The 72,089-nt window shown below is 41.0% G+C and overlaps 1 pseudogene; it reads left to right on the forward strand.

The window, feature by feature from the left end:
- Positions 1 to 19,308: 19,308 nt before the first annotated feature.
- LOC101690436 lies at positions 19,309 to 47,411 on the forward strand (annotated as a pseudogene).
- Positions 47,412 to 72,089: the final 24,678 nt, after the last annotated feature.

Below are 72,089 nucleotides of genomic sequence, written 5' to 3' on the forward strand. Positions count from 1 at the left end.
CCCCATCCCTGCTCATGCTCTCTCCCTTTCTCTCAAATAAATAAAATCGTTAAGTGTGGCCATTATGATCTTAAGACCTTAATGAACATTAATTGAATGAAATAATGCATTCAATATTCTAAGCATAGAAGGACACTGAATTGTAGACATAATCACTATTACTGTAAGATGTTCAAGTTTTATCTTCTTTTGGATAGGATGCCTGAGTGTTAACAGGGGCCTCCAGCAGATAAAGCCTGATCTGCCTCTTCTCGGAGTCGCTTGACAAAGGAAAGTCATCTGAGGTCACTTACGTTTGGGAAATGCTGCATGGTTCTCTCTCTCTCTGTGTCTAATACATATTCAGATCATAAAGATAATTTGTCTGAAAAACACACATTGGAAACATTTCCCCATAACCTATGGAATGAGAGTAGAAATTTCAGATGGGGAAGAATCATCAGGGGAAGTAGAATTCTGATCTCTTTTCAAACAATGCTAATTCAGAAGCTGCCCTTTTCACCTCCAAGGAAAAGGAAGGGGATTTATTAACATCTCCTCTGTGCCAGGCATTGATCTTGGCACTTTGGATACATTATTGCTAATAAAAATATGCTAATAGCTACCATTTATTGACCACTGAGAATGTGCCAAGCATTTCATATAAATGAGTGATCTTTCCCATCCTTCACATTTTTGCCTAGTACGTATCATCATCCCTGGAGGACGGGGGTTCCCAGGGCAAGTATGGGGAGCTGAGGCTCCAGCACAGTCTTGAAGGCTTTGAAGTTTCTCTTTGTTGAAACCCTGATGGGAGAATTTGGCATTTCCAGAAGCACTTTAGGAAGACCAGGGAAGAAAAGAGGAAAAGAAGTCCTCATAAAGCAGATGTTCATGTTCATTTTACAATTGAGAAAATGTCTCCCCATGCAGTTTCCCATTCGATTCCAAGTGCACCAGATCTGGGCCCATCCTCCCTCTCCAGCCTCCACGTGCACAGCGCTCCCTGCCTTCCCTGAGCGCCCATCCAGTTCCTCCAGACAGTATCCACCGTGCCGCTTTCTTTGTGCCACAGGATTTTGTTCACATTTATTGCAGTTATCACATTGAATCGTAATTGCTGGTTGAAAGAATGAATATGAAAGCATATAACAGCTCTCTTAGGCCTTTATGCTTTCTTGCTTTTTGTTTTTGAATTTTTGAATGGTGGTTGTGAAGCTTGGAGAGATTCAGTGACTTGTCCAAGGTCATTTAAGTGGTCAGAGTGGAGCTGGGGGTTCAGCCTTGAATTTAGGAACCAGGGACACCAACCCAGAAGAACTGCAGGGTTGAGTTAGAGTTTCATAGACTCTTTAGCCAGTCTGTTTCCTGAAGGAGTATGACTTTAAAGGCAGGATTGATGAGCTTAACATGAGAACTCTTATAAGACAGGTGAATTTAAAAAGTAGCTATAACTTCCTATTTATATGCATCTTAGTGTTTATAACCATCCCCTGTTCTAGCCACTGCAACAGTTCATATCAGGAGGGACACATGATCATGACATATTTTTCTCGTAACTAGTTGAGATAAGTAAGTGTATCTTCTGGAGGTCTTTAAATTGAGTGAAAGTTTCTGCTACGGAATCTCTTATGATCACTCTCTCCCCTCCGCCTCCACTCAAGTGCTTTCCTGAGACTGACCACCCCTTTCTCTCTTCTCCTTTGTTATGGTATGAAATTTTGGGCTTTTATACCTTGCAAAAGGACAATTAAACAAACCACTTGGGGCAACTGCTTGGCTCACTTGGTAGGGCATGCAACTTGATCTCAGGTCATGAGTTTGAACCTCATGTTGGGTATAAAGATTAATTTAATAGATAAAACCTTAAAAAAATCAAGGGGTGCCTGGGTGGCTCAGTGGGTTAAAGCATCTGCCTTCGGCTCAGGTCATGATCTCAGGATCCTGGGATCGAGCCCTACATCAAGCTCTCTGCTTAGCGGGGAGCCTGCTTTCCCCCCTCCCCCACCACCTGCCTCTTTGCCTACTTGTGATCTCTGTCTGTCAAATAAATAAATAAAATCTTTAAAAAAAAAAAAAAACAAGTGGAGTCACACTTTTGAAGGCAGTGATCCAAGAAATGAACAAAGGCTGTTTGTCATAATGGAAGCGAACGGCTAATATTGCCTAGTGCTTATTTACAGGTCACAAGACTGACAGCAGGATCCCAACCTAGGAGGCTTTGGTTAAGCAAAAGCTTTGCTACTCCTGTTTTCTTGAAATATTCACTCTGCAGGCTGGTTTAAGTTTCTGACCTTCAGTCGGATGGGGCAGTGAGATAGACCATAGCAACTGAAGGAGGCAGGCTGCCTGGTTTCCCTTTTGAAATATGGAGTCTAAAGCCATATTAGCAACAGTCATATTAATTATTGCCGTGACTCGAATGGTAAGTCTTCCTGACTTTTTTTTTTTTTTTTTTTTTTGGGCAACTTTATTGTGGAGATAAGGAGGAAACCATTAAACCCAGATTAGGTTTGTCAGTTCTAGAAAGTGCCTGTTAGAGCAATATTTTACACTCTTCTGGACAGTGGAGAACATAACATAACCTCTGCTTGTGAAGGGATGACACATGGTCACTCTTGGGAACAGCTCCAAGCCTGGCCCCGGGATCTTCCTCCTCCATCAGCACTGTCCCTGGGGGCTTGTCTTCTGATTGCCTGGTTGGGATTGTGGAAATATGGCTTAAGACTTCTTGAGACGTCACAAAAAAAGCTTTGTTTTTTTAATTCATCTTTCTTTTTTCCTTATCTCAGACTCCTTTTTCTGAGATCATGGTTGTCCATGGGGGTCTGGCACCCACATGTGAGAGGGTAGAGTCCTTAAACGTGCAGTACTCACTCGAGGCTGAATTATCACTTTATCCTGAAGCCAGAAGCTCAGAGCTGAACTGGAGAACCAACCAGCTTGTACCTGGACTAATTGCTTCTTTCGTTAATTCTTCTTACTGACTGCGGGCCTTATGAAAGCTTTAGACTTTGGCCTTCTGTAATTTCACTAAACTCCCTTTTTTATCTTTTTCAAGAACTGAACATCTGGGTATTACATCTCAGATGAAGACTTTTCTAAAGTAAAAATAAAACCTAAGTAACTACAGAATTCTGGGTATAGCCTCAATTACACCTACATGAACGATGACCTTTGAGAGTAGCTGTCTTGGGTGGACGCAATATTATTTAGGGTCATTCAGGTACAAATGGAAGAAAGTCACTCTAGCTAAATTAGACAAAAGAGGGATTTATTTTAAGGATACTGGGATGTCTCACAGAACCTGGGGACACAAATATGACCAGTTTCTGGGATCAGAGACCCAGACGCTCTCAGAATTCAATTTCTATTTCTTTTATCTTAGTTTTCTCTCCCTCCTTCTCTTTCTCCCTCCCTCCCTTCCTTTGCTGAGGGAGAGAAGGCCTGAGGTACAGAGGGAAAGAGGGAGAGAGAGAATCTTAAACAGGCTCCACACTCAGTGCTCACAAAACCCAACATAGGGCTGGATTTCCCAATCCTGAGATCACAACCTGAGCCAAAGATCAAGAGTTAAACACTTACCCCAATGGGCCACCCAGGTGCCCTTTTATTCTCTCTACATAAAAGTTTCTTTCGTCCCCCCTTTTATGTGTTAAGTGGTCCCTCCGTTTCTCTAGGCTCCATTATGAAAAAAGTAGAATATAAATCCAGCTTGCACATCTTATCCTACAGGAAACCACTCAAGGACTGATTTTTCTTTCTTGGTTTTAGTTTGCAAGGTTCCCATGCCAGCCCTTTGGTTGGCTTAACTCAGGAGAGGTGCCTGAGTCTAGGAGCTCTCCTGGTAGCCAGCTGGATGAAGTTGTCAGATGGCGGTAGGTGGTTGCCAGAAGAAGGGCGAAGGTGTTGGGAAAATGAAAAATAAGCATGAAAATCAGCAACTTGTCAATGTATTTGTGTGAGCAAAGACTGAATTCATTGGTTCTGCTAAGTCAGGGCAATCCATTTTCCTAGGAAGTGAGCAGTTGTGGGTTTTTAACTCTATGAGCTATATGCCTCTATTATTAATTGAATTTACTTCCTTCAAGAAATCAATTCCTTTATAAGATAACCATTTATTTAAACATATCTATTCACAGTGTCCTTTTCCTTAAGAAGATTACAATAATAGCAAATACATACAGGGCTCACTTTGCCCTCTGCACTGATCTGTGTCCTGTACACAGACGCATGCACACTCATTCTGGTCCCCACAACAACTGTATGAAGAAACTGACACACAGAGAGTTTAAAGAATTTGTCCAGGGTCAAGAGATAATTAATGGTGGAGCTTGGAATGCAAGGTATATAATTAAACAGGGGAGAGAAGATACATTCAAACTAATAAAGAATAATGCAACAAAGAATGACCTTTTTAATTTTTTTAGTTTTAATCTTAATTTTAACTTAATTTTTAAGTAAATTTGGAGAGATTTAAGAACCACCTGGATCCAGTGTCATTACTCTGCATTGATTTCCACACACATCAACGTTTTCTGAGCTATCTATAAGGTGCCCATTGATTAGGGAAGGCTATTTTTATATTTAGGACCTTGCTTTTGTGCTAAGCATCTCTACTTACTTGAATGTGAATTTGCTGTAGTCGTAAAATAAGAGAACCAGAGAGATCATCTAGCCTCGTTTTACCTGCTAATTTTACAGAAGAGGAAAAACAAAAATAACAACAACAAAACATAACAACAAAAACCTTGAGGTCCAGAATGCTTAGAGCCCAGGTCCTAGCTTTTAGAATACTGGAATGTTGTATTATTTTACTTTTTATTGCATTATGTCAATATCTACTTCATTTCAGCTTTCTCATTTCAAGGCAGATATAATGACATTTTTATTTCTGCCAAAAACAGAGGTTGTAGAGGATAAAATGAACATAAATTGAAAAACATTGTTACAGATTAAAATGTTACCGACTCTTCAATGCTATTATCATCACCATTGATTTTAGCATAAGACCTAGCCTCCTGTATAGGCTAGGCTTCAGCCAGAGATAGGCTTCCTGTATGTTGCTGGGAGGGTCCTTAGAGGTCATTTCTTGGAGCCCTCATTTTACAGATGAGGACATAGGGGTCCAGGGAGACCTCTGTGACTTGCAGAAGGTCACATATAATCAAAAATATTCTTCAATATCAGACTTCTGTAAGGATGAACATCTTGTGGAGCGGCTCCCTTGAAATGCCTGCACAAAATCAAGCTGAGGTTGTTGTCTATTTCACATATAATTTCCCCTCTGGTATTTGACATTACAAACGAAAGCACAGGGCCAGATGCTTAATTGCTTCTAAATGGAGGCTGGGAAATGATAAGCAACTTTTTGCCGTCTTTTCTGTGGGTCATTGTGTCTTCTCCAAAGTCATTGTATTTTTGTTGTTTGTTAGCTGATTTCCAAACTGGGAATTATGAAAACAGTCTTTTAAGGCATTAGAATGACTTATGGCAAACTATAATATAGCATTTCTAGATTTTTTAGGCATTGTACTCTACCTTACATTTCCATTTGGTATGCAATTAAATGACCATAACTGGCAAATTTCTAGTCAACTCTTAGCACAACAAAAAGCTGTACATGGAAATAAAAAGACCATTTCTCGCCAGATACTCCTTGACAGTCTGATTTTTTCTCCTTCTTTAACAAGTCGAGTTTATTCTTCTCAAATAGTAAATGGCTTTTAGGAGCATTGCAGAAAAATTAGAAAATATTTTAAAACATAGGAAAAGGAAAAAAATATCCATGATTTCACCATTCAGAGAAATGCATTTCATACCATTTTTTTTACATTTTTATGGTGATAAAAGTATATAAAACATGTGTATAGGTTAATATATAGTAATACAATTTAATGAATATTACTAAATCAAGCATTTGTTTAATACTAATACCCATCATTTAGGTCAGGAAATACAATATTATAAACACCCCAGAAAATACCTCCATGGTTCTTGTGATTGCAACTTCCTCCCTTCCTTCTGATAATCACTGTAATTTTTATAGTTTTACTATCTGTGCAAGCTTACCTAAACTATACACTAATTGCAACATCTGTTACAATGAATGAACCAATACTGATACATTATTATTAACTGAAGTCCATAGTTTACTCAGATTTTCTTAGTTTTCATCAAATGTCCTTCTTCTGTTCCAGAATCCATTCTATGACAACACATTACATTTAGTTGTCATGCCTCAGACTCCTCTTGGCTGTGACAATTTTTTAGACCTTTTTTTTTTTTTTTAAGTTTTTATTCACTTATTTCTTTTAGAGAGAGAGAGTGAGCAGTGGGGTGGAACAGAGGGGCGGAGATCTCAGGCAGACTTTGCACTGAGCATGGAGCCTGATGTAGGGCTCCTTCTCAGGATCTGAGCTGAAGCCAAGAGTGGGATGCTCAACTGACTGAGCTACCCAGGCGCCCCTAGACTTTCCTTGTGTTTGATGACCTTAACAGTTTTGAGGAGTCCTGGTCAGGTATTTTGTAGGACATCCCTCTATTGGAAATTTTATTGATGTTTTTCTCATGATTAGATTGGGGCTGTGGGTTTTGAGGAGGAAGATTGCAGAGACAAAGTGATACCATCATCATGTCATCTAAAAAAAGGTATATACCCCTCAGATGATTTGTGACTGTTGATGTTGACCTTGGTTACCTGACTAAGGAAGTATTCATCATTCCATTGCTGTAAAGTTACTCTTTTTCCCTTCTTTCCACATTGTCTTCTTTGGAAGGAACATATTATGGGCAGTTCACACCTAAACAGTGGGAAGGTATACTCCCCCCTCCTTCATGGTTGAGTGGCTACAACCATTATTTGGATTCCTTCTGCACAATTTTTTCTCTTATTTTCCATGGATATTAATTTTGTATTTTGGACTGTAATACAATACTACTTTATGGCTCAAATTATGGCATCTTTGGCCATTGGTAACACTTTCAGTTGTGTCCTGTGTCTCCTTGACATAATCTTATCAGTGTGTGTGTGTGTGTGTGTGTGTGTTTGAACACTTCCTTACTTTCTGGCAATACAAGATATTACAGGTTCATCCTATGTATATCCCTTGTTGATACTAGAATTGACCATGTCTCCAAACAGCCCTGGTTCATTTTAATGGAGAATGATATTAGGAATGAAAATCAGGGCTCTATATGTGCTTATTGCTACTGGAGTATCATTTCTTTTACTTCCTCTTAGCTGGAAGAGCAAAGAAATATGTGTGTGTATTAGCCACTGTGCACATATCTCTAAATATTGCTATTATGTGAACATATGTATCTATTTTAAGCTAAACATGAAATCTTACTTGTGTTTCCAAGTTTTGCACCTAACTGCATGGATCATTCTAGCTTCTTCCCCTGCTTATCTGTCGACTCAGGCTCCAACAGTGAAAAACCTGACTCCCAGTATCCATCCATTTACTTAACTGTTCAGCTGCTATTTATATGCATAGAAGTATCAAATTGTTAATTTAGATATTCTATTTTCATTCTGTTATTTTTCCATGACTATGTTAGTAGTTACCATAGAAATCACAACATGCACACCTAACTTATTAAAAATTAAAATTTAATAAAATTATTTCCCCTCTTTCTTGATAGATCTTAGAATACTTCAACAGTTTCCCCTCTCCTTACCTTATTGGTATGGTATTCTAACTCTCCAGGGTTGTGCTTTTGTGGATTATGCATATGCATATGTACAACATTATTTATATGCATTTATGTGACCAGACATTATTTTGTGTGCACTTACCTACATATTTATCACATTTTTGGCTCTTCATTCCCTCTTACACATCAGTTTTCCATCTGGGATCCCTTTCCTTTTGTTTGAATTACATCCTTTGTCAGTGAGATGTTTGATCATGAATTTGGTTTTGGAGTGTTTGAAGAGTGTTTACTTCACCCTCATTCTCCAGAGATAATTTTGGTGAAGGTAGAATTTTAGGTTTGTATTAATTTTCTTTTAGTACATGGGCATTTCGTTGTTACTGGTGAAGTCAGTTACCTATCCCTCCCTCCCTCCAGCCTGCTTGCTTTCTTTCTTTCTTTCTTTCTTTCTTTCTTTCTTTTCTTTTTCCTTTCTTCCATCCATCCATCCATCCATCCATCCATCCTTCTTTGTTTTTGTCACTTTGTCTTTTGTCACAGTTTGGCTATGTTGCATATAGATAGTAATTTATTTTTATTTATCCTGCCTGGGTATTCTGAGCCTGAATCTGTGGGTTAGTTCCATTTATCAATTCTGAAAAAGTCTTCAATCTTAGCTCTTCAAATATTGTCTCTGTCCCATTTTTTTTCCTCCCCTTCTGAGACTATAATCACAGGTCTTTCTGTGTCTCCTTCTGTCTCTGAGTTGTATGTGCCTATAGGGTTTGAATGCTTGCATTCCTCCCAAATTCATATGTTGAAATCCTAACCCCAGGGTGGTGGTATTAAGAGGTGGGGCCTTTGGGAGATGATTAGGTAACTCATTAGAGCAAGCCCTCCTGATTGGGATTAGTGCCCTTACAAAAAGATTTCCTTTCTGCATGTGAGGACACAGCAAAAGTTGCCATCTAGGAACCAGGAAGTAGGCCCTCCGCAGACACTGGATCTGCTGGTACCATGACTTTGGACTCCCAGCCTCCACAACTGTGAGAAATAAATTTCAGTTGTTTATGAGCTGCCCCTTCTGTGGTATTCTGTTACAACAGCCCCAATAACAGACACTAGAAAAATGTCATCTTCTTTCCTAGTCACCCTTCAGTTATGTCTAATCTGTTGTCCAATACCACTACTAAGCTCTTAATTCCTTTTACTGTGTATTTTATATCCAGAAGTTCTGTTTGGTCTTTTTTTTTTTTCAGACATACTATATCACTTCGTCTAGCTTTCTGTTGCCACTGAATATTTTCCAGCTTGCTTTTTATTTCTGTAGGTGTAATGGTCCTGGTTATTTTATAATTAGTGTGTAATTCAGCTGTCTATTCCTTTTGTTGGTTTTCTTTCATGTGGTCTTGCATCCTTGTACAGCTGGTTATCTTTGCCAACTTCCTGGTCATTGCACTTGAGAAATATTTGTTCAGATTCCCTGAGGTCAAAGGTAAGTGTGTCTTCCTCCAGAGTGCCTTAGTAGCCTGAGGCTTCCTGGCCTGTGCTAAGCGACACATGTCTGTGGTGTGGGAGGATGACAGATGGTTTTGATCTGGTTTGCCCCTATCCTTCAGGGTCATGCTTACTGTGAGAAAGAACTCCTATAATAATCCTAACCTTAGGCAGGCTTTGGGCCTGAGCTGCTTCTGCCCTCTTGCTTAGCAAAGCCTTAGGACCCAAGTCTAAGCAGTTTGTATTGACAAATATCCTTATAGTAAATGCTCTAGTCATTATACTTGTGATTATTCATTGCATACTCTGTATACTGATTTTTTCTCTTAACATTATAGTATAATTATTTTCCACATACTCTGTATCATGATATTTATCTTTTTAAAAATATAATGTAATTTTCTGTTATAAAAAACTGCTTTTTAAAAAAATCTTCAGATGATTTCAGCCTAAAGAACTCAAACAAATTGTTTTAACAAAATTGTCTGTTACCAGTAAATTCTGGTTACCTCTTAGTTCTTTTATAACAGAGAAGTAAAAATGTTAAAAGTCAAAAAATGATAGTCTGACACTGGAGAACAGAAAACTGAATTTGATCATGTATCAGGTGAATAACAACAACAACAACAACAACCCAACAGTATGCCAATTCCAAGTAAGGCTAGTGAAGATGAGAAGTAGAGGGAAAGTGTTAAGATCTGCCTGTGGCAATAGCTAGGTTTTGATTTCTGGACCACTCTTTGCTGTTTCAGCTAGGGACTTGTACTTACTTTCTCTTGCATGCCGAAAGCTAGCCACCATCAGGGAATAATTCCTACTCTAATAAGAAACATAAAAGCCCCTGGATGACCCTCCTTCAGTTCTGGAAGGAGTATAAATTGCTATAGCTATTCTGAAGACCAATCCAACAATATTTAGTGCGGTTAAATAATCATTTTCCCTATAACGCAACAACTTCATTTCTGAGTAGTGTATCTAGAGACCCTCTCACACAGGTGGTTGATGAGAATCTACGAGAATATGTGTAGCATAAAAAGCTGGAGGCAGTGCCCCGTCCATCCCTAGAAGAAGGAGTATGTAAAGTACAACATGTGTATTGGCAAATGCCGTGCAGCAGCCAGAAGGAGTGAAACAGATCTACAAATAGGAATGTCTCAAATACAAAATGTTCAATGAAAAATAGTAGGAAATAGAATGAGATCACAGAATGAGATCTGTTGCTGCTAACAAACCAGCTCAAACTTACCGGCTTGTAACAGCTGTTCATTAGCTCGCAAGGCTGGGAGTCCCCGTTTTGTGTGGGGATGCGCGGGGCATTTCTGCCGATCTCCTCTGGGCTCACTCATTCCCCTGCAGCTGGCTGGCAATTGGAGCAGTTGTTATAAGGTTGTCTAAGATGGCTTCACCTGCCCTTCTGGACATTGATGTTGGCTCCTTCCTTCTGGGAGGTCTCATTCATGTTTGCAACAACTTGTAGCAGGAGACGTGCCAGCAGCAAGAAAGGTCAAGCCCCAAAGCACAGAATGTTGTTAAGCCTTTGCTTGATCATGTTTGCTCATGTTCCATTACCCAGGGCAAGTTATGTGCCAAAGCTGGAGTCGCTGGAGAAGAGAGTACATGAGAGCGTAGACCCAAGGAGGTATGTGTGTGGTTCACTGGCTGCCATAATCCACCATAATCCACCATAATCCACCACAATAAAACAATGATTACTATAGGCTGAATTGTGTTTCCCCCAGATTCATATGCTGAAGACTTGCCACAGGGACCTTGGTAGGTAACCATCTTTAGAACTAACGACTCAAAAAAGGTAATTACGCTAAAATGAAGTTTTTAGGCTGGACCCCAATACAATCTGACTGAGGTCCTTAAAGAAGGAGAAATTTAGAGATCAGGTATGTGCTCACGCAGAGAAAAGACCACGCGAGGACACAGCGAAAGGCCGCCATCTGTAAACCAGTCAGAGGCCTGAGAAGAAAGCAACCCTGCCGACACCTTGACCATGGGCTTGAGTCTCTGGAATGGTGAGAGACATCTGTTGGTGAAGCCACCCCGTCTGTGGTATTTTGTCATGGCAGCCCAAGCTAAGACGATGGTATTGATGTCTCTGTAAAGCCATATTTGTACTTTGCGTAGATACAAGGGCCATTGCATAAACATACGTGCAGATTGGAAGTCCGTACCCTACATACCAGAGTGTGGTGTCCGCATGGGAAAGAGAATGGCACTGGAGCAAGAAAGAAGCTGGAAGACAATCTGAAAAGAGTGCTAGCCATGGATGGATGAACGACAGTGTGCCACATAGTTAAGAAGGTGATCAATCCAATGGTCTCGAAATCAATCCATGATCTCTTTCGGCCTGAACTTGGAAAAACGGGATCAAGTAAAATAAAAACAGTCTCTCCTGTGTGAGGCAGCATGGGCTTTTGTAACAGGGATAAGACCATTTTTTAAAGCCCAATATTACTGGATTTGATTATGTGATAGGTTCTGTTATATCACTGATTCTTTCACATGAGGTAACATTGCTCTTGTTTAGAAGGGAGGAAACTGAGGCACAGAGAATTTCAACAAGCTGCCCGCAGGTGCACCGTGAGGAGTGGTGGGCAGGGGGTTGAGTTCCGATCCACGTGATTCCCACCCTGAGCCTGGGCGGCCCCCATCCGATCATCCATCACTTAGCACCTGTGTCCCCTCAGCTCCTTCAGCCGTTTCCCTGCGTCTGTTGGACTCCTTCCTTGCTCTCGGGTGCTTGTCTTGTTTCTGAGTCACTGGTCTCCTCATGTCACCTGCCTCACGCCTCTCTGCTGTCGGTTGCGCCTGATTTATAGGCTGTCTCTGTCCTGGTGCAGATCTGGCCCCCTGACACATTTCCACCTTGCCAGGGTGGCTCCAGTGTTGCAACTCTGAGGTCAGGGGGCTGGAACGAGAAAAAACACAGCCAGCAATAGACAGAAAGAAGCATCCATCACATCAGCCTTTAACTCCCGCCATTGTGGTTGTGGGCACATTGAAATATGGATGACTCAGGACGCCTGGGTGGCTCAGTGGGTTAAAGCCACTGCCTTAGGCTCAGGTCATGATCTCAGGGTCCTGAGATCGAGCCCCGCATCGGGCTCTCTTCTTATCAGGGAGCCTGCTTCCTGCTCTTTTGCTGCCTGCCGTTCTGCCTACTTGTGATCTCTGTCTGTCAAATAAATAAATAAAATCTTAAAAAAAAAAAAAACAAAAGAAAAGAAATACGGATGATCCGATCCCATCTTCAGAGATTCTGATAGAACTGCACTGTAGACTTGCCAACAAACATTTTTGGAAAGCTTCTCAGATGACAGTACTATAGTCCAGGTTGAAGACTACTGGTTGGAAGTTCAAATTTTAGTGCTAAATGGATCGGTTTTTATTGTTACTGTTCTTATTTTAAGATTTATTTATTTACTTGACAGAGGTTGGGGAGGAGGGAGAGAGAGACAATCTCAAGCAGACTTCATGCGAGGCACAGATCCCAATGCGGGGCTTGATCTCAGTGCCCTGAGATCATGACCTGAACCACAGTCTAGAGTTGGATGCTTAACTGACTGAACCACCCAGATGCCCCTGTTTTTATTATTTTTAATAGATAATAATTAATTTTTTATTTTTTATTATTATCTCATTTTATTTTTTTAGTTTACTGAGTTATAATTCACAAAACCATAAGATATTTAAAGTGTACAAAACGATGATTTGATATATGTGTATGTTGTCAAAAAAGTCCTCCCTCTGAGGTAATTAACACATCCACTACCTCAAATAGTTACTCCTTCCCCCCCTTTTTTGGTGAGACCCTCAAATTTTAGTAAATTTCCATGGTACAATATGGTGTTATCAACTATAGTCACAATGTTCTTCATTAGATTCCCAGGCGTTATTTATCTTATGACTGAAAATTTGTACCCTTTTACCAACCTCTCCCTATCCATCGCTTTATAATGGCTAGAGAGAGCAGATTGTTAAGTACTGAAGACTTGTCCAAGGTGGCTGTGGTCGCTTGAAATTAGCCATGGGGAGGGTGTTTATGCCACCAAAACTGGCAAAGATGACACATCAGGGCTTGTTCTTTGGAGAGCTGGTCTATCGGAACACCGGTAGCTAGAATATGCTTGGGCTATAAAAATTCATGTATGTCAAAGGTCTGAACACGGTATGATGGAGTGCAGGTGTCCATGTGTCAGAGAGGTGAGCACACTCCAAATGTTTTACAACTTTAGAGCTCAGTGACTAAGGGAAAATTATTTTGTCTGGTAATCAAAATTATTTTGATTTTCCTAGCTCTTAAGTAGAAATGATAATGCCAACCTCACAGAAATGCTGTGAGGATGGAAACTCACGTGGGAAAGATTTTAGCATTGTGTACAAAATAGGTGCCTGAAACATCTCAGCTGAATATGCCCAAGGAGAGAAGTCTACCTAATACACCCATCCGTAATGCTTTCAGAAAATGCAAATGATAGTCCTACTTACAGATGTTTAGTGCATGCCCGATACTCTATTTTTCATGCATTAGTCTCCTTCACTTACAACAACCTTTCGTGGTGAGTGCTGTGCTTTGCCATCATTTTAAAGATGACTAAATTCCCAGAGTTTCTATTTTTTTTTATAGGGTGTGTCCTTGTCGGGTTCTGTGCTACTGGGAAAGGGCGGCGAATGCTACATGATGGTAAGGCATGTGTAATAAACATGATCACATGTGGTAAGTGTGTCTGCCTCATTCAAAGAGGCACAAGGTCATCTGGAAAGCAGCACCCTTTGCATCAATTAACATGGAATCACAGCTCTGTGAAACCCCTCAGGGGCTGCCTGAGATCTCCACCAGAAAATGTGCCATAAATTGTGGTCATGTTTTACACAATGCCACGTCTTTCTTCAGTCCTGTGGGGATTAGCTTCTTCCCGGAAGGGGTTCTTAACCTCCTCAGATAAACCAGCCTGAAGCCCCATTCTCATTTCACAATCTGATTCACAAACCTTGATACAATGGTACTGATAACTGCCTGCCACTCCGACAGGATCCCTGCCCGTTCTCTTAAAGAATATACAGAATAAAGCATAAAGAATATACAGCGAAGTCACTCATTTCATCCTGGTCTCCTGGCTGAATCAAGTCTGCTGTCTCTGGGCCATGAGAAGATCTCCATTTCTTCATCTATTCGCACTTCAATCGGCATTTCAAATTGGGGCAAAGATATTTTTTGTCCTCCGGGACTTTCCCTCCAGGGTGATGTCCTGCAGAACGGAGGCAAAGTAAGAAGTTTCCTCCTTTGTCTTCATGGAAAAGAAACCTCGAAAACAGATTTTGTTTCCCTATAATTTATTTTTTTCTTCAGTTGCTGAATTTTTTTATTCGGTTGCTACGTTTAATCCCCTCAGAGAACAAGCAGCCTCCTCTGCCCTACTCTCTTCCCCGATTCTTGCTCCTTCCCTTCCTCCCACCTTCTCTCTCTCTCTCTTTTTCTTTCTCTCACTTTTATACAGTGACTTCTCCACAGATCACGTTAAGCATAATTTCACCTCTGAGAAGTTGCCCAAACAGTGCTCTGAATCTGCAGAGAATGAAACACCCCAAATAATCTGTTTCTACAGCAGAGTTGATCAGATTTTGAGAGGAAATTCAAAGTTTTGATCTGAAAGCTTCACCTTCAAATAGTTTGTCTTAGCTCCTCATTAGGGACCAGTATTCCTCAGTCACACCTTATACGTATAATCCTGGTGACTGTTGAAGATCTTTCTTTGGTGCTTCTTTCTGAGTGTGTGGGCATGTGTGTGCACTTGTGTGTATGTGCGTTTAGTGTGCACAGATGCACCTGTGGGGAGGTTCTGAAGATTAACTTAAAACGGTTGAGAAGGGCTTGAAGAACTACAAGCTGATTCCAAGTGGAACCATATTTTAAAGAGATTTTGGAAAGAGATCTGTATACCCTATTCTAATTAGAGAGGGAAGCAGACCCTGAAATTCTCCAACTACAGAAGGATAAATATGAGCTTTGGTGTGGGGTGAGCATGTGGCTGGGGGTACGTAGGAGTGTGTGGGAGTGTTTGTCATTCCTCAAAGATAACACCGTATCTCTTTGCCTGAGGCTTCCTTTGTCTTTGCTATAGGCTGTTTCACATGAGAATTCATGGCATATGAGGAATAACCCATGATTTGACTCTTTTTTTTTTCCATTAACAAGTTTTATTATAATAAAAGCTGGGCTAAGAGTCTGAGCATTAAATAATCTAGAATGCTGTTTTTTTTTTTAAATCTTTATTGCCTGTGCAAATCCAGACAAATTCTTAACCTCATGAGCCTCAGCCTTCAATTGGAAAATAGAATTGCTCAGTATCTACTTATAGAGGTTAAATGAGATAATGCCTAGAAAGCCCTTTGTACAAGTTGCAGGCACAGAATAAGGTTCAATAAATGGGAGTTATTTTAACTGTTTTGATCTACTCATTTCGTTAATATATATCAGATTTCTTTACATCTTTGATCAAACATCTTTTCTGAGAGCTTTTTCCTGTTCTTTCCAGGTACAGCTTAGGCAATGTTTCATGTCTCTGTTGAAGCTCAAACCATGTCTCTGTTGAAGTTTTGTAATTTATCTGGTCTTCTTCATCTGCCACTTCAGTGCACTATATCCTCTTGACCAAAGGGAATGCTGTGACTATTGTTCATCTTGGCATATGACTAACAAGTATCTAGCTCAGTATCTGTAATTATTGTCTCTGTTTATTCGTTCAATATTTACTGAGTGCTTGTTGTGTGCCAGATATGCTAGGAGCTAGGCATGCAATGCTATGCAGCCCCTATCTTCAGGAAGCTCACAAGCTAGTGAAGAATATGGGTAAAGAGTAAAATAACACAGGGGTGCCTGGGAGGCTTAGTCAGTTAAGCATCTGCCTTTGGCTCAGGTTGTGATCTTGTGATCCCGGGATGGAGCCCCGTGTCAGTCTCTCTGCTAAGCAGGGAGCCTGCTTCTCTCCACCTGCTCCTCCACCCCGCTCATGCTTTCTTTTTCATTCACTCTGTCTCCAATAAATAAATAAAAATATTTTTAAAAAGAGTAAATTAATACATATTGTGGTAAAAAGGGAAGTTCAGCTACATTTTTTGTACTTAGAAGAGGTCAGAGAAGGCTTCCTGGAGGTGGAGGTGGGGTACATAGGAGAATTTGGGGGTCTGGCTTTAGGTTCCTCCAAAAGCAGAACCTAAGAAAAGGACTAGTTTATTTGGGAGTTGATCACAGGAGGCAGGATTGAGAGAGGAGGGAGAATGTGAGAGGGAAGGAAGAAAAGTCAAGAAATGTGCAAGACTGAACTGGTACTGCTCTGGTGAACAGGAGGTAGAGAACACTGTACAAATTCCCTTTGAAGGGCCAGACCTGGGACATTTATTTATCAGCGCAGTCTTCTGTTGGTTGAGGGTTATCTCCAGAGACATGAACTCTCTCCACTTTCTGGTTCCGTACAAAGGCTGAGGCAGCTTCTTTGACTTCAGAAAGAATCTTAAGGCAGAAAGTCAAGAAAGGTGTGTGGGAGGTAGGAGGGTGCAGTGGGAACTGTCCAGCAGGGCTTCAGCTGAAATCACATCAAAGGTAACTGTGCACAATAAGGCAGGGAGCCTTGGTCTACCAGTGGGGTGAAAAAGAATGCCTTGCCCTAAACCTTATGGGGCATTTGCCAAGGTTCAAGACCTCTTAAGAGCTATGAACACCACTTTAGAAGTTCCTAAAGTTCCCCAGAGTTGCATATCATCAGGCTCAGTCTGCCTTCCTTCTGTAGCCACCCAACAATTGTAGTTGAGAAATAAACCACGTTTTTTATTTTTAATGTGTAATATATTCACTGGGTTTGATTTAATTTTTTTCAGAATATATTCTAGCATTTTTGGAAACTAAATCTTTTTTTATATTCTATCAAAGCCTGATTCATCTCTCCCCCTTTGCATGCCTTGTCAAATCATCAACCCCCTAAGGAAGCAGTTGATGTTGTTTCCTGAAAAACTAACCACTCTTCTCTTAGCAGGAGGACAAGTAGTCTAAGGGAAGGGGAAGAAAAGAATGCATATCGGTTCCCACGGCATGTACAATATTCAAAAAATAATGCAATGGCCACAGTTTCCTCTTGGGAGTGTGGCGGGGAGACATTGTGACTCTGAAAATCTCTAACGGTTACATTCAGAAAAGGTTAGACATAGTCTTTAGCTCCCCCTCAAAAAAATGATTATTTTTGAGAGAATGGCTACCACTTTACATACGAACCTTCTCTTCCAACTACAATATCCATAAAGATAATGATTCTTTTGTACAGTGGGAAATGCACGTGCTTTAGAGGCAGAAACAGCTGGGTCCAAATTCTGGCTCTGCTGAATGCAAAGTCTGTGACCTCAGGATGAACATTTATTCTTTCTCAGACTCTATTTCCTCATCCTCAAGGGAGAGAAATAATACTTCTTTCACAGTTTCCTTTTCCAAAAATTAAATGAAGTGGTATCTGTCAATTGAGTAGAGTCAATATTCAACCATGTTAGTTCCTCCCCTATTTCCTTAGCCCAAGGGCCATGAAGCAGTGTCAGGTTACCAGTGCAGCCAGAGACCCACATTCTTCAGGGGGCTATCTCTCACATGCATTACAGTCATCATTGTTGAGTTTCCAGAGCTACGAGAAGCAGACATGAATTAATTGTATTTACTTATTGGATTTTTCAATTATTAACCTAATTAGACTTATTTTATCATTCACTTATTAGATTCTTCTCAATCAAGATTTCCATGGACAGTCCTCTTCTAAAGTAAATGGAAATAAGGATTATTTGGAACAGACTTTTCTAAGGGTCATCCAAAAGGAAAAGGAACCAAGAAGATGGACATGCAATGAATGGAAGAGAAGACCTAATGGTCAATAAAAACATGAGAAGATTCTCAATCTTAATCATGTATTTGAAAATAAATATTAGGGTAAGTCATTTCAAATCCATTCACCAGCAAAAACATAGGAGATACACAATGCTAAGAGATGGTGAGGTGGGAAGGCAGTGGATATCCTCATGTAGAGCTACTTTGGAGACTGATTTGGCAATATGTAGCAAAGTTACAAGTACACACACCCTGTGACCAAGTGACTGCAGCTGTAGGTACATCCTTCAGAGCAGCTATCACGTGTGTCCATAGAGACGTATAAGTGTAAGCATGGTTGCTAACAGCACGAGTAAAGGAGGGGGCAATCTAAACGACCAGCAGTGGGGGCTTCTGGGTGGTTCAGTTGTTCAGTTGTCCCTACTCTTGATTTTAGCTCAGATCTTGAACTCTTGGGTCATGAGTTCAAGCCCTGCACTGGGCTCTATGCTGGGTGTGGAGCCTAATTAAAAAAAAAAATTAGATAAAAATAAAATTTAATGTCCGGCAATAAGCCTGGATTAGAAATAGTGCTTTCCTAAGCTAGAATGCTATGACGATGTTATACGATGAGTTAAACACCATGGACAGGCATGAAAATATCTCCAAGATGTACTGTTTCACTAAAAATGTATCACAGTGGTGCACCTGGGTGGCTCAGCCCATCAAGCGGTCGACTCTCAATTTTGGCTCAGGTAATGATCTCAGGGTGGTGAGATGGAGCCCCATGGAGGGCTCCCTGCTGAGTGTGTTTATGATCACAATAATGAAAAGTTGAAAACAAGTTAAATACCCACCAGCAGGGGAAGCGATGGCAGCTAGATCAAACTAGAGGAGTTGTATCCATCTGGGTGAATAGTAAATGCAGAAGGGAGTATGTGTATCTTTTAAAAGTTAAATGCATGCAAAAGTGTAGAAGGTATTAATTAGTAGTAAGAAGACCCTTGTACAATGCATGGGTTAGGGACGCTGACACCTTGCAGCCAAAAATTCGTGAATAATTTAGGACTCCCTAAAAATCTAACTCATAGCCCAATGTTGACCAAAAGCCTTACTGATAACATGAACACTCCATTAACAGATATTTTATATGTTTCATGTATTATATACTGGGTTCTTATAAGAAAGTAAGCTAGAGAAAAGAAAATATTAAGAAAATCATAAGGAAAAGAAAAATACATATATAGTACTGTGTGTATATTTATTGAAAAGAAAATCTGCCTGTAGGCAGACCGAGCTGGGTGGGCTGGAAAGGGGCAGTGGCAGGTGGCAGGAGGCGTGGGATGAAGATTTTCCTCAGTCTGGAGGTCTTGGTGCAGTGGGCAGCTGGGGGGCAGCCCCGAAGGTGGCTACAGGGCATGAAGGCACAGTACAGCTGTCTCCTCTGCCTGGAGGTGCACCTCCTGCCCATGGCCATGGACAGCTGTGGCCATTTGTGAGTGAGCTGGCCTCCCAGAAGCCAAGGGGCTAGCATGCAGTAACAGGGAGGGGCACAAGCCTAACCCAGGAGTGATCGGGGCCCTGGCCACTTTTGTGCAGCCGAGCATGGAGCATGGGAGGAGAGAAGACAAGAGAGCTGAGGATGCTGGGCTCCCTGCAAAGTAGGACCCCTGTCCTCTGGACAGTGTCCTGGCCTCTACCCCCATGTTTGACTCCACTACTCCTTCTGTGTAGGGAGAGGGATCCTACAGTGCTGACTGTACAGCCCCCATGGGTGCTAATGACTTTGAGGGGGCCTCCCCGGGGTGCTCAGAGGTCAGCAGGAATAAAGTCCCTGGCAGTTGCCTTCCATTTGGTTCCGTGGACACTGGGGTGGGCAGTTGTGAATAAATGTCTTGCTGTCATTTCTTTTTTCTTTTTCTTTCTTTTTTTTTTTTTTTTTGAAGATTTTTATTTATTTGACAGAGAGAGACACACCAGGAGAGAGGGAACACAAACAGGGGCGTAGGAGAGAGAGAAGCAGGCTTCCCGCTGAGCAGGCAGCCTGTTGAGGCGCTCGATCCCAGGACCCTGGAACCATGAATCGAGCGAAAGGCAGATGCTTAACGACTGAACCACCCAGGTCCCCCTTTTGCTGTCCCATTTCTTTTCTTTTCTTTTTTTTTTTTTAAAGATTTTATTTATTTATTTGGTAGACAGATCTCAAGTACGTGGAGAGGCAGGCAGAGAGAGAGGAAGGGAAGCAGGCTCCCCGCCGAGCAGAGAGCCCGAGGTGGGACTCAATCCCAGGACCCTGTGACCATGACCTGAGCTGAAGGCAGAGGCTTTAACCCACTGAGCCACCCAGCTGCCCCTGCTGTCCCATTTCTTAAAAAAAAAAAATCTTCCCATAAGGGGATCCCTGCTGTTCAAAACCATGTTGTTCACGGGTCAGCCGTATGAAACTGTGTAACTGACGTACGGGTGCAAATGTGGGAAAGGCCGTGACTAAGCGTGGAGTGTCATGGGGGGTACGGGGGCGGGCAGTGGGTCAGAGCAGGGCTGCTTTATGTGTCTGAAATATGCCAAAGGACTAATAGAAAATAAGGGTCCTAATGAACGGAACATTGCCTCTACTAATGTAAATAATACTTTTAAATAAAAAAACAACAACAAAACAAAAACAGAACACAACAACTGTCATGTGTCCCTTCCATTGGCTCTAAGATCTAAGCAGGTCATGCCTGAGCTGTATTTCTACACTTTGGACATTTCTGAGTTCATGAGGTGAGCTCAGTATCTCTGTCCTGTTTCAGTCCTGGGCAAGATTCAGAGACAAGACAGGGAAACAAGATAAGCCAATCTGGAGACTGGTGCCCTCACCAGATACTGGCACACGCCCCTCCCCTCTCTCCTCTGCACACTCATTTTCCCTTTGCTTCCCTCTGCAGCTCCCGACCTCCCCCCATGGCTCCTTGGGTTCCATAGTCTTTCCTGAAGACTAGGAAACCAACACGGTTTTCATCAGATTCAGCCCCCGTCGACATTGTTGAATGGCACCCAATTCTTCGTAATTTTATTGCAGTCCTTGTCAGTGTAATGAATGAGCCTTCTCACCGTGTGCTTTGTTTTAAGCTGCTGTGGATCCCAACTCTTGTCTCCATGGTTGGGAAAAGAGAGGAGGGAAATACATTTGCTTTATGGGACTGTTCACAGTTCTTCTTAAAACGTCCAGCTTAAAACGTCCGCGAGAAAGATTTTTTTAATGGACAGAGACTTTCTCCTATCCTGTGTGGAATCTGCACGATTCCTGGAATTAATCCTGATATGGGAAGTTTTCTTCTTTAGGGATTTCTTCCCACTGGGGGAAAAAAAAAGGCAGAATGGCAGACGGGACACCAGATAGGGAGTGCTTTTTGCTTCCTTGACAGCCTAAAATGTCCTGACTGCTCTGGATGCGTCCCACTCTGTTGATGTCCTGCCCATGGCTGAACACATGTTGACGCTGACAGCAAGATGACCACGTTATGTGGGTGCAGGAGGGACCCTGCATTGTTAACCCACTCCCCAGGAGGGTTCAATCCAGCACCAGAATTTTTATTTCACCTTCAGAGTAAGGCACTATTTTAAGCATAGGATTCTAGGTGTGCCTCTCTTGAGATTTTTTTTTTTAATTTTTATTTATTTTTAAAATTTCTTTTCCATGTTCCAGAATTCATTGTTTATGCACCACACCCAGTGCTCCATGCCATACGTGCCCTCCTTAATACCCACCACGAGACTCACCCAACCCCCCAACCTCCACCCCTCAAAACCCTCAGATTGTTTCTCAGAGTCCACAGTCTCTCAGGGTTCCTCTCCCCCACCAATCTATTGAGATTTAAAAGGCATGGTGCAGGTTTGGTGAATTTTCTTTGTCTTCAAAGACAGAGAATGGAGGAATCCAGATTGGGGGGGGGGGTGATTCTGGATGGGGCTGAACAGAGCTCTCCAGGCTCTTGGTTCCCACCAGGGAGATGGAGTAGTGTTCCAAGTTCTGGACACTTCTTCAGGCTGGTGCATATTTTGTTTGCATATGAAAGCTGAGAGGAAAGCTATCAGGAAGAAGAAAAACCCTGCTGAGTATGAGTTATCAGCTTGCTTGATGAAGTGAGCCTGCTGGGGAATTAGTTTAACTCTGTGAGGTCTGGCCTTTCACATGCAGGACTCTGGCTTTATAATTCAATCAGCTACTTAAAAATCTAGAATAAAATGGAGAGCAGAACAGCCAGAAAAACACACACACACACACACACACACACACACAAAATTTAAAAACCCACTTCTACTCATAAATGCATCATAATGCTAGTGAACTGAGTGGATTTTTCCATTTGCCCTTTAAATAAACATGGACATTTTGTGTTCATAGTTAGGCTGTACTGTGCTCAGGGCAGAAGAATTTAGCCAGGGAAATTGAGGGCAAGATGGTTGCTTTTGCAGCCTGAGCCTTTTCCTTGAACAATGATCTAAAAATCAACTTTAAAGTAGGAGCAGAACTGTGACTAGAGGGAGGTCACATGGTTTGCCGTTTGTGACTGACATTCAGCTACCGTGGATCCTTCTGGCCGTGCTGGTTTCTGATCAATTGAACGTGCCGTCTAATTTGCCAGTTACGATTTCATGCAGCTTGTTAAGCATTATTAACTATCGCTGTGATTCCATTGTTCCGTGGATATATCATAGTTTATTTGATTAGTTCCATATTGATTGATGCTGAATTATTTTCCTCCCAATGTGTTTGCCATGACAACTGTTCCTCCAGTAAATACCATATGTATGACATTTTGCACATGAGCAAGAGTAGTCATAGGGCAAATCGCTGAGCTTCCTGACCAAGTGATATGTACGTTTTTCATTTGGAAATGCTGCTAAATTGTTCTCTGTGGAGATCGCCCAAAAGTCGGGAGGTGAGAGGAGCAGATGGCGGTTATGATTTGCGTCTGTGTGGAGCAGACCCTTTTGTTGTTGCTCGTCACATCTTGGTGGATCCACCTCTGGGAGCAGCTGTGGCTGAGTTAGACAGTCGTGCATCTGCTTCTGTGGCGGCCACTGCTTCCCACCTGCAGGGCACCAAGACTCTTTCCACTTTCTGCCGCAGGGCATTCTTCCAGGCAGCTGGGAGTGGGGTTGGAGGCCGTCAACACCTCTCACAGTGGCCCTATCCAAGATGGGATGGGAGGCTGAGGATACATGCCCCAGTGCTCAGTTGCAGGGCGCTGTGTGGACTCCCCAGGGCTCCCTACAGAGCCCAACACTGTTGTCCTGCACAGAGACATTGGAAATGCACCTTTCTTGGTCTTCCCTCCTACCTGCCTTCCTCCTTCCATTCCCTCGTGTGTGTATTTAGGCTTCTCCTTCTGGATTCCTTACTCAGGCTCTATTTATAGAAAAATCCCAGGGATGCCTGGGTGGCTGGTCAGTTGAGCATCTGCCTTCAGCTCAGGTCATGATTTCAGGATCCTGGGATGGAGTCCTGCCCCGGGGTCCTTACTCAGTGGGGAGCCTGCTTCTCCCTCTGTGTGCCACTCCCCCCCACCCTGCTTGTGTGTGTGCTCTCACAAATAAGTAAGTAAAATCTTTAGAAGAAGAGAAAAATCCCAAATAAAACACTGTATCAGGGACTAATCACTTGGTGGAATGCAAATAAATGAGATATTACTGTGTTTAGCATTTCTTTCGGATGCATAACAAAGCAACTGGCAAATCCATTCTGTTTCCTTGTCCCGCAGACTCTGCTTCAAAGGTCCCTACAACCCAACACCTTGCCTGTCATTAGCTAACATTCACTACTCTGGGAAGAAAACGTTAATTTTAGGGATAATGAAAGAAACATTTTTCTCCCTTTCATAGGCTCCTGGCTTGATTGAGGGCAGCTTGGGGGAGTGGGGAGAAAGACACCATGTGTAATGAGTCAGAAGAAATATTTAATTCTTTAATTTAATGGAGCTTCTTGGTTCATCCCTCACTTCCTCCTCTTTCAGGCACTCATTATCTCCCCACGATCTAAATCCTGGAGTTCATCCTTGTATGTCAACTTGGCAATAAATGACATGGACAGGACAAGTGGACCTTGTCACAGCTGTGATGGAATTAGGGAAGAGTAAAGTTGTACATTTCCTGGAATATTGTACAATGGGAAGTCACCGGGCTGAAGGCTGTCCACTCTGAGACCAAAATAATAGAAATTCCTGGAATACATAGCGTTAATATATCCCCAAAACCCTTGTGATTCCTTGACAAGGAAATGGATAGGTTAGTACTAAGTTCAAATCTAAATTAATGGCAAACAAACAAACAGATGGGGTGCCTGGGTGGCTCAGTTGGTTAAGCGCCCGACTCTTGAGATGTTTTGGCTCAGGTCATGATCCTAGGGATGCAAGATGGAGCCCCACACTCAGTGGCGAATCTGTTGGAGATTCTCTTCCTCTCCCTCTGCCCCTCCTCCCATTCTCTCTCTCTGTCAGAAAATGAATAAACAAATAAAAGGGCAGGAGAGGACGGTAAGAGGTTTGGCATGCTCTTCCCGAACTTCCCTGGGATAAGAATTTGGGTTCAAAACTATGCATCCAGCGTTTTTCATAATATTAGCCTTTGTTTTCTTAAATTATTAGCACAAATTTATTTTGCCTTCAAAGCAGAAGAATGGAAAAGAATGGAGAGAAAAAAGTCCAGGAGAAGAAAGAGAAAGAGGAATAAGACCAGAAGTAAAGCAATTACAAACTGGGAGAACAGAAAACATATGTAAAGGCAGGTTCCATGTTTTCTTTCTTTCTTCTGCATTTTATTAGGTTCTCTTCCATAGGAGGAAGACAAATGCCAGAAGGTACTCGAGAAGTCCTCTGGAAAGTGGAAATATCCCGGTCACGATGACTTTAACCACCTTTATCCAGGAAAGCTGAGGTCAATTCTCCCAGAGGCCAGAGCAATTTCAGCACTGAGGGAGAGTCACGGAGATGATGACACGCTCTCAGACTGGGAAGCCTTCAGCGCATTCCTAACCTTGTTCTTGCTTTGGTAGTGGGGCTTTGGTCCAAGACCACAGGTAAACAGCCCCACTGTGACTTTGAGGTGTCCTTCCAGCTGGTACTGCCCACTGCTGGAGACCCTGCTTTGATAGGGGGCATGAGTTAAGCAGGAGTTTCTCATCACATCAAGGATGTGTCATCTTGTGAGCCGGTATGCAAGACTGTGAGTTTGTGTTTGCTTCCGAGATTTTTGAGGACACGTCTACGATCTAATGTCAGATATAATCATACTGGATGGTTTGTCTGTGATTTTGCATCATCTTCATGTCGACTTCCCTCTCGCAGTGTGGGTGCTGGAAGGAGACACATTTCAGTTTCCCAAAGAGACTTCTGGTTGGGCATGAAGGACTGAGCCAACCAACTGGAGTCATTGTTCGTCTTTAAAGGCCATGTTGCCAATACAAAGAGAAGTCATAGAAGAAAGGACCCTGGAGAAAGCAAGGCCATACCATGTGCTCTGGTTATTTTTGTGTCCCTTACAGTTCCCTTTGAGGGATGTAGTAACTAAAGACAGTTGAGTTAGGGCAAGATTACTGGGGAAGGAGGAGAGTGTGACTGGGATCTAAGGAGGATACCTAACACTTGCACAGTGCGCTCAAGGATTTTCACAAGTATTATTTTGTCTGTTCCTCTCTAATAGTCCTCTAGAGTTACTAGGATTAGCTCCCTTTTACACATGAGGACTCAGGATCAGAAAGGTTAATTGGCTTCCTTGAATTCCCAGAGCACAAAGGTGACCTGGGTGCAGACTCTGGCTTCATGATGCCAACCAAGTGAGAGGGCCATCAGACCAGCATCACCCTCCTCACATGGCTGCGGGTCTAAGTGGAGGCAGGAGACAAGGATTAGTAAGAAACTCTAGCCACATCCAGAGCTAGTCTGAACCTCCAGCGTGCTGCTCACAAATAAAACTTACACCTACTCTACTGAATGCTTTCGTATAACTGAAATAACCTGAGTGAGAGGCATTATATTCTGCTCAGTAATGACAAGACTCTTCCATTCGCTTCTCTGCCCTATGCTCTCTCAAAGTCTGTGTTCTGACTGGTGCTGCGTCTCTTCTTCCTACCAAAGAGTCAATTGATATGAAAAGGTAGGTTCATTTATAACAGGGACTCTGCCTATGGAGACAGGGAAGCGAACATCATCCCAGTTCTTGGGGAAATAGGGGTCACAGATCCATCCTCTATAAGAGTATGGGAAAGACTGACTCTGATAATGCATTTATTGTGCTCAACATAGAGTCAGAGACAGGACAGTAGGTATTATTAGTTATGACTCTTACTCATCCAATTTTAAACCAGCTGTGATTACAAGTGCGTCACTAGGTCTCGACCTCGGCAGCTCATTGCTGACACACCTGCACCAGCTTCCAGCTTCAACGAACACAATTCCTGAAAGGTCTGGTGCCAGGGTGTTAGAGTATAAGGACTGCCCACTTCTTTCTCTTTCTCAGAATTTGTCTCTGCTTTTTTCCCCAGGACAACTGGCATCGTTAAGATAAACTAATATAAAAATGTAAAATACTCTTGCCTCAAAAGTGCTGTGAGTGTCGAGTACTAATGCCAGGCCTGTCTCAGCAACATAATCCCAACCTCAAAGCCACCTATGTGCTTGTTCAGGCCCAGCCCTCCCCTGAGAAACCATAGAGTTAAGCCTCGTGCCCCTGTCTCTGGGCCCAATCAGTCCTGGAAGAGAACCTCCCCACTGTGATCCCTGGGGGCAGACAGTGCTTAATTGATTCTAATGAACACAGAACCGTCAGCCCCTGCTCACCCCTGCGATGTGGCCCAGGGGGTTAACCTTGCGTCTCCTGGTTAATCGGTTTCCTCCCCAGGCTGAATTAAGCCTCAATTTTTATTTTTGATTGAATCTGTCTTTGCTGACAGATGTTTTCTGGGCAACCCGGAAAGTCCTCAGCATGTGATAATGTGATGAGGCCATAATGAATCCATAACTCTTCTGCTGGAATTTTTTTCTGGAGGCTTTAAGAGATCAGGGCTGCACTGTCACAAGGGCAGTTGCTGAGCTGGTGAACCACTGACTTGATAGCTCTACAGAAGTGTTGCTGCTCTGAGCATATCCTGCTTTTTCTCAGAGGCAAGATGGGGGCTGCGGGACAAGGTTAGGTCATCTTGGATTGAAATCTTAGCGTGGCCACTTATCAGCATAGCTCATCTTGCTGTGGAGATCATATTAACAACAGCAAGAATCGTAACTAATAGCTATGGTTCTTTTATATCCTCGGTACTCCAAATGTGGCCTCTGGACCAGCAGCATCAGCATCTCCTGGGGGCTTGCTTGAAATACAGAATCTCAGGCCATACTTGGGAATCTGCCTTTAACTGAAATCTCTACATAAGTTGTATACTCTTGAAAGTTTGTGAAGCACCTGTAATTAGCTTGTCTGTTTCTCATTATAGTACTGAATATTTCTGGAAGGTATTCCTGGCTCTTCTTCCTTCTCACCTCCACTGTAAAGACTTGGTGACGTTAGCTCCTGGTCCGGAAGCTAGGCCACATTAGCCATCCTCTGATAGGCAGGCATCTTGTTCCCTTTCTTTTGGCAGGTATCTTCGAGTTTCCTAGGACAGAGAGGGGATGAATTCAGGATTTTCACCCTTTTTTTTTTTCCTTTTCTCAGGAGAGCTGCATAAATGATCTCATCTCCGGAGGACTAGACTAGAGGTTTCACAATTTATTTGCTTTGGAAAAAGAAGGGGTTCTGATTCATAAATACATTTTTTAAAAGGATGTTTATTGTTAACAACCAGTTTCTATGGTTTTGGTTTCTCAGTAATAAGGATGATAAATCACAGAGGACAGGAGCATGGTAGAAGTATTTAAAAAGGAGAGAAACATGGGATCAGCACTGAATAAACAAGAATATATTTAAGTACCATGATCCTATCATTTCAGGATCCAATTTTTCAACAGATGTAACTGAGATCTTATTACACGTTCCTCAGAGGACAGATCAGATAAAGAGTATGTGACACCCACACTGCCTTTTCAACCTTATCTTGGGCTTTAGACTGGGTATACCATGAGGAAATTGCTTGGGGACAAGATGGAAAGCTTCTGGGGCATCTAGCTCGGTGAAGGCCATGGAGAATCAGATTACCAAAGCAGCATCTTTCATCTGATTAATGTCCCTGAGAGTGACTTGAAGAAACTACTGAAAAATGGATTTGTGGCTACATTTTAGGGAGAGAATCCTGGAGAAGAGAGAAGGAGGTGCACATACCTCAGAGAAACTACTGCCCACAATGGAAAGCATATTAGTGCTTTATAGGTGCGTAGCAAACTACTTCAAAACTAAGTGATTTGAACAGCAGTGTTCATTTATTATCTCACACAACTTCTGTGTGTCAGGAATTCAGGAGCCATCGATTAGGCTGGGTGGATCTAGCTTAGGGTGTCTTAGGAGGTCATGGTCAAGATACTGGCAGGTGCTGCTGTCGTTTAAATGGCTTGAATGGGGCTGGAGGATCCATTTCCAGAAAGATTCAGTCACACAGCTGGAAAGTTGGTGCTGCCTCTTGGCAGGATGTGGACTGCTCCAAATGGCTTTCAACATGGCGGCTGGCTTTCCTCAGAGCAGATGATCCACGAAATTGAGACACAAATAACAATGTCTTTTATGACCTAGCATCAGAAACCACACGTTGTCACTTCCTCCATATCCTATCGGTTCTACAAGTCAGTGCTTTTCAGTGTGGGAGGAGATGTTACAGGAGTGTAAATAATAGTCAACAGAGATCACTGGCAGGCATCTTTGAGGCTGGTTACCACAGAAGATAAAATGTAACTATTTAGGGACCAAGGAGAGGTGTCCTGCCTGGATTCCTAACTTTCTCCTTAATTGTGTTCCTTTAGGTCATTTGTAATTTCTTAGTCATCTCCGTTTCTTATTCTCTGAATAGATGATCTAGAATAGATGTTAGACTAGATGACCTCAAGCATTGGGATGCTAGAGGCTCTTAAAATGATGGAAAGGTCAGAGCTTTGACAGTCTGAGGACATCTTCAAATTGCAGTCCTCTGTCACTTGCTGGAAGACCTAAGGCATGTCACTTGCTGCTCTGAAGAAGGAATTTCTGCTCTCAAGTGGGGACAGGTCTGAGGGTTAAACCAGATCATGGGTATGGAGGTGTCTTGTAAATCAAAGGTACATGCATGTGTAAGGTGTTGTCTTATCTCCTCACAAGGAAGTTGAAGTAGAGGCACCCAGAAGGCAGTTTCATTACCTTGCAAAATAAAGTCACCTGTGCTCTGCAGTGCATTACGAGCCCTCCAAACATGTTCTTCTGACAGCCTAGGCTATGAGCTTTTGAGTTATGCCAGGTGGTGACTATAATAGAAACTAAAATCCTTATTATTTCATATGTGTATTTTATAATTTATAAACAGCTTTTACTGACATTATGTTATGTGGGTCTTGGTTTTTTTATGCCAACATAAAATAACTTTTTTATGAAAGCACTTTTTAAGCCAATAATCTTAAAAAATGTGAAGGTATACCATTCATGCTAGTTGTTATTTTTATGATTGATTATCATCCTCTCCCATGAAGTAGATTAAGTCGGCCAGTTAGGTCCTATCTTTATTTTTCTATCACATGAGAAATTTATGTCTTAGAAAAGTTAAGTCGCTTATCTAAGGTTACAGAGCTACTTAGAATGAACCTGTGGAGAGATGTCTTATGTCTATGATTATATTTTATTTTTAAGAATCCTGTTCTAAACTACTAAGATTAAGAAGACCACAAAAGGAATCATAACTATTATTACTATTAAATTCTATGAACACATGTTATATTTTTCATGCCAAGTGCTGGAGTCAAAAAGAGGAAGGGACTGGTTTTTGGTTCACTCGCTGGTGGACATGGTGCATAGGGGCAGGCTAGAGGTACAGATACGTCATTTCAAGGTAGTATGTGACACATCTCTTTGCAGAAGTTTATAAAAAGTATGTGCTTTGGGGGAAAAATTGAACAAAAGAGTCTTCTGATTGAGGATATGAAAATAGGGGAGTGGTATTTTGGGTGGACTTTGAAGGTAATAAGGGAGTTGCTACATAGATGAAGGTGAAATGCATTGTGGCAGAGTGGGGAGCGTGGCAGCAGGATGCTTGTTTCAGAAGGGAGGGAGAGGGGGGGGCTAGACTTGGATGGGCTTATAGGCATATCACAAGTATTTTGGACTTCGTTCCATAAATGGTGGAAAACCACTGGCACATTAAAATATTTATTTTCCTGATTATAAAAGTATATACATGGTTGGTTCAACATCCGCAAATCAGTCAATGTGATACAACACATCAATAAAAGAAAGAACAAGAACCATATGATACTCTCAATAGATGCTGAAAAAGCATTTGACAAAGTACAGCATCCCTTCCTGATCAAAACTCTTCAAAGTGTAGGGATAGAGGGCACATACCTCAATATCATCAAAGCCATCTATGAAAAACCCACCGCAAATATCATTCTCAATGGAGAAAAACTGAAAGCTTTTCCGCTAAGGTCAGGAACACGGCAGGGATGTCCATTATCACCACTGCTATTCAACATAGTACTAGAGGTCCTAGCCTCAGCAATCAGACAACAAAAGGAAATTAAAGGCATCCAAATCGGCAAAGAAGAAGTCAAATTATCACTCTTTGCAGATGATATGATACTATATGTGGAAAACCCAAAAGACTCCACTCCAAAACTGCTAGAACTTATACAGGAATTCAGTAAAGTGTCAGGATATAAAATCAATGCACAGAAATCAGTTGCATTTCTCTACACCAACAGCAAGACAGAAGAAAGAGATATTAAGGAGTCAATCCCATTTACAATTGCATCCAAAACCATAAGATACCTAGGAATAAACCTAACCAAAGAGACACAGAATCTATACTCAGAAAACTATAAAGTACTCATGAAAGAAATTGAGGAAGACACAAAGAAATGGAAAAATGTTCCATGCTCCTGGATTGGAAGAATAAATATTGTGAAAATGTCTATGCTACCTAAAGCAATCTACACATTTAATGCAATTCCTATCAAAGTACCATCCATCTTTTTCAAAGAAATGGAACAAATAATTCTAAAATTTATATGGAACCAGAAAAGACCTCGAATAGCCAAAGGGATATTGAAAAAGAAAGCCAACGTTGGTGGCATCACAATTCCGGACTTCAAGCTCTATTACAAAGCTGTCATCATCAAGACAGCATGGTACTGGCACAAAAACAGACACATAGATCAATGGAACAGAATAGAGAGCCCAGAAATAGACCCTCAAATCTATGGTCAACTAATCTTCGACAAAGCAGGAAAGAATGTCCAATGGAAAAAAGACAGCCTTTTCAATAAATGGTGCTGGGAAAATTGGACAGCCACATGCAGAAAAATGAAATTGGACCATTTCCTTACACCACACACAAAAATAGACTCAAAATGGATGAAGGACCTCAATGTACGAAAGGAATCCATCAAAATCCTTGAGGAGAACACGGGCAGCAACCTCTTCGACCTCTGCCACAGCAACATCTTCCTAGGAACAACGCAAAAGGCAAGGGAAGCAAGGGAAAAAATGAACTACTGGGATTTCATCAAGATCAAAAGCTTTTGCACAGCAAAGGAAACAGTTAACAAAATCAAAAGACAACTGACAGAATGGGAGAAGATATTTGCAAACAACATATCAGATAAAGGACTAGTGTCCAGAATCTATAAAGAACTTAGCAAACTCAACACCCAAAGAACAAATAATCCAATCAAGAAATGGGCAGAAGACATGAACAGACATTTCTGCAAAGAAGACATCCAGATGGCGAACAGACACATGAAAAAGTGCTCCATATCACTCGGCATCAGGGAAATACAAATCAAAACCACAATGAGATATCACCTCACACCAGTCAGAATGGCTAAAATCAACAAGTCAGGAAATGACAGATGCTGGCGAGGATGCGGAGAAAGGGGAACCCTCCTACACTGTTGGTGGGAATGCAAGCTGGTGCAGCCACTCTGGAAAACAGCATGGAGGTTCCTCAAAATGTTGAAAATAGAACTGCCCTATGACCCAGCAATTGCACTATTGGGTATTTACCCTAAAGATACAAATGTAGTGGTCCAAAGGGACACATGCACCCGAATGTTTATAGCAGCAATGTCCACAGTAGCCAAACTATGGAAAGAACCTAGATGTCCATCAACAGATGAATGGATCAAGAAGATGTGGTATATATACACAATGGAATACTATGCAGCCATCAAAAGAAATGAAATCTTGCCATTTGCAACAACATGGATGGAACTAGAGCGTATCATGCTTAGCGAAATAAGTCAAGCAGAGAAAGACAACTATCATATGATCTCCCTGATATGAGGAAGTGGTGATGCAACATGGAGGCTTAAGTGGGTAGAAGAAGAATAAATGAAACAAGATGGGATTGGGAGGGAGACAAACCATAAGTGACTCTTGATCTCACAAAACAAACTGAGGTCGCCGGGGGGAGGGGGTTTGGGAGAAGGGGGTGGGATTATGGACATTGGGGAGGGTATGTGATTTGGTGAGTGCTGTGAAGTGTGTAATCCTGGTGATTCACAGACCTGTACCCCAGGGGATAAAAATATATGTTTATAAAAAATAAAAAATTAAAAAAAAAAAAGTATATACATGGCTTTTGAACAGGGTAATGGCATGAAGAGGCCATTTTAAGCAATAATGTGTCATAGCTCAGGGGGTCAAGAAGCATTTTTCACAAAGGGCTAGATTGTAAATATTTTAGGCTTTTCTGGCCATATGGTCTCTGTGGCAAATACTCGACTATGCAGTTGTAGTAGGAAAGCAGCCACAGACGATATGTAAATGATTACATATGGCTGTGTTCCAATAAAACTTTATTTATGGATGCTGAATTTGAATTTTATAAAATTTTCACATAACTTCATCGAATTTTCACATGTCATGAAATATTATTCTTCTCTCGAATTTTTTCAATCATGTAAAAATGTGGAAGCCATGCTTGGTTCATGGGCCTTCCAAAAACAGGTGATGGGACACATTTCACCCACAGGCCATAGTCTGCCCATGCTATAGTAGCTTCTTGAAATTCCATCACCATCATTACCTGTGTGGTCTTGGAAAATGCATGCACACCGGTCATAGGAAACACAGACTTCTCAGAGCAGCCTTCTGCTTTGTAATATTCTTCTCCAGGTCACATCTGGTGTTGAAACACCCTCATACATAGTAGAACTGAACAAGCAAGGGGAGCATGCATGTTCATTCAGACCATCTTCCCCTCAGGTTCCCAAGATTCTGTGGGCAGGTAGGGGGACTCCTTGAATTTCTGACTCAGACTTTATTCATGTGCCTGTGCACTGGCCATCCCAGGCTGGGGGTCTTGTGGCTGAAGTCAGGCTGGTGGGTGAAGTAGTTTGGCTGAGAAGACACAAAAACATACATGCCACTTTAGGTGTTGATGGGAGAGCTGGGTGAAGTGGAGACATGTGGGTCTGGCATATGAGATCGAGCAACTTAAGATCTAATCTTGTTTGGGGGAAATGTCTATTCAAGTCCTCTGCCCCCATTTTAAAATCAGATGATCTGTTTTGATGCCATTGAGTTGTAGGAGGTCCTTATGTATTTGGGATAGTAATTCCTTCTTGCGGTTTGAAAATATTTTCTCTTATTCTGCAGTTTGCCGTTTTACTCTGTTGATTGCTTCTTTGGCTGTGCAGAAGCTGTTTAGTTTGATAGAGTCCCACTTGTCTAATTTGGGATTTATTTCATATACATTAGATGTCAAATCCAAATCCAAAAAAACATTGCCAAGCCCAATGTCATGGAGCTTTCCCCCTATATGTTCCTCTAGGAGTTTTATAGCCTTGGGTCTTATGTTTAAATCCTTGGTCCAATATATTTTTGTCCATTAATGTTGATAAGTACTCATAGAAATGCACAGAGTATCTTATCTCATTGATTATGCTTATAGTCATGTTTTGTACATGAGAAGAAGCAAGGTTAAAAGGGACACAGTGTTCTGGTTAGAGTCATGGAACTAACTGATGGCAGAAGTTGGGACTTACCCCAGATCATTTGATTCCAAATTCTATTCTTGTTCCCTCACCAGTCCCAGTCTTTTAATATTTGATATGTTTTTAAAAAAGATTTATTTGAGAGAGAGGGAGAGAGAAAGCAAGAGCACATGAGTGGGAGGGGCAGAGAGAGAAGGAGAGAGAATCTCAAGCAGATTCCCTGCTGAGCATGGAGCCCAACTCCAGGCTTGATCTTATAAACCTAAGATCATGACCTGAGCTGAAACCAAGAGTTGGACTCTTCTCTGCATGCACCACTGAGGTGCCCCATTATTTTATATATTTTGAATGGGGTTGAGGGAGGCATGAGGGAGAAAGGAGAATTGAATGGAGCAACCAAGAGTCTGCCTTTTTCCAAACAAGATGTGGCAAGGATATATTCATTCTTCTAAGGAGAGAGACCAGCTTTCTTGATCTATTTTTACTCCCTGCCTGCCCCTTCCTTCCTCCCCACCCTTGTCTCTCTCCCCATTCCTCTTGCTACCTACTACCTGCAAATTCAAGCAATTATTACTATGTCCAGGCTAAGAGACATAAAAGCGAATGATATCTTAGCAGATAGGATCTTAAAACACAACAAACCAAGTATTTGAACTTCAGTAACGGGTGGCCAATGCAGATTCTGTTTTTCATCAGTTATATTTTTTTTCAGTCTGCTATTAGGACCCCCCTGGTCTGCTTTTGTTTAGCATGGTGAAGCAAGAAACTAGGAGCAAACATGAACATTCTCTAGTTTCATTCCTTCTCCTATCTAAATCAGGTATGTCACTTCTAGGGCCATGAGAGAGTATTTACATATATGATTCTCTTCCAGGCTTTGTGACAGGTTGGAAAGCTTTCTGAATGAGTGATCTGGGTCCCCACTTTAGTTGGCCAGACTAAGAATGGTACCCTAGAAGCCATAGCTGCTGATTATATTTTCTCAGATTGTGCAGAACTGAGTTATTTCCTCCCTATCCTCCTCTTTTTATCTTCAGCCATATCTGATACATACAGTCTCATTACACACCTTTCATCCTCCCTATGCAACATGGAGCTTGGGGCCCACTGCTTTCCATGAGAGTGCCTCGGTGGGGGTGGTCCTGTCGGCTGGCTGTTGTTTACTCCTCAACCAGTTTCAGATGGGAGTCAACTCTTCTTCACATCTCTAGACTCATCCCAAACCATTTATAAGTAGTCTATGATGTAGGAAAGAAGTCAGGGTTTGAAGCCGACAGCCAAGAAAGAATTCTTGAGACATCGTTGGTGCAAAGCGGTGGTTTTATTAAAGCATGAGGAGAGGACCCATGGACAGAAGGAGCTGTACTGGGGTCATGGGGAGTGGCCCATTATATACCTTCAAGCTGGGAGGGAGTTAGGGGAGCACAAGTCTCTGGAATTTTGGAAGCAAGACTTTCAGGGCCTTGAGGGGGCTAACTATTTTTGGGAAAATGTCATTTATTATCCTCTAATAAAACCTCAGTCATGAGATCCTTCAGATGTATATCGATGGGCCATATGCTTGGAGGATGATTGCCAACACGTATCTTGTGGGGTTTAGAAATAAAGGAGATTTCTAAAGGAATTTTTATGTGGTAAAGTAGGCTTATAGGATCTAGGAAGGGGGTTTCCAGCTAGGATTGCCTTCTGCCCTTAGCAAAGTGTCAACCCCAAGGCAGTTGAGTCCCTAGAGAAATGTTACTCTGCCTGTTTCAAGGACTTGTCAATAGGCTGTAGGTAGTAAGGAAATTTAATAATTTTTCTTTTGCCTTTGTTTCCCACATCAGTCTAGATCTTCACGATGAATCTGAAGATAGAAAGAAGAGGGAGGTACACTGTGCACCCTGGAGCAAACTTCTCAAATCCCTGTGGACATATTCTCTTTTCCCAGTCTTTTTCTCTTGTTACCTCTTTCCTCCCCCACCCCCTTCTCTGATGGTACCTCCATGTCTCTATTCTTTGGTCCTTCCTTCTTCTGAATCATCTTCTGGGTCTTTTAACCTCTCAACCTTGTGGGACGAGCCATTTGGATCCACCATGCTTCTACTTTCAAGATCCTCCAGGATCTTCCCTCCTTAGAGAGCTGTGTGGGATATTAATGACAAAAATTTGTTCTGTCATATTTAGAAGACTTGATTTCCTTTCTTCATTTTGTCATTCACAAGCTGTGTGATATTATGCAAAATACTTTACATCTTGGAAACAGTTTCCTTTCTATAGAATGAAACTCACATCTGTTCTGCTCTCTGGAAGATCGTCAAAATATAAAATCATCATGCAAATATGTGTGGAGTACCGGCCATGTCCCAGGCACCATGCTGAATGCTTTAGGCATGTGGTTCCGCTTACCTTATGATGTTGGAACTAGTATCACCCCCATTTCACAGACAAATTGAATAACTGAGCTACTAAGTAACTTGCTGAAGGTTTTCTAGCTTGTAAGAAGCAGAGCCAAGATCAAAATTTGAGATATGAACCTCAGTACAGAAAAGGTGCTATTACAGAGATTCTATGGTGGTACCTGGCCCAGGTAAGTGTTCATACCTATTTGCTTACTGAATCAGGGAAATAGATGACATGCTTTTCTGGTAGGATGATGAGAGGTATTGTGTGAATTTCCAAAAAAAAAAAATCAGGATAATGTGAAATTACTCACTTTATTAGTTTTATGGATATTTGACTGTGCTATGCATGAAAGATGTCTCGTAGAGGCATGTCGGTCTAGTATAGTGGCTGTACAAGGAGACCAAGATTTAGGAAATTAAATTTTCTAAGCCTTCCCTTTTCATCTGTACTTCTTATAATTCTGATTTATAAAAGCATCCTGTTATAGGTTGCTGTAAAGGTTCAATGAAGCCATGCAGGAGAAATGTTTAACATATGGCTTGGCATATACTAATCACTCAACTCATCTTGTCTGTTAATGACAGCCATAATACTAGTGAACTAATAATGAATTGCTAAAATACCAGCGTGAAATTTCAAATGAGTTTTCATTTTGTACTGCTCTTCTGTATAGTGGCTGCATGATTTTTAGGGTCTCCATTGAATGGTTTGGCATTGGTAGAGAGTGTTTTGAATGAGAAGCCAGAAGACTTGTGTTTACATCACTTCTACAACTTCCATGTTTTGTGAGTTGGAGCAAGTTACTTTTTTCTAAATGAATCTCATTGGTAAAAGTAAGAATGAAAACACCTGCCCTTCCTCCCTACCCCTCTAGTGTAAGGTTACCTTGATGCAGCGTTCACAGTGGGGCTTTATGGACTCTAAAGTGCCCTGCCCATGGTTTTTTGTTTTTTGTTTTTTGTTTTTCCCTCCCTTCCATTTGAGAGCAGTGCTTTTCAGTTTCCCTTAAATGACCCAGCACTACAGCCTTGTTTAATAAACACGTGTGTCGGGTGCCTGGGTGGCTCAGTGGTTTAAGCCTCTGCCTTCAGCTCAGGTCATGATCTCAGGGTCCTGGGATCGAGCCCTACATCGGGCTCTCTGCTCAGCGGGGAGCCTGCTTCCCCCTCTTTCTCTGCCTGCCTCTCTGTCTACTTGTGATCTCTCTCTGTCTATCAAATAAATAAATAAAAATCTTAAAAAAAAAATAAACACGTGTGTGCTAGAGCATTTGGCTAATACCAGGAACTGTGTTTGCCATCCATGTTTTCCCTTGAATGGCAAAGTGAGCCATTGTGAGCTAAACTGTAGCAGTGACATTTACAATAAGTTTATAAAAGCAATTGCTACCTTGCCTGTTCTGCTAGTGTGGCATAATAGAGACTACTTAAGATGATTTGATCAGTAAACCGACAGTTTGAAGGAAGGGTCATAAAGGAGAGTGACAAAAAACAAATGTCTGAGATCCTGAATTTGCAACCGGATGAAGAATAGCCTTTGAGAATACATACCATTTATTTTGGGGTGTGCTTAACACCAGTCACTTTCTAGGAACCTTCTCTAAATGCTTCTGATAGCTGTGTGATTTATGTTGGTAATATTGTGATATATAAGAAATCTATTTTTGGTCATTCAAATAATCAAAATATATTCCTTGTGTATCTGGTCCTTCTCTAGGGTTTTTGGCTTATAGTTCCTAAAACCCTTGAAATTTCCCATGATAAGGGTTCTGGAGGGGTTTTTTGTTATGTTAATGAGGTGACTTTTGGAAAGCTCTTAGGTAACCAAAGCATGGGGGGCTAGTTGCCTGGAGAACCAAGCCTGTGATTGTAAGAGCTGGAACTTTCAGTTCTACCCCTAGACTTCAGGGGAAGGCAGAGGGGCTGGAGGTTGAATCAGACAATGACCAATGACTTATTAACTAGTCATGACTATATAATGAAGCCTCCATAAAACTTGGGAGAGTTTCCAAGTTGGTGAACATGGAGGGGTTGGTGAGAATGGTACCCTAGGGAGGGCATGGAAACTCTGCATGCTTTCTTCATATCTCACGTGATGCAACTCTTCATATACCTTTTGATTCATATCCCTGACCACATCTTTACATGAACTGTAAACCTAAGTAAGTGGTGTTTCTCTGAGTTCTGTGAACCGCTCTAGCACATTCACTGAACCTGAGCAGGAGGTCGTTGGAACCTCTAGTCTGTAGCCAGTAGGTCAAAAGCACAAGTAAGCCTGGCGCTTGGAACTGGCATCTGAAGTGGGGCTGGGGGCAGTCACCCTTGACCCTGTGGAGTCTGATGCTATCCCTGGATAGATAGTGTCAGAATTGAGGCAAATCCTTGGATTCCCTTCTGGAGTCTGAGAATTGCTTGGTGTTGTATGTGTGTGGGGACTCACCACCCCACCCCCACGCTGAATTGGGTAAGAACACCTAAAAGAAGGTATTACTATCCTTATTTTGTAGGTGAGGAGACTGAGGTTCAGAGGTGTAGGTCACCAGTCAGGCCACCCCTTGAATTCTGTCTTTCAGAGTATGGAACTACCGCCTATCCAGTTTTATATGCCAAAGTACTCTGAGTCAGCTTTGATGTACCCCTTCCTCTCTATTTTCAGATCCAATTTATCATGAAGGCTTAAATGATTTTAGTTCTTAGATATCCCTTACATTCTGTTCACTCCTTTTGTCCATGTCATCACTAGCTCTTGCACGAATCACGACACTGGACTTCTACTCATGTCCCGGTGTCCATGCTGCCCTCTGGTCTGTGCTTGGGTCTGATCATGTCCTACATCACCCCTGGCCCTCAGAATGAAGGCAAACCTCCTAACCATGGCCACAGGTGCCTCTTCATTTCTCGGACCTCTCCACGTGTTCCTCCTCTCTGTTCACGCTATGCACATTCCATCTCTCAGACCGGACTGGGCCCATCCCAGTGCTGCGCCTTGCCCAGGATGCTGGCTCTCCCTCACTTCCCCACTGACCCTTCTGATCCCTGCTCCAGCTACCTTTCCTAAGGGAAGTCTGTGACCTTTGTAAGAAGGACAAGCCTTCCCGGTGGATGACCTTGTGGTTCGAGGGACCTTCCTTCTCAGCACTTACAACAGTTGCATTAATTTGGGTAACAGGTGTGTTGGTTCCTAGCGATGCCTCCAAGGTGTAAAGTCAGGAAGACAAGGATGATATCTGAGTTCCTAGAGCCTAGTGAGCTCAGTGAGATATTGTTGAGTTTTTGAGTGACTTGGGCAAGGCACTGCAGCTAGAAAGTGATAGATTTGGCATTTAAACTCATTTCTTTCTGACTCTAAAGACTTTGATTTTAATACCATTCACTTTGGGGCAATGCTGTTCTAGCAGGAGGACTGATAAGTGTCCTTTATAGTAAGATCAAATATATTTTGGTTCTATCAGATAAAGTTTGATAAAAATGGATTATTAAGAACAGATTTGATAAGCAGAGCTTCCCGCCCAAGGTTTGAGGATTTTGCATCAAAGGGAAATGTAATGAAAATGGATCAACCTGGGCTGATGGCAGCAGGAGGGTGTAGGAGGGTGCCTCCCTCTTTACTCCCCACCCCAAGTAGAGTAAGATAATGATGAATTATCTCTTTTGGACTGTGTGTGTTGGCTTATGTGTGAGTGAAGCAAAGTCTTTGAACCAATGAAGTCATGCAATTAAAGAATTTGCAGAAAATTGCCAGAGTGCATTGGTACTTTGTCCCAGGCACCCCTCCCTGAGTCCACATTATCTCGAATTTGCTTCTGTCTTGAACTGGCACTGTAGGCTACGGGATGGAGGGGAGGCAGGGAGAGGCCAGTACATAGCTCCTAGTTTCAATTCTGCTACACACAGCTGACTGAATTTGATCAACCTCCTTAATGTGTCTGGGTCCCAGTTTCCTCATCTGAAAAATCAGAGTGCCTAAGCAGGCCTGAGTTCCTTTCAAATCGACACTCCATTACCTCTCTTCCCACTGTTGATATACTTATGGAAGCCACTGTTCTCTTCTTCTCTCTGGTGGATGTTATGACTTCTATATTACAAAGGTGACATCTCCAACCTAAATGACCCCTCAAGGAAATTAAATCTTTAATCATTTCCACCTGGTAAGTGCAAAGGCTGAAGGAAAGAGCTAGCCATCAATAGCTCTGTAGATGGCTAATTAATTCAGTGGGATAGGATCCGTGCAAACACGTGCTTATACAGCCATAATTTGCCTATCATTTTCCTTTGCAACTCAGAAGAAAGTGAATAATTTCCAATGAGCCTCTCATTTGAACATATTGAAAAAACATGTCATTAGCAAAAGGAGCATTTAGTAGCTCGATTACCGTATTGCTCCAAGTATGTGGACCAGTTATTTTTCCATTGGGGGTAATTAGCCGAGCAGAAAGCTGCAAAGTCTTGAGACACCCAAATCCTTGTATGTCTTATATGGGTGTTGAGATAGCAGAGTGGGAAGGGGAGGGAAGATGAGGCCATTAAACAACAAGGGAACAGGTCAGCTGCATTTCCTGTGGTTAGTCAGAAGCCTCTAAAGGAATGGAAATAAAGCTATCATGGAAATGTGTCTGTAGCGTCTCATTAACCTAAGAAAAGTGCAAAATAGAAAAGGCTAAACCTGATGTAAATTTAAAAATTCAGTATTTCATTTGCTTCTCTGCCCTGATCCTTTCTTCCTACCGTGTTCACTTTTTCTTTCTTCTTGCCTGCAGCCACACTGGCTTACCCACTCTGAAGGAGGTGACCTTGGCGAGATGCTTCAATTCTCTGTATTTTCCATTTGTACACTTTGGGTCAATAATCCTGGGTTTTCACACCTTGAGTCATTACTGTTCAGATCCTCTAAGAAAATTGGTTACACATGTGCTTTGGAAAACTCATCACCTAGCACAGACGGTGGACAGCCTCTGACCAGCAAGGGCAGCTGTTTCCTGGGGTTTGGTTGCCATAACGGGAAGAATTTTCCTGGATTCTTTTTTTTTCTCCAGAAAGAAAACATTGCTCTTCTATTTGAAGCAGCCTCTCTGCACAGGTGTGTGGAAATCCTAAGGTAGTCAGAGCTTTGCACTGATTCTAGAGCAGAGCATCAAGATTGCTGGGGCTGTGCGGTCATTTTCTATTACAGATTTTAGTCCACAGGCTGGTCACAGCCCCTCCTAATGTGCAAGAATCTTGTTGACAGTGGGAGTCAGAAGGCAGGGATCACATCTTTCTTTCCCTTTTGGCTGGGCAGTCCCAGGAGGGTGATGTGAAACATTTAATTGGAACATATATCAGTGGTAATAAGGAATCTATCTCTTAAAGCCTTCCTGGGAGAGTTCCTGACGATTTATAAAAGACACAGCATTGATTAAATGACTCATGCTTCCTTCTGCGTGGAGACAACTCAGGTCACTGGGCCATTTAGGACCTTATGTTCCCCCTTTGCCAATAACCCCCACTCCTGGAATTTATTTAGGGAATAGCTCATGCTATTTAACTCAATATTTTGATTAGCAGAGCTAGCATTCATGGAATATCAATATAAATTGCACTATCATACCAGACTTCATTTAAAAATTATCTGGCTCTAATTCAATTCTTCTTTAAGAACAGATTTTTTTTTTCTTTATAACTTAGTTTATCATTAGGGCCATGAACATTTTACAATGTTGGAAAAAATTATTTGAATTTCTTTTCATTTAAAACCTCTAGCCGTGAGGCACCAGGTGGCTTGGTTGGCTAGGTAACTGGCTTTTGATTTCGCCTCAGGTCATGATCTTGGTCATGCGATGGAGCCCCATGTGGGACTCTGTGCTCAGTGGGGAGTCTGCTTGAGATTCTCTTGCTCCCTCTCCTTCTGTCCCTCCCCCTACTTGCTCTCTCTTTTTCTCTCAAATAAATAAATAAATCTTAAAAAAAAAATAAGACCTCTAGCCTTTCATGTAAGCCAACTTTCACAAATACTGTACTTTCCCACTATAGGAAAATTGGTATTCAGAGAAAAGTATGAGCAAAAAGCCACCCATTACCCAGACTTCAAAGATTAACAACTGTTAATAGCTTAGTCTATTTCTGGTTCTTTTTGCTGTACCTGTATTTCATAGTTTCATCATATGTCACAGAAATTGTATATATTAACTTTAAAATAACCCACTTTTATTGTTATAAATGAAATACACATTTTATACATACAAATAGAACATAGAAAACTATAAAAAGGAAAATTAAGGTCACTTAGACTCTTAAGATTTAGAAACAATCATTAAAATTTTGGTGTATTTTCTCAGAATATTCTTTCCTATATCTTTAGTCTTTTTTCTTCCTATTAAATTCTTCAAAAATACAGAAAAGTTAGAGACTAACACAACTGACACTAATGTATCCAACCTCAAAGTCTCAAAAATATAGATATTTTTCTATGTAGATTTCAGATTCTTTTATTTTTCTTTTGTGATTCAGTGTCTCTCCCTCCCCCCCCCTTTTTTTGGCAAAATAAAACATTGCAGATACAGCTGATGCTTCCTGTGCTCATTTTTATCTTTCCAAGATTGATCCATGTTGAAATGGGTAGCTCTAGTCTATTTAATTTCCCTGCTGACTAATATTCTACCATATGGACATAGCACACCATAAGTACTACAGTATTGCCATCTGTATTCCTGCGTGGGTCTCTTAAAAAGAATCTCTTACGTATGTGGTATTGCTAATGTGTGGGGCAGGCTTGTCTCCAACTTAACCAGATATCGACAAACTATTTAAAGCGATTGTAATAATTTGTGTTCCTATAAGTGATGTTGGGCAGCTCATTTTGGTTTTGGCTTTACTCAGTGTTATTATTAGACTTTAAAGTTTTTGCTTATCTTGAAGAGTGTAGAATGGCTTCTTTTGTTATATGTTACTTATACCTTATTATTGATGATACGAGTAACCTTTATTTCTAAGTCACAACTGGTATGGATCTGTTTTTCGATTTAATTCATTGATTGAGCACTATGTCAATTGCAAGATTCCCTGAGGTTGCTATGTAGGGCTGCTGCCAAATCTGGCTGCCCAGATCTGCCTTCTCCAACCCTATGGCACCAGCATCGATATTGCTGTCTTCTGGTTCTAGAGTTCTCCTTCTTCAGAGTCTGGGAAGGTTCTAGCTATAGAAATGAGCTGTGGTAAAAGGAAGGATTCTATTAAAACAATTCTGTTGTCTTTTTACCTACTACTAATCATGCCAACCATAAATATACTTATAAAAATTGTACAGGCTATAGATGACACCATGCAATATCGGAACATATTGAAACTACAAATCCTCTTCCATTTTTCTCCCCTTTGCCCAGTAAATAACCACTTTCGATAACCTGGGCTTTTTCCTTCCTATTTGTGTTTATGTACAAACCTGATGAATATTGTTGAACATGTCTCTTGGGCTCATGTAATTTTGTAACTTAATGTTATCCGTCAACATCTGTGCAGGGTTCTATATTATGGAACAATAATAGAATAACTAACCTCATTCTTCTAATGATGGGTGTTTCGCCTGCTTTCAGTTTTCCATTATTATAAACAACTTGGTGGAAAATATTACTGTAAATGTCTTTGGGCATCAGTGTAAGAATTGCCTCAAGAGACATTTCTAGAAGTCCTATTTACATGCCAATTTTAAAAAGTTTCCTGATGATTCAATGACTTCTAAGTCAGTTTGGACACAGTTCCTAGATTTTGTGAGCTTTATGTTTTGTGTAAAATGGCAGAAGTAAAAGTAACTACCTGATAGGGTAGTTCTGGGGATTGAATGAGATAATGTGTATAAAGTCCATACACAGAGCTTGGACCATAGTAGAGGTTTAATTAATGTCAATTTTTTTCGACCTCTTTCTCAGCTGGCAAAAGGGAAATGTGGGGGGGGGGAGGAAATGAAATACATTTCCACTCATACCAGACTTTGGTCTAGAGCTGGCATTGTTCTCAAATATCTCTAATAGGTTCCCATGGAAAGAAAAAAATATTTTTCATCCAGAATGTAATAGGAAGTATAACAGAGGGGAAAACCCTTCAATCCTCTGTGTGGAAAGCTATCATGTTGACATATTTCTCAAATGTGAAGTGAGGCGTTAAGGCTGTTCTCAATGATTCTTGCTTTCTCACTATCAGCTTCCTCTGCTTCTATTTTCTCATCTGGGATTAACTGTAGTATTTGTAACAATTATAAAAAATAAAAATAATTTCATATAAAATTTCTCAAATGCATTGGATCTAGTAAGGAAGAGTCAGAAATGGCTCATTTCTTCCCTCACCCTTCCGAGTTGCTCTGGGATTGATTCTTACCCATCCATTGGAACAAGTCTTTGGCATCCCATACTTTTTCTGAACAATTGTAGGGTTTAAGAAATCCTGTCCCGTTTATAATTGCAAAATTTAAAAATGTCATCCAATTTAAAACTTATCCTCTCTTGCATATTTTAATAAATAGCATAATCAATGGGAAAGGATGAAAGGAGACATATCTAAAATTCAATGGATAATTTAAAATGGAATCATAAAAAATATTTAAGTCTCCCAAAAGAAGTCAGAGAAAAAGGGAACAGGGGAAAAAGCTGGGAGGGCAAACAGAAAACAAACAAAATACCAAAACAAACAATAAGCAAATGATGGACCTAACTCCAATCACATCAATCACCAGCAAATCAATATTTAATAACATTAACTGTTAATGAATTACCCACTCCAATTAATATGTCAAGATTGCCAGAATTGATTTAAAAACCCAAGACCCACTGCTATGCTGTCTATAAGAGATTCACTTTAAATATAAAAATACAGATAGGTTTAAATAAACATGTTGTAAAATACACTCTAAAAATGAAGTGACAGAAGTCTGAAGTAGCTATATTAATATGAAATAAAGTGTATTACAAGTCAAGAAAAAGAAGGATCTTTCATGATAGTAAAGGAATCAATTCATCAGGAAGACATAACATTAAAGAAAACTAAGTATCTTGGCATGAGTATATGTAAGTATATGAGTATATGTAAGTGATGAATCACTAAATTCTATGCCTTCAATCAATTTTACTATATATGTTAACTAACTAGAATTTAAATAAAAAACTTGAAAAAAAGATAAAAAGAAAGTACCTACTAACAGTCTCAATCTACATGAGGCAGTAATAGACAATCCACAATGTTTATTGGTGATTTTAATACCTATCCCTGAACCAATCAATCCATCCACTAAAGGAAACTTAGTGAAGACACAGTTGAACAGAACTACACTATCAACCAACCTGAACGAACTTACAGAAGACTATACCCACCAGCCACAGAATACACATATTTTTCCAAGTGCTTATGGTATTCACCAACATAGATCATAGTTTGGGTCATAAAAAAACATGCAATAGTTTAAATCAAATTGAAACCATCCACGTATGTTCCTGGACCACAATAAAATTAAAATAGAAATTAACAATAAGATATCTAGGAAAGTCTCAACTATTTGGAGATGAAATATAAACCATGGGTCACAGAAAAATAAATCTCAGGAGGATATAGAAAACATTGTAATCTGAATGATAATAAATAGAACGTATCAACATTTATAGAATACAACCATAGTAGGTCTTACAGGGAACTTTATAGCTATCTATGCTTATAATAGAAAAAGGGGAAAGTCTAAAATTAATGACCTAAAGAGGATAGGTGGAACTAAAAAGGCAAGGAAAATCCGAGGAAAGTAGTAGGAAGGAAATCATAAAAATAAAAGTGCAGGACCGGACAAATGAAAACAGAAAAGAAAGAAAATCAACCAAGCAATTGTTTTGTAACAAGGCAATTGGCTCTTTGAAAAGATTGGAATTAGTAACCTACTAGTTACGCTGAGCGTGCAATAAAAGGGAGAAAACACTAATTCTCCATATCGGAAGTGAAGGAGGGATGATCACCGCAGATCCTATGGACACAAGGAGGATAAGAGTATTCTGAACAAGTTTAGAAGATGAGGTCCCACCTTTCCACTCCGGCTGCTGCTCGTTTCCCTGCCTGCCTCCCATCGCCGAGAATCATCCATCCTTTGGTGCAGGGAGAAAAAAAAAAAGCAAGTAGCAGTGGTCAGGAGACAGATTTCCAGCACCACGTGCTTTGGAGGATTGCAGAACGTTTTTGAACATGACAGTGTTGGACTGAACTGCCAAGTGAAATTTGCTATCTTACTTACCACCCGAGTCAGAAGCTGGAAAACGTCCTGCGCTGCATGGTTATCTGGTTTAACTTGCATGGAACAAAATTTTATATCAAAGTCTGGTTATCATCAAGCTGCCGCTGAACATGGCCTTGTCGTCCTTTCTCCAGATGACAGCCCTCCTGGCTGCAGTATTACAGGAGAAGACAAGAGCTAGGACTTTGGCACTGGTGCTGGGTTTCGAAGTAGATGCCACTGAAAATCCTTGGAAAATGAACTATAGAATGTACTCTTATGTAACGGCAGAGCTTCCCCATCTCATAAATGCCAGTTTTGCAATGGACCCCCTAAAGGAGGTCTATTTTTGGCCACTCTAGGGGAGGCCACAGAGCTCTGATATGGGCTTTGAAGAATCCTGGAAAGTCCAAGTCTGTGTCAGCATTTGCTCCAATTTGCAACTCAGCGCTCTGTCCTTGGGGGGGGGGAAAAATTTTTAGCGGATATTTGGGAACAGATCAAAGTAAATGGAAGGCTGATGTTGCTACCCATCTTGTGAAGTCCTATCCAGGTGTTCAGCTGGACATACTACTTGATCCAGGAAAAGTGGCCAGTGGCCTACAGATGGACAATTACTACCTGATAACTTCTTAGCTGTCAGTACAGAAAAGAAAGTCCCTTTTGTTTTCAGATTACAAGAGGGTTATGATCATAGCTACTACTTCATTGCAGTCTTTAGTACTGAGCACATCAGACATCATGCAAAATACCTGAATGTATGAAAAACTTCAGATAAGAAAATTTCTTCAGGATTACAACATGGTAATAAACAGAACTGCGGGGAAAAAGGATTTCAAGACATTGGATTTCATAGTGCTAAAAACGCATCATTCCACAGTTGCATCAATTTCTGAATAAATATATAAAACCTGAAAAAACGAGATTATCATGATCAACTTTATGGTGGCAGATTCAACAATGTGGATGAAATAAACACAATTTTTGAAAATACATCTTGTAACAACTGATACAGGATCTACCAGAAATATTGATATGAACTTCTGCTAATCACAAGATACATTAAGACAATGAATATGCAAGCCAAAGACTGGGAAGAAATATTTATAAACATTTTCTGACAAAGGACTAGATTTGAGGGTATGGGAGGATTTTTTATAACCTCACAATAAAAAGATAAAACAACAATGGCAACAACAACAAAAACTACCGTCTAGAAGAAGAAAAGATTTCAGGAGACACTTTACAAGGATGATACACAAGTGGAACAAATGCTCAACAAGATTACTCATCAAAGAAATATAAATTAAGGGGAACCTGGGTGGCTCAGTTGTTAAGCAGCTGCCTTCGGCTCGGATTGAGCCCCGCGTCAGGCTCACTGCTCAGCATGAAGCCTGCTTCTCCCTGTCCCACTCCCCCTGCTTGTGTTCCCTCTCTTGCTGTGTCTCTCTCTGTCAAATAAATAAATAAAATCTTAAAGAAAAAAGAAACATAAATTAAACCACAACAAGAACAAGATACCACTCACACCCACCAAATGGTTGTTTAGAAAGGTTAAACAATAATGTTGGCAAGAATGTGGAGCAACTGAAATTCTCTCATATTGCTGGTGGGAATATAAAGTACGATCACGCTCAAAAGTTTCTAGAATTTCCTTATAAAAGTAAACATACACTTAACTTATAAATCCAGTCACTTCACTGGATTTAATCAATGAAAATGTATATTAAAAAACAACAACAACAAGACTTATAGAAGAACATAATAGTTTTACTCATACAGCCAAAAACGACACAGTCCTCCGGTCCACAAACAGAATGCATAAGCAAAGTCTCGTAATCTGCCACCAGTACAAGTAAAAGAGCTGTTGATATGTAGAGCAATAGTGTTGACTATCAAAAACATTTTGCTGAAATGAAGGGTTATTAATATATATTTTTTTATTTTTTATTTAAAAAAATTTTTTTTTCACTTTATTTTATTTCTTTTCAGTGTTCCTGAATTCATTGTTTAGGCACCATACCCAGTGCTCCATGCAATATGTGCCCTTCTTAATACCCACCACCAGGCTCACTCAATCCCCTACCTCCCTCCCCTCCAAAATCCTCAGTTTGTTTTTCAGAGTCCACAGTCTCTCATGGTTTGTCTCCCCCTCCAATTTCCCCCAACTCACTTCTCTTCTCCATCTCCCAGTGTCCTTGTGTTATTCCTTATGCTCCACAAGTAAGTGAAACTGTGTAGAAGAATGAAACTTGACCATTCTCTTACGTCATGCACAAAGATAAAAACTGAAAATGGACAAAAGACCTCAACATGAGGCAGGAATCTATCAAAATCCTAGAGAAGAACATAGGCAGTAACCTCTTCAACATCAGCCAAAGCAACCTCTTTCAAGATATGTCTCCAAAGGCAAAGGAAACATGTGAAAATGAACTTTTCAGACTTCATCGATATCAAAAGCTTCCGCACAGCAAAGGAAACAGTCAACAAAACAAAGAGGCAACCCGCGGAATGGGAGAAGATATTCACAAATGACAGTACAGACAAAGGGCTGATATCCAAGATCTCTAAAGAACTTCTCAAACTATATGGTTTAATTTACATGGAATTCTAAAATTTGGCTAACCCAATCTATGCTTGAAAAAAATCTAAAAGTGGGAGGCAATTGGCTGATAAAAAAACATGAAGGGGACTTTGGGGGGTTACGGTAATGTTCTTTATTTGATGAGTTTTGGGTTATACATATGCATTTGTCAAAACTCAACAAACATATAGTGAAGATTTCTGATTTCATCGTATGTAAAACTGTAGCGAACCCTAGTTAATGCATGCTGAGGTATTAGGACATGTATATTTATGTCTGCAGTTCACTTTGAAATGCATGAAACAAAGAGGGAGTAATGAATGGATAGATATGTGAGAAAGATAGATGGTGGGTCTATAGGGGTTCACCATAAACTTTTTTCAACTTTTGCTGAATGTCTGAAAATTTTCATAAGAAAATATTGGCAAAAACCCTCTTCATCCCTCCCTGTCTTTGTGACAGCCTCAGGAAATCTGTAGTGGGAAGAGGGAGGAAGATAGTGTGTTTGGTATTTGTTTGTCCGGTCATATACCTTCCTAGTAGTGGCTTCTGGCCCTTGTAGGGTTGACTTTGAGGAGGGGAGAGAGGAGAAGCCAGGAGGCTCTTATGGAATAGGACATTTGCATCTGGCATCCCCTTCTGGGTGCAGATGTGCAGATGCCAGCCCTTTTCAGGGGACCTATTAGTGTGTTCCACAGAAATTTCCCTAGTAGGAATCTCTGGCTACAGTTCACTAACTTAGGTAATACCTTTTCTGGATGGCCACTTACAATATCCCAAACACTTACCTCTGATGGCATGGTGCAGCCGCTTCCCGATGAGACTGACTGCCTCTGGTAGGAAGCTTTTGGGGACAGTCTTTTTAAAGATCTATCTGGTTCCTATTGTAGGGCCCATAGTGGGTTTTTGGAAAACATGTACACACCTTTGTGCAGTCTAACTTGAAGAATGGGCCATTCCCAATTTAGTTCTTCCTTCTTTCTGCCCCCTTCGTCCAGTCCAACCCTCTTGCCTTTGGATTTACTCAGATGTGCATGGCAGTCCCTGAGTCCTGCAAACTCCAGGAGCACCTGTCAATCTCTCTGAGTAGTTGTTTTAAGACTCGTCATCGGGCAGCTCACCTGCCTTAAAATGAGGGGAAAGCATTTCCCCACCTATGGGGAAAATGTGAGGAGGGGGAACCTATGGCACATAACCCCCACCCATTTAAAAATATTTTATTTATTTATTTGAGAGAGAAAGAGCACGAGCACAAGTGGGGGAGGAGCAGAGGCAGAGGGAGAAGCAGAATCCCTGATGAGCAGGGAGCTGGATAGGAGGCTGGATCCCAGGATCCCAGGACCCTTAGATCATGACCTGAGCTGAAGGCGGATGCTTAACTGACTGAGCCACCTAGGTTCCCTGGCACATACCCCTTTTTAAAGAAGTCCTCACTCTAAGCTCCAGTGAAAAAATTTTTTTTAAAGATTTTATTTATTTATTTGACAGAGAGAGAGAGATCACAAGTAGGCAGAGAGGCAGGCAGAGAGAGAGGGGGGAAGCAGGCTCCCTGCTGAGCAGAGAGCCCGATGTGGGACTCAATCCCAGGACCCCGAAATCATGACCTGAGCCGAAGGCAGCGGCTCAATCCACTGAGCCACCCATGCGCCCCCCTCCAGTGAAATTTTAAATAAAGCTTAGGAGTAAATAATAGTCAACACTGGTAAAAGTGGCTCTCTACTTTACCCTTTGCAGCCTTGCAGAGAGGGTCTTGGACTTGACTTTAAATGAGAAGTTTCTTGACAACTATTTTTTGGTACTTAAGCTTTAGCTGAAATGCAAAACTTGGAGAAGATGGAAAGTTTTCATAATCCTGTGACAGTAGCTGATCTGTTTCCTTCCGCTGTCTCATGCATGGCAGAATATTTATGAGGTAGAGATGTTTGCAGAAAAGAACCCTAATGTGGAAAGGGGTCTCACAGACCTAATCCCACCTCTTTTCCTCACTGAAGAGACTCAAAGATTCCACGGTTTGCCTGGGGAAACACAACTAAGTAGCAGGAGAGATGAACTCATTTCTGGTTCACTGCTCAGAAAGCGGCTTTTATAACTTGCCCTCTGCCAGGGGGATAAAAACGAAGTCAGTGATTTCCCTCCATTCCTGAGCCCGTGCTCATCTTAACCTTTGGCTGTGAGTGGCTGAGAGCAGAACACTTTCCCCAGTAGCCCTGGTAGGACCCCGGGCCAGCCTAAATGGCTTGCACCACACATCACCTGCGCAGCTGCCCCTTTCAAAGAGGAATTGGCTCAAAGCATTTTGTTTGGCTTTGTGAGTCAGCTGGAAGGAGACCCGTGACTCTGAACTCAGATTACAGAGGAAAGGGGCCATTCGTCTGGCAGGGTGGAGGAGCCTCTCCTTGGGATTTCTCGATTACCTTTTGAATAACCCTGTTTGCCGCGGACCACAAACTCTGCCTCCATTAGATGCTGGAATCCTATTACTGTCTGTAGTTCAGGGTGGACCCTTTTTGCTCCTTGCCTTTCTTTGGAGGGGCAGGGCAGAACTTGCATTTGGGGTGTTTGCTCTCTGGGGGTGAGAACAGGTAGAGTCAGGTAGCAAGTGATGGCCAGAATGCAAAGCAGACAGTTAGCAAATGCCTTAATGCTTTGGTCTGAGTCTTGTGTTTATCCTGCTCCCCAGAGGTGGGGTTGTTGGTTGTCTTTGGGTCCTCCATACAGCGTGGCCTCAGAGGGAAAGGCATTAGATTATTCCATTCAGCACTGTGTGAGGACTCCAGGCTAGGAATTTTATGGTCATTATTTCATTGCAGTCTCAAGACAGCCTCAGAACTATTTCCCTTTCATAGATGAGAAAGAAGTTAAGTACTTCTCCGGAGTTAACAAGTCAGAGGTCTAGAGGGAGGTCAAATTCTCGAAGCAATCCATGGGACGCCCCACAAGAATCCACAGATAAAAACTATAGCATTGCTCTCATATCACTTAATCAAATTGACATTAATGAAAAGCAATGGATTGCCTCCTTCTAGCCACAGGAAGAGCCACACGACTATAGCTAATCAGTGGTATAAATGCCTCTCTCAAGGGACTATGTGATCAGAATTCACAGGCAGCATTGAAATGTAGGAATATGGGAAAGAGAGGACTAAGACTTAGCGGGTGTTGGAGAGGAATTCTCCCAGTGCTCTTCAACACGGGCATGGAGGTAGAGGAACTGGGGAGATGTTAGTCAAAGGGTACAAACTTGCAAATCAAAGATGAGTAAGCTCTGGAGATCTAATGCAAGGCATAGTAACTGTAGCCAACAACACTTCGTTATGGACTTCAGAGTTGCTAAGAGACTAGATCTTACGTGTTCCACCACAAAAAGTAAATAATTATGTGAGGTAGTAGAAGTGTTAATTAATCCTATTGTCATAATCATATTGCAATATATAAATACTCACATCAACAGGTTGTGCCCCTTCAACTTCCACAAGGCTATATATCAATTATATTTCAATTAATAAATATCATGAGGCAAGCCCAGAACAATGAAAAGAAATAAATCTCGGGGGTTTTTTTTTTGAGGGGGGGACACAAACAAGTGAATACAAGCAAGTGAATGTTGGTTTGCACCACTCTGCCATCCCATCTTGTTTGAATGACCTTCATCAGTGTCAAAACTTTTCAGTTTGGTGAGAACTCATTTAAGATTGTTTTCCTGTAGGGGCGCCTGGGTGGCTCAGTGGGTTAAGCCGCTGCCTTCGGCTCAGGTCATGATCTCGGGGTCTTGGGATGGAGCCCGCATCGGGCTCTCTGCTCAGCAGGGAGTCTGCTTCCCTTCCTCTCTCTCTGCCTGCCTCTCTACCTACTTGTGATCTCTCTCTGTCAAATAAATAAATAAAATCTTAAAAAAAAAAAAAGATTGTTTTCCTGTAATGGGATTGTTTCAGCAGAGAAAGAAACACAGCTTGTGGAGTTCTTGATGTGAGGAGGCATTTTCCGAGGTTCTGAGGGAACTTTTGGGACATTCTCAAACCAAGCTCCTATGGACAGACTTCTCTGCTGGACAAGTGCCTGTGAGAGGGGTATTCCATCCTATCTCTTCCTTCCAAATCCATCCCTCTGCTGGTGTAATGAGGGAGAAAGGGCCAGGGTAGGGGAGAGCTCTTTACCAATAACAGATATTAGGTCTGCACCTATCAATCTCTAGTCAACAGTTGGTCTTTGTGGATTTCTTTGTGGGTATGAATTGCACAACATGTAAATGCTGGCTTTTCCTCTCCCTTTCCTTGCCAGGACTCTGCTTCTTGCTCCACATCCGTAATCAGCTATTCCATGTCAATACCTGTTGAAGTGAGGCTTGTAATGCAGATGATTGGCAAACGCTGTTCTGGTGGCTAATGGTGGGGGTTGAAGGAAGGAGAGTCAACACAGAGTCCACGGGTGCTCTTCCAAAGTTGAAAGCCCTAGACAGGTGTTGGAAGGATGAAAATTATACTTTGATGACTCCTTCTTATTTGTGATGCTGATCTCTCTCATTTTCTATGATGCCTTCTCATCCTTTTTGGTTCCAGCCAAACCACTTCCCCCACTTCCCCCATTTCCCAACACGCATGTTGTTTAAAGGGTCAAGACTTATAGAGTCTTCTTACAAATTTATAAGTCTATAGTCTTCTTACAAAGAAGAAAATCCCAGCAATCTCCTGCCTCCAGTGCCCCTGTTCCAATCTCTTTAGAGGCAGTCACTTTCAATTGTCATAGTTACTTCTTTTGGTGGCTTTCATATCTCTAAAAAATATATTTATTCTGTTACTTCTCCATTCTGGGGGATTTAAGCATTCTGTAGTTTCTCCTTTCGTTTTTCTTTATATCGGCACATTTCTTATCCTCTCCTTCACCCCATCCTTTCCAAATAGTTATACCCCTTTGGTTAAATCAATATTCAGCATTTACATTTTTATGACTTTAAATAAATGCTATTCATAGCAGAGCCGTGTGTGTGTGTGTGTGTGCGCGCGCGCGTGCGTGCACTGTGATAAATTTTCCCTTCTGGTGTAATATTTGCTTTCTCTGATGTTAATAATTGCCTTCTGAGTTGTTTTAGTTTTCTATGTAGTTAAATGATCCTTGTTGTTTATTCCTGCAATAGTAACCTTTAAGCCCCAAGCATTCTACAAATTTTATCTGCTTGGAGTCTTCTTTCCTAGAACTTGGTTCTTGCTGCTACATTGAGTGGTTGTCTCTGGCCAGCGTGTGCTATTGTCAACCTTCAATATGAAAATTGTTTTGCCTTTTTTATTGGGTTGAACCCCCATTTCTTAGATTCCCATACCTTTCTTAGTTCTTTTTTAAAAAATACTCTCTCATTTTGGTGCCACCTATCTTCCAATAAGTTCCTGATAAGGGATCCATTGCGGTGGTGGGGTATAGGATTCTTTGTTGGAAGTAATTTTTCCCTTCAAGTTTGGAAGATATTCCTCCATTTTTTTCTAGTTTCTGGTGTTGCCATTGGTAAGTCTGAAACCACACTGATTCTTCATCCTTTGTAAATCATTTTCTTTCCTTTTTGGGAAACTATTGGAATATTCTCTTTGTTCTATCTTCCAAGGTTCCAAGATGGTGTGCCTTGCTGCACGTTTATTTTCATCTGCTTCAATACAGGAAGTTATGTCTTTCAATTGTGGGAACATTTCTCCTTCTCCCTCTCCTCCCCTTCATCGTCCCCTTCCCTCCCCATCCCCCCCATTCCCCCCTCCTCATTCCCTTCTCCTCCCCCTCCCTCCTCTCCTCTTCCTTCTTCTCCTTGGTGTCTATTTTTTTTCTGATTGTTTTCCTGTCCCTGTCTCTCTCTCTCTCTGCCTCTGTTTCTCTCTCTCTCCGGAATTCTGATTATTTTGGTATTGAGCCTCTTCTAATCTTCCTGCTTTTCAACATTTTGTTCCAATTCTTTTTCCTTTAGCTTTATTCCCCCCCCCCCAAATAAAGCTAAACTCATTATACTCAACTTTGTCTTTTTACTCGTCTAATGAAGATTTTGTTTTAAAGTTCTGCTCTCATATTTTTAATTTTAAAGAATTAGCTTTCTGGACTGAGTTCTCTTTTCATGAAAATAACAGTCAGCTTTTATCTCTTTGAGGATATTCAGGATGGGTTTTTGAAGGTTTTATCTCCTCACACTGTTGCTTTTATTTGTCTGTTTGCTCTGGTGTCTGCCTTTCATGTTAGAAACTTTTCTCCGATATCTGGTGACCCTTAGCTGCCTCTTTCTGTGAATAAATGGAGCCCCTAAAAGCTGTTAGAAGCTCTGTGTTTGTGCTTCCTTGGAAGGTGATCTGGCTGTGTCAGTTTTCTGGGAACTGCCCGCCTCCCTACTCTGATACCAACATCTTTAGACTTTGTTCATTTGGGCAGGTGAGATTGTCTCCAGAGAAGAATCTTCTTATCTCCTGCCTGAGTGTCTGCTATCCTTTTTTTTTTTTTTAAAGATTTTATTTATTTATTTGATAGAGAGAAATCACAAGTAGATGGAGAGGCAGACAGAGAGAGAGAGGGGAAGCAGGCTCCCTGCTGAGCAGAGAGCCCTATGCGGGACTCGACCCCAGGACCCTGAGATCATGACCCGAGCCGAAGGCAGCGGCTTAACCCACTGAGCCACCCAGGTGCCCCTCTGCTATCCTTTTTATAACCAAGTGGGAGAAGTGGGAGATCTCATATTCACATATAAATGATCACGTATTGCTGGTGTTTTCAGAACTCTACGTATGGAGAGCTCCTTCCCAGAGACACTACATTTTACCCCAGAGAAGAAACCTCTAGATTGCCAAGACCTTAAGGAGCAGGTAGATGATCAGGGCTCTACTTGTTCCTTAAATAGAATTCAGCCCTGTCTTTGTCCTTCAACCTTTGCATGCAGAGGTAAATTATGCTGCCAATTCTTGAGAATTTGTGGTATCCTGGTTACTTTCCCCTTGCTGGTTTAGGGTTCTACATTCCTGAGTTTATGCCAGGCATCATGTATAATCTGCTTTCCACTTTCCTAAATGCTATAGATATTATCTTTTCTCTCCTTCTTTTCTTTATGGCTTTTTTTTTTTTAAGATCCTCTCATTGTTACTTTAATGTGATGTAATGAAGGAGTGGGAATGTATATATTTTTCAGTTACCCTTCTTAGCTGAAGTCCCTATTTTTCTGTTAGAGGAAAATCTTAATCATTCAATGTTTCTCTTAATTAGAATTCTATATATGTATTCTGCTTTGATGGGGAGGAAGATAGAATGAGAGGAGCATGATATTGCAATAAATGAACCCACTGGTCTATGTCTTTTGGCGTCAATATGGATTTGCCCTCTTTCTTTTTTGTTTAAAAAGAAGTGATGTTCAGAAAAATGATCCTGAATCATTCTTGGGACAATGGGGAAGACTCAGCTTTATTCAGTTTATAGACCTTGGGCCAAAAGGAGGAATAATATAAAACACAATAAAAAAAAGTTTTTATAAATGATATTTTCTGATTAACAGTCCGAAACTGGACATGGAAGGTAACCCATGTGTGTTTGGCTACATCAGGCTTTTTGTTTGTTGTGATTTTTCTCTTTATCAGTGAGTTCTCCTTTCCATTGATAGCTTTTCTCTTTTCTCTTCAGCTTAACATCATAAAGAGAACAGGAAGATGCAGAACAGTTGAAATAAAGGAACAGATTACCTATGTCTTGCCCCCTTTCCCTCCTACCCAAAGACAACCATTGTTAACATGTTGCTATATTCTCTTTTTTTACTTATTTTTTTTAAGTACTTTTTTCTCAAAGGTATTTTTGATCATGGAATTGTCTTAGATGATGAATAAGTTGTCAGAAAGGAGGAGAGTGGGTGCACTCTCCTCACACTCTAGGTTCCCCAGCTGAAGGTGACTGATTTGGGAACCCCATGTCTTAATTTTATAGGATTATCATTATAAATTGTGTTTGGTTACTCTATGGTACTCTCTCCATAGAACCCCCTCCTTCATTTCCTTCCTGCTTCACACACACACACACACACACATACGCACACATACAATGTGTGGTCCATGCAGAAAAACAATACAATCACTTCCCAGAAGGAGGGATAGTAACACTTTTACAAATGACAAAGGCAGCTCTGTTTATGAAAGGGATTTTTCTATTAGACTTGGCAAGAAACTGGGAGGTTCTTTTCTCTCTATCTAATGGGAGTGTGTTTGTGCATGAGAGAGAGGGAGAGAGAGAGAGAGGAATTGGGAGAGAGAGGAAAGATGAACGAACAAGTGCATTATTGAGGGACGCGCATTCTCACTGAATGGGGAGCAGGCAGCTGCAGAAACGAGATAGGAACTTGGAATGCTTCACGGTGCCAAGACTGTCAGAACAGCTCCTGGGGTCTGAAAAACGACAGCAGGATTCAGCGTTCCTCTGACAAGCACTGGAAAATAGAACATGAAGAAGTCAGAGGAAGGGAAGCTATGGGGCAAGCCATCACAATACTTCCTCCTTCTCTACGGATGACTATGAAATGTTAGACACTTCAGGGGCACAGGTGCGGGGACATTTGGACAGGTGGTCATTATGGTGCTGCCAAGCCACATAGTCACTCTCCGATAGTGCATTTTCTTAGCTTAAATAGTCGAGAAGATTGCCTTTTAATGTACACAGCCCTCACTTATCCTAGACCATATTTCACTTTTCTCAACTGATCTTTCTCAACTGATTGTCTATGCCAAGGGTCAGCAACCATTTTTTCTGTAAAATGCCAGACAGTTAATATTGGAAGTGTGGTGGACCATATGTTCTCTGTCGCCACCTTTTGACTCTGCTGTTGTAACATGAAAACAGTCATAGAAATTCGTAAATGAGAATGTGGCTGACTTCCAATATAATGTTATTTATGGATACTGTTTTACATGTCACAAAATATCATCATTCGTTTAAATTTTTCCAATTATTTGAAAAGGTAAAAAGTTGTTCTTAGCTCATGGTTCTTAGCTATGCAAAGACAGGCCATAGGTTGGATTTGGGTCACAGTTGGCCAAACCCTGGTCTCTATGCAAATCAGGACATGTGGAGGCATACAGAAGGGGTTTCCATCTGTACCCTTCCCTTCCCTTCCCTTATCTCCCCTCCTTCTCCTCCCTTCCCCTCAGCTTTCCATTGTTCTGATTTAGAAATAAGAACTTCAAGTAAGAGAAGTGAAGGTTTTCTTCTTCAACCCACTGGTGAAGTCCCTTAGGATTGCTCTGGGTCCAAAACTTACTTCTTTTTAAATTTCCTGTTCTAGAATTCTTGAATACACAGTTAGTTTATACTAATTAGTATGCCTTGCACAACTGGGCTGTAGAAATAAGCCAGGTCCAGCCCTGCCCTCTAGGGCTCACTTTTTTCAGGGTATGATATTGAATAATCCATATGAACCTACTTATGTGTAGTCTTGCCCTTAAAAATGAAATCTAGGTATATAGGTTAAAATTATGGTTAAGGTTTGAGAAGAAATCCATCCTTGGACCAAGAAGGCAAAGGGAACAAAAAGTAAATATATAAATTACCCTTATTACCTGTGCAGCAGGGTTTAAAATAACAAGACTAACACTCCTACACTGTTGGTGGGAACGCAAGCTCATATAGCCACTCTGGAAAACAGAATGGAGGTTTCTCAAGAAGTTAATTGCATTACTGGGTATTTACCTGAAGGATACAAGCATTGTGATCTGAAGGGGTATCTGCACCCCAATATTTATAGCAGCAATGTCCCCAATAGCCAGACTATGGAGAGAGCTCAGATGTCTATCAACGGAGGTATAGATAAAGAACATGTGGTACACACACACACACACACACACACACACACACAGGAATATTACTCAGCCATAAAAAAGGATGAAATCTTACGATTTACATTGACAAGGGTTGAAGGGTATTATGCTGAGCGAAATAAGACAATCAGAGAAAGACAATTATCATGTGATTTCACTCATACATGGAATATAAGAAATAGCACAAAGGATTGTAGGGGAAGGGAGAGAAAACCAGGAAGAAATTAGAGAGGGAGACAAACCATAAGAGACTCTTTGTCATAGGAAACCAACTGAGCGTTGCTGGAGGGGAGGTAAGTAGGGGGATGGGTTAACTGGGTGACAGATATTAAGGAGGACATGTGATGTAATGAGTACCGGGTATTATTTGCAACTGATGAATTACTGAACTTTGTATCTGAAACTACCGATGTGCTATATATTGACTAATTGAATTTAAATAAAATAAAACAAGACCATTATTTTAAATTTTGCCTCCAGATGAGCATAGTTCCTAACAAGTTTCCCATCCTCTCGTTCCAGACATTTTTGGAAGTATCCTTACTGCTTAGGTTTTTGCCTTCTGTGAAGTACTACCAGCCAAGTCTCTCCTCCGTGGTTGGATGTTTATTTTTGAAAATGATAATATTTTTGTGAAGTCACATTTTGCAAATTAGCTGTGTTACGTTACTGGGTGATAATGTTTGAGTCAAAAACGTCATGAAAAAGCCCACAGTGATGAGTTGTGACAAAGACCCCCAAGCACTCGGTTGAGGCAGATGTGTGTAAAGAACAGACTTTAGAGTAGAACAGACAATTCAGAGACTACCTCTGCCATGTATCAGCTATATGATGTCAGAGGAGAAATTTTTACCTCTTTGGGACTCAATTTTCCTATCTGTACAGTGGGGCTAGAGATACTACTTTTTCACGGTTGTAAGGATTAGAGATGATGTATGTAAAATGCTCTGGGCATGGTAGTTATTGTAAAGGATAGTTTACATGAGTCAGAATTTTTTCAAAATAGGCTTTTGGGGATGGATTCTGGAGCAGTGTTAAATATATGAATCAAGATTTTTCACTTCTGTTTTTGAATATGTGCCGCCTTGGTTTTTTTCCACAGAAAAATTTGACACCTCACTTCTGAATCACACTAGAAACACCATGTTTCATTGCAAGCTACTGTTTTCTTTAAAAAAAAAAAAAGTGTTATTTGTCCAGCTTCTCTTGAAAGATCAGCTAAATGTCACATTATCTTGCTTCTGCTAATCTTTCAAAATGCTCACTGCAACAGTCATAACAATTGTTCATGCTCAAGTTATTTAAGAAGTACATCTCTAAATATAGTGTTACTGAATTTTCATTTTTATTTAAAGTCCAGGTTTATGTTTCCACATATAAATATGGATTCATTATAAAGCATCTGGAAAACATAACAAAGCTAGTTTAAATTTTTTCTCCTGGTCTTATAACACAAAGCTAGCCTCAGTTAAATCACTGTTGCCATTTTGGTATATGTTGTTCTAACCTGTTTTTCATTTTTGTGATAGCTGTACCCACTCATAATAATGTGGTAATAATGTGATGTGTATGTGAATGTGTACATACGCATATATACACAATCCATCAATATTTATCTTTAGGATGGTATCTATTTATTTTTGGCCATAATAATTTACAGACTCATTACAGGGAAGTTGGAAGATACTAAACACTGTAAAGAAGATACAGAAAACATCCCATAATTCCATCATACATAAATCATTTCCTGAATATTTTTTCTTTCATGTATTTTTAAGGTGTTGAGATATTATTACCTATTGTGATTCTTTTTTAAAAGATTTATTTATTTATGTTGGAGAGATTGAGAGAGAGAGAGAGAGAGAGAGTGGGGGAGGTGCAGAGAGAGAGCATCTTCAAATAGACACAGAGCTATCTTTTCACGACTGTATTGTCTTTGCTCCTTTTTAAAACTGTATTTGTGTGGTCTGTTTCTAGGCTATCTACACTGCTCCACTGATCTATTTGTCTCTTATTTTGCCGACATCACACTGTCCTGTTTATTACAACTTTACAGTAAGTTTTGAAGTCTAGTAGCATTAGTCCTCCAACTTTGTTCTTCTTCAATATTATTTTGGCTCTTCCGGGTCTTTTGCTTTTCCATGTAAACTTTAGAATCATTTTGTCAATATCCACAAAACAACTTGCTGGGATTTTAATTTGGATTCCATTGAATCTTTAGGTCAATTTAGGAATAACTGGTATCTGGACACTATTGAGTCTTCCTGTCCACAAACATGGATTACCTCTCCATTTATTTTATTTTTTTAATTTCTTTTATTAGATTTTCCTCATATGATCTTATATCCGTTTTGTTAGATTTATACTTAAGTATTGCATTTTATTTTGTATGTTCATATAAATGGGATTGTGTTTTTAATTTCAAATTACACTTGTTCATTGCTGGTACATAGGAAAACGATTAATTTTGTATTCTGTAGCTTAGTTCTAGAAGTATTTTGTTATTCTTGATGTTTCTTTTGCATTTTCTACATAAACAATCATGTAACCTGCATACAATGACAGTTTTATTTCTTCCTCCCAATCTCTATAGTTTTACTTCAATTCCTTGTCTTATTGCATTAGCAAGAATTAGCATTATGATGTTGAAAATGAGTGGTAAGAAGGTACGCATTTGCCTTGTTCCTGATATTAGCAGGAAAGTTTCTAGTTTCTCACTATTAAGTCTGATGTTAGCTGTAAGTTTTTTGTAGGTGTTCTTTACCATCTTTATAAACTGAGGAATTTTCCCTTTGTTCCTTGGAAATTCAGGTGGGCTGGGCAGTTTAAAGGTTCTGCAAAGCTTGGTCTCACCGAGGTTCCCAAAGCCAATTTTTTTTTCTATGTATACTCTTTTCCAACTCCAAGGTATTAGATTTTGCCAAGCATTTTTCTGCATTTATTAATATAATCATGTGATTTTTCTTTATTAGTTTGTTGATGTGATGGATTACCTAATTAATTTTGAATGTTCAACCAGCCTTACATACTTGGGATAAATCTCACTTGGTTATGATGTGTAATTCTTTCCATGCATTGTTCAATTTGCTAATATTTTGTCAAGAATCTTTGCATCTATGTTTATGAGAAATATTGGTTTGTAGCTTTCTTTTCCTGTAATGTCTTTTTCTGGTTTTAGTATTAGGGTAATGACCTCATAGGATGAGTTGAGAAGTATTCCCTCAGCTTCTATCTTCTGAAAGTGATTGTGGAGAACTGGTATAATTTCTACCTTAAATATTTGGTAGGATTCACCAGTGAATCATTTGAGCAAGAGCTCAGTTTTAATAGAAGAAAAACAAAAAGATGTTTGAAATAGTAATATTTCAGCACAGATTCCAAACCTTATAAATGGTTCTTCTATCTTTTCTAATCATTTATTTTCTTTGAAAAGAAAAGAACTATTTATTTTTAAAAGAGGTCATCAGAAATTGTAACGGAGTCTGTCTGAAAGTGGGTTAAAGATAAGGCTCAAGAAAAAAAAAATCAATTTCCTGTAGCAGAAAAACAGTAGGCAGAGAAGAAGAATTGAATTTTGGAACCTCTGCAGGTATAAGCTTTGCAGAACCTCTTACTACCCAATCCATCTGAATTTTCAACTCCCAGAAATCTTTTCCATGAATACTCCATTTTAGGGTAGTAAATTACAATCATTTATTGTTAGCCAATATGTGTCCTTAATAAAAAAAAATTAAGGACACATATTGGCTAACAATAAATGGTTGTAATTCTTGAAACTTTCCATATATGAGATTCTGCTGTCGAGTGAAAGGTGGATACAAACATAGATATTGTTAATTAACAGTATCTCCATTTCTTCCAGGTTGGAGAGAGTATTTTGGATAATTCACTCTCTTTTGGGGAAAAGCTTAGTCTTTCAGATTCCTTCCCTTCCCTACCTTGAAAATCTTTAAGACAAGGGGACAAGGGGCTTTGGATTCAGGTGGTGTATTCTAAATCTGTCCTGGTCTCTGCTATAGAGGGATGGGTGGGTCAAATTTGGTTCGACCTGAGCTGGTGTCCACTGAGAATTGACAGGCCTCATCTGGCCCTTTGGGGCATGGTGTGCTGGTGCCCACTACTGAAGTTCTGATCATTTATCTCTGGTTTTGGTGTCCCTACAAACAGTGAACTCCTTGTCCTGACTGAAGACTCTGCTGATCACTACCTTTACTGGCACCTCCTCTTTTACTCCCTACGACATATGGAAGCTTCGGCATCTCTGTGCTACTCTTTGGGGAATGTACTCTTGTTCTTTAGGTGTCCTCTTGCTCAGGTGACCAACTGAATGCCAATCTTCTAAATGAAGACTTAAAATCTTCTATTTTATGTCAGCAAAAGTGATGGAAAATTGCTCATGTGCTTACCCTTCTCCTTTCAAAATTCCCCATCTTCCTGTCCCAGAACTTTCTTTCCAGGCAACTTGAACTTTTATATATTATGTGCTGAGTTCCTTAACTTCCTTTTACAGTAAAACTACATGAGTTCAGTCTCAAAACTCAAATGAGTTCAGAGCTAATTTTTACTGTGCATTTGATTTGATTGGCAAAGAGTGTTTTTCTTTTGGTTATTTGTCTTTTGATTTAGAAACTCTCTTCACTCTTGAAAAAGGCTTATTTAATTCTTGGCTCCCTCCTCCCAACAGAAGAAGGCTATGAGGGAGGAGCCCATGACAACAAGATTTCTGACATTAAAAAAACGCACCGGAAAATATTTATAAAATATTCTCCTCTTTCGGACCATTCCTGAGTATAATTGGTCATCGGACATTTGCTGACATCCTCAGGGATGCCAATGTTCTGCAGAAGACAGGAAATTTCTGTAAAGTTTGAAAGCTTTGGTTATAACACTGTAGGAGAGAGGAGATGGGTGGGGATCCCAGTGGCTGGTGTGATTCACACAACGTAAAATTACAAAGTCAGTTCAGGATCTTAAATGAAATCATTTATAAGTTTTTCTCTCAATATATTTATGTAGTACTTATCACCCCAGTGACTCAACTGTTTTAGGAGGGAAGAGCCAGAGCAGAAAAGGATTTGGAGGAGAGGGCAGAATATACTTCTCAAATTTCTTGACTTCCTCCAAAGAAGGCAGTTTATTAGCAAGGCTTTGGCTTGATTTCCCAGACTTAACAATCGTAAAATAAGTAAGTATTCTTACAGCTCATTTGTTTTATTACAGTCACTAGGCTGATGATGGTAAGAGCTGTTGTGCAACATTTAGGATACATGCATTTTTCTGAAAATGCCATGGTCTTTATTTTATTCAGGGATGAAATTCATTGTATCTTCTTTAATTGGTGCTTGTTTCTTAAGTGAGAGACATGATCCTGTCCATCTCTTCCTGTCCATCTTCTTCCACCCTTATTTGCTGGTTTCTCCTAGTTTTGGTTTCGCCATCTACTTAAGAGGATCAGTTGAGTTGATCAGACATGAGCTCACCTTTAGTCCTTTCCCTAATAAGTCAGTCTTCTTTTTTTTTTTTTTTAAGATTTTATTTATTTATTTGACAGAGACAGGTACAGCAAGAGAGGGCACACAAGCAAGGTGAGTGGGAGAGGGAGTAGCAGCCTCCTTGCTGAGCAGGGAGACTGATGTGGGGCTCAATCCCAGGATCCTGGGATCATGACCTGAGCTAACGGCAGAGGCTTAACGACTGAGCCACCCAGGTTCCCCATAAGTCAGTCTTTCAAATTCACTCCTTTAGGTAGCTCTAGGGAAAATCTGCCAATTCCAGAATGTTCTTCTGTCTACCTGATTCTGTGGAATAACTGGTTTGGCTGGAAGTAATGTATATATGCAACATGGTAGTTAATTATTTTTTAAAAGATTTATTTATATATTTATTTGACACAGAGAGAGAGATCACAAGTAGGCAGAGAAGCAGGCAGAGAGAGAGAGAAGGAAGCAGGCTCCCTGCTGAGCAGGGAGTCCGATGTGGGGCTCAATCCCAGGACCCGAGGATCATGACCTGAGCTGAAGGCAGAGGCTTAACCCACTGAGCCAGGCAGGTACCCTAACATGGCAGTTAATTGATGCTACATAGATATATATTAGTTTTCATGTATAAATGAAGTCCAGTAAGAAGTGGTCCATGTGTATGACCCCTTTGCTACTAAGTCCTCAGATCCTCAGAGACCCAGACTCTTCTAGCTTTATCAATTTACTCTCCCTAAACATGACGTACAGTTTTTTAGCCTTTGGCAGTTTCTTCATTCCAGGCTGTAGTAAGAAGGAAAGGATGAACAAGAAGATGAGGGCATGTCCCAACTGTCCCTCAAAGAAGGGGGCCTGGAAGCTACCACATGACTTTCTCCTTAACATCCCATTGCCAGAACTTAGTCACATGACCCCACTAGGCCCCAAAGAAGTCATGTTCCAAGGTGAAAATTGTCTTTTTATGGAAGAGGGGGAATTGAATTGGGGAGGCATCCAGTACTCCAAGCCAAGAAATTGGTTTTCCTTTGTGATTTATAATCTGTTCTAAAGATAGCTTTAAAAATATTCTTTATAAAGGCAGTATCTCTGGGGCAAGACTCTGGCCCATACTAGTGGGGTGTGAGTTTTATTTGTTTGTTCTTAAAGTCTGTATTAACATTATTAGAGCTATATCAAGATTATTATCTTAATTACCTTCTCTCTTAAACTGCCTGTTTATCATTAAATATATGATATTATTCTGTTTTGAAAAGAGAAAAATTATAAAACTCAACTCACAGACTATTTACAAAATCACAATAACAGATATCCAATGGGAAATGGGCTTTTAAAATATTTCAGTCTAACATAATAGCCTTAGAATGTGCCGGAGTCCAGAGCAAGGAATAATTAAATCTAGGGGGTTTAGAACACAGATGTTCCGGTTGGTGGCTATTGCTGCCCTCCCTCCACAGCTCTGGTAAGAAGCTCTCCCACAGACAGGACTCCCAGCTAATCCACTCAGTGGGCAATAGAGCTCAAAAACCGAAAATGGGACTCATCTCTAGACTCCTTTATTGTTTCAAAACTGCTAACAATGAACTATCTGGCATGGACAAATTTTGCCCAAGGCAACAACACACCATTATTTATCTGATGCTATTTGGGTCCATACTAGAGCCTGATGAGGATGAATGGATCTTTCTTCACTCCATAAAATTTTACTGAGGGCCCATGATGTGCCAGACAGTCTCAGAATTTTGAAAACAACAGCATGCAGCCAGTTGCCATTTTGATTATTGACCCATTGTCTGATGTTCTCCCACTCAGCTGCAAACAACATTTTTCAAGTTTCTTTGCCAACTGGTTCTTGGTTAGGTTTCAACCAGTAGGAGGATAACAGTGGTGAGAGGAGAAGAAAGCCTGAATATTTCTTATTAACTTTCTTCTGCTGATAGTTATTCTTATTTTGAGATACAGTACCAGGTAGACCAGATGGCTTGACCTGGCAACTGTGAACTGGATGCTATCTGATCTGTGAAGACACGGGCTTTGTGTGTGCAACAATACTACATCATCAAGGGGAAATAGTAAACATGAGGCCAGGCTCTAGAAGTTCAAGAAGGCATCATAAGGTGTATAAGGAAGTAACTCAGATTCCCAGGGTATTCATTCCTCCTTCTAGCCACTTCTATGCCTCATGGGGAGTTTCCTATACTGGTTGACGGAGGAAGTAGAACTTGGGCCTGGTGAATTGATGGGCCTGCATGATTCCCTGACAATAGCTGGAAGTGGACTGTTTCTGCTTTATAGCTCTTTTGAGGAGTAATGAAGGGACTCCTCCACGTGAGTGGAACTTCTGGCAATATATGTGGTCATCTATCTCATAAGGAAGGATATATGGCCATGAATTTGTGTCTATATTAATTTATGGCAGTAGCTTAGTGTTTGGCTGGTCAGTCAGGGATGGGGAATGAATGAAACTGGAATATTGGTGACAAGGAAGTCTGGAGAAGAGGAATGTGGATGGACTCCATGGAAAGGGCACAGAATGTGAGTATATTCACCTCATGAATATGGTATCCATAGGGCACCCACATAGATGGAAGTCCCTAATAATCAGGAGAACAGAGTGGCCTATTCTATGCATATCAGTTGACCTCTTCTTCAAAGCCACTTCCAAGTGGCTAGAGCAGCAGTGATAAAGGCCATTCATAGGCTCAACTAAAGTGGACTTCCCTCACCAAGGCTGAGCTGGCTGCTGCCACTGGGGAGTACCTAAGCTGGAGCTATAGGGTCAGGGCTGTGCAGCATCATACCAAGTTGATGACACCGAACTCTTTCCATATAAAAGGGGTCCATCCTGGAGATTGATTTATCTTCCCTTCCCCCCAGAGTTACTGTCAAATGCCATATATATATATATATATACACACACACACACACACGTATATATGTATATATATATATTTTTTTTCTTTTATTTGATAGACAGGTATCACAAGTAGGCAGAGAGGCAGGCAGAGAGAGGAAGGGAAGCAGTCTCCCTGCTGAGCAGAGAGCCCGATGCGGGGCTCGATCCCAGGACCCTGGGATCATGACCTGAGCCAAGGGCAGAGGCTTTAACCCACTGAGTCACCCAGGTGCCCCTCAAATGCCATATTCACCATCATGATATCCTATTTAAACATGCTGCTGACCAAGGAATTCATTTTATAATGAGAGGGGTTGACATCAGTCTCAGCATGACTTCAGTGTCTTACTATGTAATCCTGCTGCCTGTGTATCTTTTGCACAGTACTAGAGGTATGATGTTCTTTCTGCCTCAGCCAGAATACATGGGTCTGGGAATTAAGGGTGGAAGTGGAAGCATTTTTTCCCACTATTACCTTAAATAGCCCCATTTACAACATTTCCCCCCCTGTATCAGCAACTATGGTTTAGAGGCCTTAATTCCCAAAGGAGGGATGCTACTTTCAGCAGACACTATAATGGTCCTATTGATCTGGGAGTTGAAAATTGCACCCAGATGTTTTGGGGCTCCTTGCGATGAACCAGCCGGTGAAGAAGAGAATTCAGACCTAGGAGACATTGGGTTGGGACTACACAGTGGGGGCAGGGAGGACTATGCTTGGAATTCCCAGAGATGGGGACTGTAGTTTCCTTTGCAGAAAAAGATGAGAGTGCTTTGGTCTGTATGAAGGCCTCGACCTGCTGTTGTGTGAGAGTTTATCCCGGGTAGCCCAGTGAGAATAAATACTGAGTAGCTGAACTGGTAAGGACCCCAGTCATTTTTGCTGGTTTGCTTTCAGATTCAGCCTCTGCCCTTCTCAGGCTTCTTTCCAAGTGTCTTCTACTTACACTTAGCCAAGGGGGGGCCATGGGTTAAACTTGGCCACAGGGGCCCATGGGAGGATGATTGGAAGGTAGTAGAAGGAGGAAGCAAGGGTCTTTCTCTGTCCTTTCTGCCTGTTGTGAGACAGCCCTACAGTAGCTACCCTTCCCTCCAGATAGCCTGGCACCTGGGCTCCAGCAGCTTTGTTTCCATTCTTCTTCCCAGCCCTGGGGTAAGGGTGGCTTCAGGTGCGGGTGTTAATTTCTTGTTTGCCTCACCTCTTCCTGTTTGTTCTTTCAATAATTCTAACAACTTCGAGGTGGTTCCTGTTTCAAATTCCCTTCAATGAACTATCTGGCATGGTCTTCAAGTTTCCCACAGCCCAATGGGTGAAATACTGAAAAACAGACAATTATAGAGCAGTGGGATCATTGGTAAGAAAGGGATAAGCATGGTGTCCCCTGGAGGCCTAAGGGAGGGGTGCTTAATCTCTTCTTTGGGATTGAAGCAAGCAAACAGACCAAAAAATCCAAGAAAGGAGGTTTCCTGAAATTGGTAACATGTAAACTCATCTCCAAAGGACTAACAAACCACCCAAGATTTGGGAGATTTGGGGAAGTGGGTTGCCTGGGGTATAGGAGGGGAAGCATTCTGATTCAGAGAAATGTGAAAAAGCTGGAGGCCCTGCCTTTCACCAGTGTATCAAGATCCTGCTCTACTACCGTAGGGTTCTCTCACAACAGGCAGAAAGGACAGAGAAAGACCCTTGCTTCCTCCTTCTACTACCTTCCAATCATCTTCCCATGGGCCCCTGTGGCCAAGTCTGACCTGCTCTACTTCGTATAAAGCATAGAAATAATGTCAGGACTCAATGTTGCATGGTTTATATTTGGTCAGTATAAAAATATAGTTGGAAGCCCAACTCAGCAAATATTTTGTGTTCCTATGGACTTAAAAATATTTTTGCCCCATTTTCTTGAATAAAATATTATTGAAAATTTGTGGGCTCTTGGCTTAGCTGTGGAAATTCTTCCTTTAAAGATGGATTGTAGCTGTAAAAATTTTGTGGAAATGATATTTGGGGTGTAGAATGAAAGGACAGGGATCATGATTAACAACACTACTCAATCACAACAGACATGCACACACACAAATACACACAACTGTTTAGTGGGCATACTGATGAGAAGGTCTATCGTGCTATTGATACAATAACCTTGTATCAAGGTTATTTGGAAAAAATAAAATGAGTTGAGAAAATTTAAGGCAAAAATGTATGGTTCAGTGAGAGCTCATGGAGAAAGACAAAATAAGGGGGAGGAAGGGCCTCATGTTGGCATTTTGGGGATGACAAGTGTGAGGGAAGCCAGGAGCACAGTGAGAGCTGGAGCTTGGATCAAGCAGGACTTACCCCTGAGGCTGAGCGGAGGCTACAGCATCCCTGTTCACTTCCATAATGGCCCACTTCTGCTGACAGTACTCATATGAGAAAAATCTTGCAAAAATAACCAGAAGAGGCACAGTCCTCCATGAGTCAATTTGCTCCACCTTGGTGTGAGTCTGGGCCGGGGGTGGGGTGGGGGAGTAGTCTGGGAAGGATCATGTTGCACACGATGGATGAGATAAAGGTGGAAAATTCTCAGCTCTATATAAAGGTAACTGGGGGCACTTGTTCTTGTTGTGTTTTCTGCTAAATTCTGTTTCGGTCGGACTGAAGAACAGACTCTGGTGATCCTGGTTATCACTCGCGGATGTCAATTATTTCCCAGTAACTATACCAGGACCTTGTATGAGCCGTTTAATCACGTTTTCCCAACTTGCCTATCAATTAGATATTATGAGGATCATTTTATCGATGAAGACAATGGGACTGAATAAAATAAATAAATAATAAATTGCCCAAGATTAGATAAAACCCCATATAAACCTATTTCTCAAGCCCTTGCTCTCTCAACTACGTGACCACGCTGGTCACACACACACAAATTACTCCATTTGTTGAGACTGTTTCACTTACCTGCCCGATTGGTCTGTGAGACAATCTAATTAAATGAAGAGGAATACATGGTTTAGAATTTGAGAAAAACATTACATTAAAATACTTGATATTTGATTAGAATATCTTGTCCTGCTATATGTAAGAAAAAAATTAATACTGACATAAAAATTGTTGTTTAAAAGATGTTCAATTCTTCATATACAACCTTGGAAACAGCTACTGGTAAAGGAAGGATCTGTTTGCCTAGGAAAAGCGTGGAGTGGTGAGCCAGTCAGCCGTTCCTGGAGATGAATGTCCATTTTATCCTGGGCCTCTGGCCATAGTCAGTTGCTACCAGAGATAAAGATATCTGACCTCAAATAGATGCTCTTTTATTGTTGGCATTCAGAACACGTAAGGTGGAGAGATCAGGTCTAGCAGAGCTGAGTCGTATGAAAGACAACTTTTTATAGCAAAAAGAACCACCTTGGGCAACCATGCTTGATAGTGACGGTTGTCAGAAACTCCTGCAATGCTGGGTAAGCTGACAGTGTAAGGGCCTAGACCATTCAGGAGGAAAATATCGGGAAACTTCCCCAGGGCCAGGAATCCTCATTAGCTGAGTTTCTGGCTATAGGTAAGAGTCAGCAGGAGGCAAGAGTCTGCAACGAAGTCAGCAATGTCAGCTAGACTCTCACAATCATTTTCAGCAACAAAGGCAAAAATCTGCTGGCATTTCTGTTTACAATAGGTTTATAAAGTATCTTTATTAACCTTTATTATTTTTAATTTAAATTCAATTAGCCAACATATAGTACATCATTAGTTTTAGATGTGTTCAGTGATTCATTAGTTTGCATATCACACCCAATGCTCATCACATTTATTAATCTTTGTTAGATTTCTCGAACTTCCTTTCCCTTCATAGGACATGTAGTTAGAGAATACAGAGATAGAATTGCTATAAATCTATAGTACAAATGGCTATCACCAGGAGAACTCTATCACATGTAGGAAAAAAAAAAAAGAAAAAATATTCTATCCTATGACATTGTCTCTTGCTTAGTAGCTGGTTATAAATTGGCCTGTTTCCCACTGGAGCAGAGAGTGTCTTAGTTATTATATGCGGAATAATTACTTCTAGCTGCATGGAAGCGTCTATGGATCTGTGGGAGAAAGGGTACGGGTACACACACACACACAGAGACACACACACACCCAAGCAGCCAAGAAGGTGGAAGGTAAGAGACAAAAACCGGGATGTTTGCCCAGCTCCTAATGATTTCCCCAATGCCATGCCTGCATGATATACTCCGTCCCCTGGGCATGGCTATTTGTTCCAAGAATAGAGATACCTAACCCAAGCTAAGTCAATTAGATCCTCTCTCCTAGCAATTTGAAACCTGCATCGAGACACGGGGGAATAGAAGGTGGTCGGAGCTGCATAATCCTGGGCAATGCCTTACAAAGCATGTCTCCAGTCCCCAGCTGCTGGAGATCCTGGAACTTCTCTGTTTCAGTATTCCCAAAGCTGAATTGTTAGGATCTTCCTTTCTTCTGTGGCCATCTCCACCATCTTGGTAATACATCCTTGACCCAAAATAACCAAAGAAAGGAAGAAAGAAAGAGAGAGAGAGAGAGAGAGAGAGAGAGAGAAAGAAAGAAGGAAAGAAAGGGGAGAAAGAAAGAAAAAATAGGTCAAGATGTCTGATTTTAAAAAGAACCAAGAGAATGGAATGAAATATATGCATTTGTTTAGAGGACTGTATTCCTGTATTACAGAAAG

Source organism: Mustela putorius, unplaced genomic scaffold (genome assembly GCF_011764305.1).
Source record: "Mustela putorius furo isolate JIRA1106 unplaced genomic scaffold, ASM1176430v1.1 tig00003875_pilon_pilon_pilon, whole genome shotgun sequence".
Lineage (NCBI taxonomy): Eukaryota > Metazoa > Chordata > Mammalia > Carnivora > Mustelidae > Mustela > Mustela putorius.